At 38.0% G+C, this 72,089-nt stretch overlaps 3 protein-coding genes and 2 non-coding genes across 7 annotated transcripts; all 5 read left to right on the top strand.

Moving 5' to 3' along the window:
- The first annotated feature begins 22,372 nt into the window (after positions 1–22,372).
- Positions 22,373–22,456, top strand: LOC117279522 (small nucleolar RNA snoR69Y). Its single transcript, XR_004509944.1, has one exon. It is a non-coding gene; the product is annotated as a small nucleolar RNA snoR69Y (small nucleolar RNA).
- A 2,103-nt stretch (positions 22,457–24,559) lies between these two features.
- On the top strand, positions 24,560–33,964 carry LOC104086090 (probable serine protease EDA2). Of its 3 annotated transcripts, XM_070185745.1 has the most exons (13): positions 24,562–24,821; positions 25,674–25,799; positions 26,692–26,847; positions 27,361–27,543; positions 28,202–28,318; positions 28,973–29,026; positions 29,106–29,177; positions 30,298–30,503; positions 30,632–30,726; positions 31,523–31,597; positions 32,165–32,248; positions 33,671–33,769; positions 33,871–33,964. In XM_070185745.1, exons 1-13 carry the CDS (start codon positions 24,645–24,647, stop codon positions 33,876–33,878), a joined length of 1,452 nt encoding a protein of 483 aa, XP_070041846.1. In that variant the 5' UTR covers positions 24,562–24,644; the 3' UTR covers positions 33,879–33,964. The 3 variants fall into 3 exon arrangements, with proteins under 3 accessions (XP_070041847.1, XP_070041846.1, XP_070041845.1); XM_070185744.1 differs by having other exon boundaries at positions 24,563–24,821; positions 33,671–33,964; XM_070185746.1 differs by lacking the exon at positions 28,973–29,026 and having other exon boundaries at positions 24,560–24,821; positions 33,671–33,964.
- Positions 33,965–36,831: 2,867 nt separating this feature from the next.
- Positions 36,832–36,904, top strand: TRNAE-CUC (transfer RNA glutamic acid (anticodon CUC)). The gene has a single exon. It is a non-coding gene; the product is annotated as a tRNA-Glu (tRNA).
- Positions 36,905–43,003: 6,099 nt separating this feature from the next.
- Positions 43,004–43,750, top strand: LOC138899195 (secreted RxLR effector protein 161-like). The gene has a single exon (XM_070185333.1). The coding sequence runs from the start codon at positions 43,004–43,006 to the stop codon at positions 43,748–43,750; it is 747 nt and encodes a 248-aa protein (XP_070041434.1).
- Positions 43,751–46,605: 2,855 nt separating this feature from the next.
- Positions 46,606–51,988, top strand: LOC104086089 (zinc finger CCCH domain-containing protein 44-like). The gene is made up of 5 exons (XM_009590257.4): positions 46,606–47,026; positions 47,645–47,724; positions 48,699–48,886; positions 49,251–49,425; positions 49,506–51,988. The coding sequence occupies exons 1-5, from the start codon at positions 46,761–46,763 to the stop codon at positions 51,356–51,358; spliced, it is 2,562 nt and encodes an 853-aa protein (XP_009588552.1). The 5' UTR covers positions 46,606–46,760; the 3' UTR covers positions 51,359–51,988.
- Positions 51,989–72,089: the final 20,101 nt, after the last annotated feature.

The raw sequence follows: 72,089 nt of genomic DNA, 5'->3' as shown, positions 1-72,089 counted from the left end.
CCTCTAATATTTGAATAGTGCGCTTGGATTGTCCGTCCGACTGAGGGTGAAATATTGTGCTCAACTCCACTCGAGTACCCAACTCATGCTACGGCCTTCCATAACCGTGATGTAAACTACGTACCTCGGTCAGAAATGATAGATACTGGTACGCCTTGAAGCCTAACTATCTCGCGGATCTACACTCGAGCTAGCTGCTCGGAAGAATAGATGGTCATCACATGAATGAAATGAGCTGACTTAGTCAGCCGGTCCACAATCACCCAGACTGCATCAAACTTTCGCTGAGTCCGTGGAAGCCCAAAAACAAAATCCATAGTAATCCGGTCCCATTTTCACTCCGAGATATCAAACTTCTGAAGCAACCCACCTGGTCGTTGATGCTCATACTTCACCTGCTTATAATTTATGCACCGAGCTACATACTCTACTATGTCCTTCTTTATCCTCATCTACCAGTAATACTGGCTCAAGTCCTGATACATCTTCGTGGCACCCGGATGAATAGAATATCGTAAACTGTGAGCCTCCTAGAGAATCAGCTCACGCAACCCATCTACATTGGGCACACATAGCCTGCCTTGCATCCTCAATGCACCATTATCCCCAATAGTGACATTCTTAGCATCACCGTGCTGGACCGTGTCCTTAAGGACAAGCAGATGGGGGTCATCATACTAACGCTCCCTGATACGATCATAAAGAGAAGACCGAGAGACCACACAAGCCAATACTCGACTCGACTCAGAAATATCCAATCTTACAAACTGGCTGGCTAAGGCCTGAACATCCAATGCCAATGGCCTCTATGCTGCTGGAAGATATGCTAAGCTCCCCAAACTCTTCGCTCGGCAACTCAAGGCATCGGCCACTACATTGGCCTTCCAAGGATGGTACAAAATGGTGATATCGTAGTCCTTAAGAAGCTCCAACCACCTCCGCTGACGCAAGTTAAGATCTTTCTATTTGAACAGATGCTGCAAACTCTGATGATTAGTGTAAATCTCATAATGGACCCCGTACAAATAGTAGCACCAAATCATCAAGGAGTGAACAATAGCTGCTAACTCAAGGTCGTAGACAGGGTAGTTCTTCTCATGAGGCTTCAACTGGTGCGAAGCATAAGCAATCACTATACCCTCCTGCATCAAAACACACCCAATGTTGATCCGCGAGGCATCACAATACACTATGTAAGAACCAGAAGCTGATGGTAGAACTAGAACAGAAGTTGTGGTCAAAGCAGTCTTGAGCTTCTGAAATCTCTCCTCGCACTCCTCTGACCACTTGAAAAGAGCACCCTTTTGGGACAATTTAGTCAAGGGCTATGCAATGGATGAGAAGCCCTCCACAAAACGACGGTAATAACCAACCAACCCGAGAAAACTCTAAATCTCTGTGGCTGAGGACGGTCTGAGCCAACTCTGAACCGCCTCTATCTTCTTCGGATCTACCTGAATACCCTCACTGGACACCACGTGCCCCAAGAATGCCACTGAACTGAGCCAAAACTCACACTTGGAGAACTTTTCATAAAGTTTCTCCTCCCTCAACCACTGTAACACAATCCTCAGATGTTGGGTATGCTCCTCCTGGCTATAAGAGTACACCGGGATGTCATCAATGAATACAATAACGAAAGATTCAACATAAGGCTAAAACACATTGTTTATCAGATGCATGAACGTTGCTGGGGCATTGGTCAGCCCAAAAGGCATCATAAGGAACTCATAATGTCCATATCGGATCCTGAAAGTTGTCTTAAGAATATCTGAGCCCCAAATCTTCAGCCGGTGATACTCTGATCTCAAATCAATCTTGGAGAACACCATCGCTTCCTGAATCTGGTCAAACAAATCATCAATACGCGGCAAAGGATACTTGTTATTGATTGTGACCTTGTTAAACTGTTTGTAATCAATGCACATTCTCATAGTACCATCCTTCTTCTTCACAAATAGAACCGGTGCACCCCCAAGGTGACACATTAGGCTGAATAAACCCCTTATCAAGAAGTTCCTGAAGCTGCTCCTTCAACTCCTTCAACTCAGCTGGTGCCATACGGTACGGTGGAATAGAAATGGGCTGAGTGCCCGGCATCAAATCAATACCGAAATCAATATCTCTGTCGGGCGGCATGCCCGACAGGTCTGCAGGAAACACGTCCGGGAAAACTTGCACCACCGGAACATAATTAATAGCAGGGGTCTCTGCACTAACATCCCTCACAAAGGCAAGATAAGATAGACAACCCTTCTCAACCATCCGCTGAGCTTTCAAGTATGAAATCACTTTACTGGGAACATAGTCTATGGAGCCGCTCCACTCAACCCTTGGCAACCCCGACATCGCTAACGTCACGGTCTTAGCGTGACAATCTATAACAGCATGACATGGAGACAACCAATCAATACCTAAAATCACATCAAAATCGACCATACTAAGTAACAAGAGATCCACTCTAGTCTTCAGACTCCCAATAGTCACCACATATGACCGATATACATGGTCCACAATGATAGTATCGCCCACTGGAGTGGATACATGAACAGATGAACCTAGAGACTCACGGGGCGTAACCAGATAATGAGCTAAATATGAGGACACATATGAATAAGTGAAACCAGAGTCAAATAATACAGAGGCAGCTCTATGGCAAACTGAGACAATACCTGTAATAACAGAATCCGAAGCAATGGAATCTGGTCTGGCAGGAAGAGCATAGAAATGGGCCTGGCCACCCCCTGATCAGCCTCCCCCTCTCGGGCGACCCCTAGCTGACCGGGCTCTACCCCGAGCTGGCTGAGCGGGTGGTGAGGAAACTGGTGTTGATGTCATAGACTGGCTCCTCTGCTGAGTCGGACCTCCCGTAAGGCGAGGACAATGTCTCCTAATGTGGCCAAACTTTCCACACTCATAGCAACTCCCTGGTGCTAGGGACTGAAGGGAGCCCCGAGCACCGGGATAACTGGTAGAAGGACCTGGCATAGACGAGCCCTAACCCGATGGAGCACGGGACGAACTCTGAGCTAGGAGGGCACTAAGATATGAATGGCCCTGCTGATAACTATGTGAACCATGGCCAAATGATGCACCACGGTGAACTGGGCAAGCCATCTGAGCATGTCTGAAAGGACGACCCCTACCGTGGTGGAACTGCCCCTAGAAGGAACACCACTAAATCCACCCTGTCCAAGAGGCCTCTTGGCCTATATCTCAACCCACTCCTGGCTGCGAACCATCTCAATATGACGAGCAATATCGATAACCTCATCAAAAGTAGCACCATACACTCTCTCTCTCTCTCTAGTCATAAGCAATCGTAGCTGAAAAGTGAGGCCATCTATGAACCTCTTGATCCTCTCTCTGTCTGTGGGAACCAACCAGATAGCATGACGGGCCAACTCAGAAAACCTCATCTCATACTGCGTCACGGACATATCACCCTGACGAAGCTGCTCGAACTGCCTGCGCAACTTCCCTCTGCAGGACTGAGGCACGAACTTCTCCAGGAAAAGAACGGAGTTCTACCTCCATGTAAGGGGTGTTGCGTCGACCGGCCTATGCTTCTCGTAAGACTCCAACTAACTGAAGGCAACCCCAAAGAACTAAAAACTAGTGAAAGAGTCCCCACTGGTCTCCAGAATACCTGTCGTACGGAGTATCCTCTGACACCTGTCCAAGAAACCATGTGCATCCTCTCCCTCTGCACTACTGAAAGATGGAGGCTGGAGCCTCCCAAACCTCTCCAATCTACGCTGCTCATCCTCGGGCATAGCAGGAACCACATAATCCTGAGCAACGATAACTGGTTGGGCTGGTGGTGCCCCCGGTGTCTAGAATCCCTGTACCACCTGCTCTGATATGCGGGCAGCGAGAGTCTGAGCGCCTCGCCCGGCCTGAGAAGTGGTTGTTGCGGCCGGAACAGATACCTCTTGAGCAAGACTGGTACATGCGGTCAGAATCTGAGCTAAGGCCTCCTAAAGGTTTGGAATCACAATAGGCACAGGTGGTGCCTGAGCTGGTCCCACGGGCTCATCCACAACTGATACATGCTCTTGAACTGGGGCAACTGGTGGGTCTGCAGGTACTTCCCCATCTGCTGTGCGGATTGCACCTCTGCCCCTACCGCAACCTCGGCCTCTCACGGCCTAAGGGTTGGACAGCCTCTCGAAGATAAGTATAGACGTCTCCGTACCAATCCGCAAGGCTTTACTAATCCTGCTCATGACTCGTGAGACCTATGTAACCTAGGCTCTGATACCAACTTGTCACGACCTAAAACCTAACCCGTCATGATGGCGCCTATCGTGATACTAGGCAAGCCGACATCTCCAAAACACTTTCAACATTTATCAAAAATGAATATATTTAAAATAACCGGAGTCTTTCATAAAAACGGGGTAAAACCCAAAGCATAAGTGCAGAAAAATAGCCCGACATCGGGGTGTCACTGAGTCATGAGCATCTAGATATCCAGTCTAATACAAACAGTGTCTAAGTATCAATACAGAAAAGAAAGAAAGCATAGAAGGAGATACAAGGTCTGCGGACGTCGGCATCTACCTCGTAGTCTCCGGTACTTGATCGCGCATGAACTCAATGACCTCCGTGATCAAACACACCTAGATTTGTACATGAAGTGCAAAGTGTAGCATGAGTACAACAAACTCAGCAAGTAACAGAAATAAATAAGGAACTGAGAAGGTAGTGACGAGCTATACAAATACATTTCATTTTCAATAATTCCATTAAAGAATAGACATGCTTTCAAATCTGGCAGTTCAAGTCAAATCAGTTTACACAGTTACAGTACAGGTAATTCGGGTATAGAATCTTTCAGAAATTTCACAACAATAACAGATAGCAACTAAGTGCATCAACAAATGAAAAATAAGTACAGGCTCTCAGGGCAACATACACTCAACTCGTCACAACAGCTCAATCACTCGGCTCTCAGCCTCCAATACTCACACTCAATAGGTACCTGCGCTCACTAGGGGTGTGCAGTCTCCGGAGGGGCTCCTTCAGCCCAAGCGCTATATCGTTTGCGGCGTGCAGCCCAATCCCATATAAATAGCCATAAGGCTCGTTGCGGCGTGCAACCCGATCCATATATATATATATATATATATATATATATATATATATATATATATATATACACAGCCTTGAGGCTCGTTGCGGCGTGTAACCCGATCCATATATACAGCCCTAAGGCTCGTTACGGTATGCAACCCAATCCATATACATAGATATAGCTCACAGCTCGGCAAACATAAAGATCAGCCCAAACAAAAATGACATAGTGTAGCAAGAAGAATCAAGAAGAGACTGAGATATGATGCGCAAGTAAAACCATGACTGAGTACAAGACAGCAATTAGCAAATACTTCAACAAGTACGCGACCTCTGAGGGTCCCAACAGTACCTATCACATAGCCTAAGCATGATTTCTAACATGATTTACACTCAAATTTCTATAACACAGAGAGAACAGGTAATTAACAATAGGCTATTTGACTTTACAGTCTCACGGGACAGACCAAGTCACAATCCCTCACGGTGCACGCCCACGCGCTCGTCACCTAGCATGTGCATCACCTCCAAAATAGTCACATCATACCAATAATTCGGGGTTTCACACCCTCAGGACCAGATTTAAACTGTTACTTACCTCAAACCGCGCAAAATCCTACTCTGTAATGCCTTTGCCCCTCGAATCAATCTCCAAACACCCTGAATCTAGCCACAAGCAGTACGATATAATTAATATAGGCTAAAAGAATCAATTCCACAAGAAAAATACGAAATTATAAGCCAAAATCCGAAATAGGCTCAAACCGACCCCGGACCCATGTCTCAAAATCCGACAAAAGTCACAAAATATGAACACCTATCCACTCACGAGTCTATCCATACAAGAATTACTCGAATCCAACCTCAAATCACCTTCTAACACTCGAAATTTTAGCCTATGAAGTTTCTACCATTTTTCCCCATATTTTCGACTTAAATCCCTAGTTAGATGATGAAAATAGCAATAGATTCATGAAATATAGTCCACTCCGAATAAGAATCACTTACCTTAACAATCTTCTTGAAGAAACCTCAAAATATCGCCTCACACCGAGCTCTCAAAGTTCCAAAATCGAAATGGAAATCAAACCCTCAAAATCCCATTTTCTGCCTAGTTCTACCGCATCTGCGGACACAGTGTTGCACCTGCGGTATTTACCTCGCAGGTGCGGAAATGACTTAAAGGGCTGGGTCCACATCTGCGATAAAGAGGACGCACCTGTATGTGCTCGCCTGCGGACAATGGTCCGCTTCTGCGTTCACCCCTCCAGCTCACACTCCGCATCTGCAGAGCTTCAAGCGCATCTACGGGTTCGCAGATGCGGAAATCCCCTTGCACCTACGACTCCTGACCATCTCCTCAACCCCCGCTTTTGCGCTTGGCTTAACGCACGTGCGTGTCCACACTTGCGGTTCCCCACTCGCAGGTGCAAAACACCAAAACAGCAGAAACTCAGCAATTGTACAAGTCCAAATTTCGATACGTTAAGCATCTGAAACACATCTGAGGCCCCCGGGACCTCAACCAAATATACAAACAAGTCCTAAAATACAACACGAACTTAGGCGAGCCCTCAAAACACGTCGAACAACAACAAAAACACAAATTACACTCGGATTTAAGCCTAATGAACTTCTAAACTTTCAAATTCCACAAACGGCGCCAAAATCTACCAAACCACGTCCAATTGACCTCAAATTTTTCACATAAGTCATATTCAACATTAGGGCCTACTCCAACTTCCGGAAGCGGAATCCGACCCCGATATCAAAAAGTCAACCCTCCGGTCAAACTTTCCAAAAATTTAATTTTCGTCATTTCAAGCCTAAATTAGCTGCAGACCTCAAATTTACAGTGTGCACACGCTCCTAAGTTCAAAATCACCCAACGGAGCTAACGGAACCGACGGAACTCCATTCCGGAGTCGTCTTCATACAATTCTGACTAAAGTCAAAATCCTAAGACTTAAGTTTCTGTTTTAGGGACTAAGTGTCCCAAATCACTCCGAAACCAAAAACAAGACCTCCCGGCAAGTCACATAAGCAGAAACAGATACGGAAAAAATAATAAATAGGGGATCGGGGCTAATACACTCAAAATGATCGGTCGGGTCGTTATAGATGACCGCCTTGGCGCGTAGGCGCACCTGTTGAGGAAACTTTATGTGAGCTGCATTCCAGGCTACGCATCGCAATCCACCGAATCTCCATTGTACTATTTATTTTATTCTGTCTTATTATATTCGGGACAGACGTTGTGTTAATATTGTACTCCTTAGAAATTACTCATGCACTTGTGACACCGGATTTTGGGGGTTTCTGCTGGTTGATCGTTATTGTATATCACGTAGTTATTATCATTTTTCCCTTGTAAATTTTATTTTATACTATTTAAGTAATAGAGATTTTGATCTCGAGAGTAATAAATAAGTAAATAAATTGATGAATTAAGGTTGGTTTGCCTGACGGCAGTGTTAGGCGCTATCACGACCTATAGTGAATTTTGGGTCGTGACAAAGAAACTTAGCAAGCACAAGTACAATGTAGCAAACAAACTCTAAATATTACTAGTTTAGAAGATCAAATTTTTAGGGGTGGGAGGTGAAAGATATCATCATTTTTGTTATTATACCAATGGCGACTTCAATCTTTGGCCTTACCTCTTAATTAAATTAGATATAAGTGCCACTTTTAAACTCTGATGGAATAACATATACACTAATAATGATTAATGAGTGATGGATCTTAAGTTGGTGTCCAATTAAACGACATGAAACTAGTGAGTTAAGATTTTGCTATTTAAGACCTTTATTAACTGTAGCACACACGAAATGATTAGAAATTAAATATTTGTATCGTGAAATGAACATCCATGATTCGTTATCAAGCTCAATTGACGTATTGTAAATTGCAAAGACTGATTATGAATCGTCAAACCATGTAATTATCCAGTTATCCTAACTTGGTATATATTTTTCTTGACATTTTTGGAGGATAATATAGTAAAAGTACACATGAATTTACTAAGATTAAATGTAGTTAGACAAACATTAGGAGGAGGATAGGACATAGATTCGAGCTCTAGCTGGTTTGGCTCGCTTTGTCTGTATTTTTTGTCTGCTCCAGCTTAATTTTGACCACAGTTTGACTCGCTCGATTAAAATACAGTTAAAGCTTGCCTAGTTCAAGTTTGGACTCATCTTGAGGCCAAATAGCCTAACTCGTTGGTTCACTTGAGTTATATAATGATTACCTCAAAACCAATATTCATCTATTAAGTTCATTTATTAAGTAAATTACCTATTAATTTTATAAATAATAAATTTATAATTTACTTTTTTTGTCAAATCCATCATAGTGAGGTGGGGTTAGGCAGCTACCCCAACCTGTGCATTACTCCAAAAGTTCCAAAACTACAAGGAAAGGAGTGGAGTAAACCATTAGTGTACCCTTACACCACTTATGTTACATGTGAGATTTGAATTTCATCCTTACACCATAAATGTCCCCTAGAGCGTGGAGTAAACCATTAGTGTACCCTTTGTCCATATACCATTTGTCACGACCCAAAATCCACTAAAAGTCGTGATGGTGCCTAACGTCGCCGCCAGACAAGCCAACAGTGATTGATCAACTTAATTACTCATTTTATTAATTTCAAAATCATAATCTCCATTAAATAAAAGTGTAAAATAGAATTTACAGGGTAAAATGATAATAATTACGTGACCTACAATAACGAACAACCAGTACGAACCCCCAAAACCCAGTGTCACAAGTGCATGAGCATTAACTAGGAAATATAATAAAATACAACATCTGTCTCGAATACAAGTTAGACAGGAGAATATAAATAACTCTAATGGAGACTCTGTATGCTGCGGATCGTAACATGGAATGCAGCTTACCTTAAAGTCCCTGCAAATGTCGCGCCTCTGCGCCTAGAGGACCTCCAGAAACATATATATACCTGCACAATAAGTGCAGCAAGTGTAGCATGAGTACGTAAATCAACGCATACCCAGTAAGAATCTAGCCTAACCCCAGAGAAGTAGTGACGAGGGGTCGACATCGACACTTACTAGTAATCCAATAAGACAGGTACAGTAAGAAGTAAATAAATATGGGGCAGAGCAGATAAACGGTATGAACAAATATAAATAGGAGGTACAATTCTCCTCTGAACGGTAAAACTCAAGCTCTCACTAAGGAGTTACCTCCTCAATTGGAGTGTGTATATATATAATGGACCTCACCAGATAGGTCGTCACAGTTCAAATCAAGAAAACTCACAAATACACTGGCTTATTGTCAAATATTACGCATGATTTCATAAGAGTATTTTATATAAATACCGAGGCGTACGGCCCGATCCCATCATAATATGTGTACTGTCGAGGGTCGAACGGCACGAACCATAGATACATCTATTATATTACCGAGGCGAACGGCCCGCTCCCATGAGAATGTGATACAAAATCCTGCCCAGGCGAACGGCTCGATCCCATCATAATGTGCGCACTGCCGAGGGTCGAACGGCACGAACAATAGATGTATCTATTATACTGTCGAGACGAACGGCCCGATCCCATTAGAATAAGAATCCTTAACGGGTCCTTGACCCCATTCACGAATAAACGTGCAAGTTATGAACCTTAAGGGAGAAATTCGTAAGAGGAGTACAATTATTCTGCGGCTAATCATAAAGCCCGTTAAATCTCTACAATAGCAAGTCTATCTCTCTACAAAAGTCTAGTCTCAAGTCATAATATAAAATAAAGAAATTGAATAGGCAAGGGACAACTCAAATAGTACAGTTATAGCATGGTGTGAACCTAAGTCTACCCGGACAATAATATGAATTTAGCTACGTACGGACTTTCGTCACCTCGTGCGTACGTAGCCCCTCAACAAGTAGCACATATCAAATACATCACCTGGGGTAGTTTCCTCCTCACAGAGTTAGACAAGAGACTTACCTCGCTCCGAAATTTCATAAGCGACCAAACACCTCAAATTAATGCATGTATCTCCAAAACTAGTCAAATAAATGTGCAAATCCATAAATATATATTGTATTACCCATAATAAATCAATTTATAATAATTTTCAACTCCGTTTGAAAAGTAAATAAAGTCAACCCTCAGGCCCACGTGCCCGAATTTCAAAAAATTTCGAAGATAATCATTACCTATAACATTACGAACTCAAATATAAAATTTATTTCCAATTTCATGTCCAATTTCGTGGTCAAAAATTGAAAATACCAAATTCTAGGTTTCTTTCAAAATCTCCCAATTTTTACTAATTTTCATGTTAAAATTCCATATGTGTTCATAAAATATAATCAAAAGTGATTTAGAAACACTTACCCCCAAGAGATGGATGGAATAGCTCTCAAAAATCGCCCCAAAGTCGGCTCCAAGAGAGAAAAATGAGATGAAATAAGCAAATCCTGCATTGGGTAGCATATATATTCTGTCTAGTCGATTTTTCGCATCTGCGGAACTCCTTACGCTTATGCGGCTCCACTTCTGCAGAAGCTACCTCACAGATGCGGCTTTCCCCCAAGATGCCCTCAATGGTGGGTGACGACGGTTGATGATGGTAGTGCTGGTTGGTAGTGGTAGTTGAGGTAGGTGGGGGGGTTGGTTGAGGATGGTGGTGGTGGGGTTGTTGGGTGGTGGTAGTTAATAATGAAGGGGGTGGTAGCCGAATAATGGTGGGGTGGTGGTAATCGATAATGGTGGGCAATGACAGCAATGGTTGAGGATGCTGGTAGTGGGTAGTGGTGGTTATGGTTGAGCATGGTGGAGGTGGGTGGTGCATGGTGGTAGTTGATAATTGTGGGCGGTAGCAGCGATTAGTAGTGAATGTGGATGATAGCATCTTAATTAAATCAGTCATTGCTATAGATCTTAATCATTAGATATATTCAGATCCATTAAGTGGTTGTGAAATAAAAAATAATAATACACTTTATGATTAAGATCTGAATGATTAAAATTTAAAATTAAGATCTAAAAAACAAACACACTTAATGTTTGAGATTTGAATGATTAAGATTCAGACCCCCATTAAGTACAAATAAATGAGGCATTAAACTATTAATGCCCTTTGTCCGTTAATTCCTTCCATCATTGTCATGACCTAAAATCCAACTAGCCGTGATGGCACCTAACCTCACCCTCTAGGTAAGCCAAATAACAACAATCCGATTCAATTAATATTTAACTGACTCTAATATACTCTCTAAGGACTGATAGTAAAAATCATGAGTTTCTAAGATTACAATTTACAAAACTGGTGTGAAATAAAATATGTCATCTGTTTGAAATATACATGAATAGATTTTAAAAAAATCTAAAGCTACCTAGAACAAGAGGCAGTTGTAACCGTATCGCAGGTACATCTTCAATGTTAGCTCCTACCATGTACAGCAACATCAACATCCAAAATCTGCACGCAAGGTGTAGAAGTGTAGTATGAGTACAAACGACCCCATGTACTCAATAAGTAACAAACTTAACCTTAGGTTGAAAGTAGTGACGAGTTGGGACAAAGGTCAGAGTCCAACTCCATTAACCAGCAACAGTTCACAACAATATAATAAAGTTAGTACAAGAAATAACTCAATAATAAAATGCTCAGCTCGTATACAATTCCGAAAAATAAATATTTTCTTTTCAAGTATAATAGTAAAACTCAAATCTTTTGTCGAGAATCACCAAAAATATGAGTAAGTCCGAAATCTGGGATTTTTCTCAAAAACGTTAACGACAGATACGAAATCTCATTATCATATGGCATGAGGAAAAGTACTTCTCTATGCCTAGATATCAAATATGCATGTCTAATGCAATTCAGCACATTGATGAACTCATATACTCACACTCTCAGAGTACTCAATCACTCAGTACTGTATATGGTCAATCCAACCCATGGAAGATCCATCCCAAATATATACATAATAACTAACATTCAGTCACTCAGTATTATACAGGCCAATCCAGCCCAGGGAACTCCATCCCAAATATAAATATATAGGGCAACTCCATGCCCAAGGAACTCCATCCCAAATATAATGTATAGGACAACTACATGCCAGGGAACTCCATCCCAAAAGTGAATATATATGGCAACTCCATGCCCAGGGAACTCCATCCCAAATATAATATCCACTGCGTTCACTGTGGGGAGTGCAGACTCCGGAGGGGCTCCTTCAGCCCAAGCGCTATAATAATTCAATCTGGCCAGCTGCGGGGTGCAACCCGATCCCATAAATATCCTCACAATCATGCCCTCGGCCTCACTCAGTCACCAATCTCTCTCCAGTCTCTCGGGCTCACAATGTCATGAAAATCAGCCCAATAATGATGATATGGTGTATTAATAAATAGCAACAAAGACTGAGATATGATATGAAATGAATGAATATGATTAGGTATGTAATTTCAATTTAAGCAACTTACTCAACAACAAAAATGACCTCAGTGGGTCTCAATAATACCAGCATAAGCCTAAGCATGATTTCTAACATGAGTCACAACTCCGTTTCTCTAAGACATGGAAAAATACATGGAAAATAACAATTTACTTAACAACACAACTCGACATAACAGACTGAGTCACAATTTCTACGGTGCACGCCTACACGCCCATCACCCAGCATGTGCGTCATCTCCAAACAAATCACACAACACGTATAATTAGGGTTCACACCCCTAGCTCCAAGTTTAGAAGTGTTACTTACCTCGAACAAACTTAATCAAATCCGAGCAAGCTAAACAATTCTTCGGAAAAATCCATTATGCGCGTATCAATCTCTGAACGCCTTCCTATCTCCTCAATTCCAAGCCAAATGATCCGAAACGAGTCAAACAACATACAAATTAATCAAAATACACTCCAATGCTTACAATTTAATAATTTATAAAAAAATTCAACTCCACTCGAAAAGTATATAGTGGGATCCACGTCTCGGAACCCGACATAACTTACAAAATGCGATAACACATTCCATTACGAGTCCAACCATACCAAATTTACCAAATTACGACATCAACTCGACCCTCAAATCCTCAATTAAACCTTAAGGGTTGTCACAATTTTTCCAACTTAAAACAACAATTAAATGCTACAAACAACAATATATTCGGGTAATTTGACCAAAATTAAGTTAGGAACTTTTACCCCGATATTTTCCTTGAAAATCTCCCGAAAATTGCCTCTCCCCGAGCTCCAAATCGTCAAAAATGAAAAATGTCTCATTTTAAGAACTTAAATTCTGCTACCTAGTCATTTACCCTATGCGATCGCGGAAAATGCTTCGCGATCGAGAAGCACAAAATTTTTCCAGCACACTTTTACTCTATGCGATCGCGGCCATTCCCCCGCGATCGTGATTAACAATTTCCAACACCCTTGTCCAACCCTTCCGGAAAGTCTCTAGTATAATGGTCATACCATTTTGTACAAAATCCAAATGACAAATGGTTTAATATTCTGAAAACTAGACACCAAGGGCTACAACTTTCAGTTTTGGATCATCTCTAAATTCCTTATAGATTGCGAGATATAAGCTTTCAAAATCAGCCTTGTGCAGTAGAATTTTCCTTCTACGTGATCGCGAAAAGCCTTCCGCGATCGCGATTCATAGACCAATTTTTCCCATTTTTCTCTTCGCGATCACGGCCAATTCTATGCGATCGCATTCACACTACTGTAGCCAGAAACCAGCAACTAAAAATGGCCTAGAAATAGTCTGAAACCACCCTGAAACTCACTCGAGCCATTCAAGACCTCATCCGAATATACCAATAAGTCCTGTAACATAACACGGACTTACTCGAGGTCTCAAATTACATCAAACAACGTTGAAATTATAAATTGCACCTCGAATCGAACTAATAAATTTTCCAAATTTTCAACTTCTATATCTTGTGTCGAAATGTGCCAGATCAATCCTGAATGACTTCAAATTTTGCGTATAAGTCATAAATAACGAAGATGTTCCAATTTCCGGAATCGGATTCCGACCCCGATATCAGTAAAGTCAATTCCCGATCAAACTTCCAAACCTTCAATTTCTTACTTTCGCCATTTCAAGCCAAATTCAACTACATACTTCAAAATAAGTATCCACACACACTCCTTAGTCCGAAATCACCATACGGAGTAACTGGAACCATCAAAACTCCATTCCGGAGTCGTTTGCACAAAAGTCAAACTCAGGTCAACCCTTTTCATTTAAGCTTCCAACATAAAAGTCATTCTTCCGAACTAATCCCGAAATACATGAAAATCAGAACCGACGATTCACACGCGTCATAATACATCATATGAAGCTATTCAAGACTTCAAATAGTTGGAAGGAGTGTAAATGTTCAAACCGACAAGTCAGGTCGTTACATTCTCCCCCACTTAAACATACGTTCGTCCTCGAACGTGTTAAGAGTTGTTCCTAAACCTTCAAATCATTGTGCAACCTTACTATGCACATACCCGGGGGTGATCCCACACCACCTATTCCATATAGGCCTTACAACACAACATAATTGAAGGTCATTACCTTAACCTTAGTCCGTAAAACTTAGAACCTAATTTCCAACATCTAGAATTGCTTACAAGACCCGAGTCTCCCATCTACACATTGTATAAGTCTGAACAAGATGTATCAAGCCATAACAATAACCCCAGTTATAATCACATAACATACTACACAACTCGCATACTCGCAGCACCATTCCCGATCACAGTAACTACTCAAACTAACCCGGTACCAGTATTGAACTCCATATCAAATAAAACTTCGTTCCAAAACCTTCGTACACTGCTGATAATGAAAGAAACACGCGGAATCTCATAACCACTTATCAAATCAACAAGTCATGGAGCTTTCTCTCATTCAACAAGTACCATAGCTAATTGTCTAAGTCGGTTTCTATAATTATTCTTCCAAACACGTCGTAATCAAACCTGATAGTACCCATTCTAGGACCAATGACCTTATCTCTTCAAACACAACCACTTTATTGACATGAAACCCCAACACAATCCAATATTTACAACCAAACCTCAAATTTTCTGAAAAGAATAACCGTAGGTGCATGTGCTCAATTCCTCAAATACCCCGCTCAAATAATATCATAGCATGTGGAGGAAAGGATAGACAATTAAATCAGATAAATGATCAAGGAAATATAGTTTCCACACACTGCACGGACAACTCACGTGCGACACGGACAACTCACGTATCAATGATATCAATATATGGATCCGCACGGATAACTCGTGTGCTGCACGGATAACTCACGTGCTAATAATATAAATCGGCTTGCATGGTCACAGGCCTCCAGTCCAAGCATATCATATAGGAGCAATTAAACAAGTACACATGTATATGGTAATGAAGTAAGATTCTCACACTCCTAGACTGGTATAAATAACACACCATAGTGTAGGCATATGCAAAGTGTGCTATCACAACTCAAATCAGCAAGTTATCGCAGAATTAGTAACTACCAAGTTTATTCAGGGAATTAGCCTTTTTGTTGTAACCTCAAGTACGGCTCAGATAGTTCTCAATAAAGGTACAAATATGAGAACGTTATAACTCTAAGCTTAACCGTCAACTCTAGGCATATAGCCTAAGCATTTTTCCAAGTATGAATACTTGCCCCGACGCCCGCACATGGGCTCAAACCTTACATATCTACGCACTCGTAGCGCGTAGCTATCACAATTAATTAATGCAACTAGTGCCTCCACAGAGTTTAAATAAAATACTCACCTCAAACAGGCTGCAACCCTGAAACAATATGCTTCTAAGAACTCCCAGTCTCCAAATTCATAGAACACATGAATTACCGTAACTGGTCCCAACTCCAGCACTCGAATGACTAATACATCTTTCATGCATGATCATCCCACGGGAATACTTCTATAATTCTTCTATGCCACATAGAAAAAATTTGAATATCAGCAGTCTACCAACCATGTGAGTATTGCAATACTGATGAACATCCGTAAGTTAAAACACAATGCGTCTTCTGAAATGTGCACCCTTCTTAGGGGTTACTGAGCAGTTATAGCATTCATCTAAATATCTTAAACTAATCATTCTGTCCAAAATTCGTGACCTTCCCTTCAAGACTGAACTGCCATCTTATACATGTAAATCTTAACCCCGCACAACACAACACATCTATCATGCCATCATATGAAAAGCACGAGAATCTCAGTATCAACTCTGAGTCACCATCAAATTACATACCCGGTTAGTTAGAAACCTTCATCTTGCTTCCTTCTAGGAGGAAATCACAATACACAACACGTTCCCCATACCTGTAGACAATATCCAGCTCAAACCATGGTAGAAACCATCAAGAACACTTTGAAATCCATTTGCACATAACCAAGCTATCAGAACTAAATTCCTCTAACTCGACCAAGCCGCGCAGGTCACCAAACGCAATAATAAAACGCAAGAATATTGCCACCAAAATATTTGTAAAGCCTCACCACATCATAATTACCCCTCATAAATACCACAACCGAGGCACCCACTCTGAAAAGACCTTATGTGAATTTAAAATTGTTCTTTTACCTTTCTTATACTGGAATGTATAATCCATAGTCATACAGAATTACCGCAAGTTCCGGCACTATCAAATGTAAATCTCAGATTCTATCCATACACAAATCCGGGAAAAAAATTCTCGATTGCTATATATAAATCTCGAACCCATTAGAACCTTCTCGAGAGTCATCCACTCTACTCAAATCTAAATTTCTCCGTCCAAACGAGCTGAAAGACACGTGCCTCATTAGTGCAACAACACTCAAAGAAGTAACCCTGCTTTAACACCACTGATCAAGTTCATACTTCGTGCGCACTACATACTTCGCAAATAAAAACTCACTCATCCCATGATTTCATATACTCATAGAGTGCAATATAACCCGTATCCAGGAATTTCCTTACTCGAGTCATCCTCGATTTCAACCTCTGCAAGTCATAACAGATCCGCAATTATGCCTCGGACCAAAACCAATACAACACATAACAGCGCAATCAAATCGTAGATAGCAGACTCCCCCACTTGGCTCAAAGCCATAGATCAAAACACTCGGTAACTCACAATACCCTAACTCTATTACTGCCATAATATTGCAGTCAGTTCAACAAACATTCTTCTCAAACTCATGCAACACCAACCATAAAATACCTCAATCATCCACTAAGCTCGTATTTATTCTCTTGACAGTCAAGTCAACATTCTCAACCAGATTCAAATTTAAATCTCAACACATATACCCCGCTGGTAGAAACAAAACTCTCCACTCAATATTATAAGGAGCACACCTCCGTAGATTACTCCACATGAGATAACCCACCTGCTTAGCCTAAAACTGGCATCTTGATATACCCTTCCGCGGCCATAATTACTATGCAATTACTGAATCTCCCTAAGTTTGAACTCATCAACAAGACATGAAAATCTACTTCGCTCCATAATTAAACAACATGAAAGATCCTTCAACATATTTATACTTGAGACTATATGTCAAATCAAGACAGACACCAATCACCCAATAGCCCATTTTCATCGCATTCAAGCCATCTGATCACATCCCGTAGTCATATCAAAATCATCACATAGTCATTCAATCGCTCATCGAGCCACAAATTCCACTTATAGGGACACTACCGGACGCATAAGTCCAAACGCACAAGTTCTCACAACCGAAACTACCGATATTAAGTTGCGGTCTAACCCTGATCTCAAGTCCTCCAGATTGGCCCATTACCAAAACACAGAAAACACATCTTGCACCTCATTCATGGAATCACAAGTTGTTGATGTACAACTGATACCGAACATTCACGTACGCATACAAATGAGTGGAAGAAATCCAAAGAGGTACGCTTCAAGCTGAATCAATGTTGCATGATAAGGAAAGAAAGATGGGAGATTTATCCTAAATGCCTTGTAGCCTCTCGAAGATAATTATGGACGTCATCATACCGATCCGCAAGACTCTACTAGACATTTGCTCATGACTTATAGAACCTATGAACCTATAGATCTGATACCAACTTGTCACGACCCAAAATCCAACTAGTCGTGATGGCACCTAACCTCATCCGCTAGGTAAGACAAATAATAACAATCCGATTCAATTAATATTTAACTGACTCTAATACACTCTCTAAAGACTAGCAGTACAAATCATGAGCTTCTAAGATTAGAATTTATAAAACTGGTGTGAAATAAAATACGTCATTTGTTTGAAATATACATGAACAGATTTTTAAAAAAATCTAAAGCTACCTAGAAAAAGAGGCAGTTGTGACTGGATCGCAGGTACATCTTCAATGCTAGTTCCCACCATGTACAGCAACATCAACATCCAAAATCTGCATGCAAGGTGCAAAAGTGTAGTATGAGTACAACCGACCTCATGTACTCAATAAGTAATAAACTTAACCTTAGGTTGAAAGTAGTGACGAGTTGGGACAAGGGTCAAAGTCCAACTCCAATAAACAGCAATAGTTCATAACAATATAATAATGCTGGTACAAGAAATAACTCAATAATAAAATGCTCAGCTCGTATACAATTTCAGAAATAAATATTTTCTTTTCAAGTATAGTAGTAAAACTCAAATATTTTGCCGAGAAACACCAAAAATATGAGTAAGTCTGAAATCTGAGATTTTTCTCAAATATTTTAACGACAAATACGAAATCTCATTATCATATGGCATGAGGAAAAGTACTTCTATATGCCTACATATCAAGTATGCATGTCTAATGCAATGCAGCACATTAATGAACTCATGTATTCACACTCTCAGAGTACTCAATCACTCAGTATTGTATATGGCCAATCCAGCCCAGGAAAGATCCATTCCAAATATATAAATAATAACTAACATTCAGTCACTCAGTATTGTGCAGGCCAATCCAGCCCAGGGAACTCCATCCCAAATATAAATGTATAGGGCAACTCCATGCCTAAAGAACTCCATCCCAAATATAATTTATAGGACAACTCCATGCCTAGGGAACTCCATCCCAAAAGTGAATATATATGGCAACTCCATGCCCAGGGAACTCCATCCCAAATATAATATCCACTGCGCACACTGTGGGGGGTGCAGACTCCGGAGGGGCACCTTCAGCCCAAGCGCTATAATAAGTCAATCTGGCTCGATGCGGCGTGCATCCCGGTCCCATAAATATCCTCACAATTATGTCCTCGGCCTTACTCAGTCACCAATCTCTCGGGCTCACAATGTCATGAAAATCAACCCAATAATAATGATATGGTGTATCAATAAATAGCAACAGAGACTGAGATATGATATGAAATGAATGAATATGACTGGGTATGTAATTTTAATTTAAGCAAATAATTCAATAGCAAAAACGACCTCAGTGGGTCGCAATAATACCACCATAAGCCTAAGTATGATTTCTAACATGAGTCACAGCTCAGTTTCTCTAAGACATGGAAAAATACATGGAAAATAACAAGTTACTTGACTACACAGCTCTATAGAATAGACTGAGTCACAATTTCTACGGTGCACGCCTACACGCATGTCACCTAGCATGTGTGTCACCTCCAAACAAACTACACAACACGTATAATTAGGGTTCATACCCTCAGCTCCAAGTTTAGAAGTGTTACTTACATCGAACAAGCTAAATCAAATCCGAGCAAGCTAAACAATTCTCCGAAAAAATCCATTATGCGCGTATCAACCTTTGAACGTCTTCCTATCTCCTCAATTTCAAGCCAAATGATTTGAAACTAGACAAATAACGTGCAAATTAATCAAAATACGCTCTAATGCTTACAATTTAACAATTTATAAAAATTACCAACTCCGCTCGAAAAGTTGATAGTGGGGTCCACGTCTCGGAACCCGACGGAACTCACAAAATCCAATAACCCATTCAATTACGAGTCCAATCATATCAAATTTACCAAATTCCGACAGCAACTCGACCCTCAAATCCTCAATTAAACCTTTAAGGGTTTTCACAATTTTTCCAACTTAAAACAACCATTAAATGCTAAAAACAATAATAGATTCGGGCAATTTGACCAAAATTAAGTTAGGAACTCTTACCCCGATGTTTTTCTTAAAAATCTCCCAAAAATCGCCTCTCCCCGAGCTCCAAATCGTAAAAAACGGAAAATGTCTCATTTTAAGAACTTAAATTCTGCTACCCAGTCATTTACCCTATGCGATCGCGAAGCACAAAATTTTTCCAACACACTTTTACTCTATGCGATTGCGGCCATTCCCCCGTGATCGCGATTAACAATTTCCAACAACCTTGTCCAACCCTTCTGAACAGCCTCTAGTATAATGGTCATACCGTTTTGTACAAAACTCCAAATGACAAATGGTTTAATATTCTGAAAACTAGACACAAAGGGCTATAACTTTCAATTTTGGATCATCTCTAAATTCCTTATAGATTGCGAGATATAATCTTCCAAAGTCAACCCTGTGCAGCAGAATTTTCCTTCTACACGATCGCGATTTACAGACCAATTTTTCCCATTTTTCTCTTCGCAATCGCGGCCAATTCTATGCGATCGCATTGTACACTGCTGTAGCCAGAAACTAACAACTAAAATGGCCTAGAAATGGTCCGAAACTACCCCAAAACTCACCCGAGCCACTCGAGATCTCGTACGAATATACCAATAAGTCCCGTAATATAACACGGACTTACTTGAGGTCTCAAATTACATCAAACAACGTCGAAATTATAAATTGCACCTCGAATCAAACTTATAAATTTTTCAAAATTTCAAATTCTATATCTTGTGCCGAAACGTACCAAATCAATCCTGAATAACTTCAAATTTTGCGTACAAGTCATAAATAACATAACGAAGCTGTTTCAATTTTCGGAATCGGATTACGGCCCCGATATCAATAAAGTCAATTCCCGATCAAACTTCCAAACCCTCAATTTCTTACTTTCGTCATTTCAAGCCAAATTCAACTACGGATTTCAAAATAAGTATCTAGACACACTTCTAAGTCCGAAATTACCATACTGAGCTATTGGAACTATTAAAACTCCATTCCGGAGTCGTTTACACAAAAATCAAACTCCGCTCAACCCTTTTCATTTAAGCTTCCAACATGAAATTCATTCTTCCGAACTAATCTCGAAACACCTGAAAATCAAAACTGACGATTTACACACGTCATAATACATCATATGAAATTATTCAAGATTTCAAATAGTTGGAAGGAGCGTAAATGTTCAAAACGACAAGTAGGCCATTACAATCATAGCCAAAAATATCCAGGGGCGGCCCAACCCTAAAGCAAGTGAAACACTTGCTTTAGGCCCCAAAAATTTAAAGGCCCCAAAATTATTAGTATTCTTTATATATAGTAGTATATTATTTATATAATTATCTTTTATTATTGATAAATTTATTTCTTTATTGTCATATTAATTTTTAATAATTCGATTTCTTCCTCTAATTAATATAACTAAAATAATTTTCTGTCAATCTTATTTTACTTTTTTACTTAATTATATTTCTCTATTCATTAGTTGGTCACGTAACTATATCTAATAATCTAACTTATTATTTATTTTTCTTACATAAATTATACTCTCTCCGTTCCAATTTATATGAAAATGTTTGACTGGACATGGATTTTATGAAATAAAGAAAAACTTTTGAAACTTGTAATCTTAAATAAATCATAGAAGTTTTTGGGCTAGAAATCAGCTCAATAATGGTAAAAAGAAAAATCTAAAGTTGAATTGTTACCAAATATAGAAAGGGACTTACTAAAAAAAAGGAGTCACTTATATTTTCTGGATTCTCCCATTTCAGTTGTGATGCAATCAACGTTAAATTCATTTAATTTTCTGTATTTTATAAAACTAAGTTCTCATTTTTTTAATTTTACATCCTCACTTGTCTAATTTTTTTAAAAACGATGTTCATTATATATATATATATATATATATATATATATATATATATATATATATATATATAAGGCCTCTTATTAAGATTTTGCTTTAGGCCTCCGATGAGTTTGGGCCGTCCCTGAAAATATCCCATGTGGCATGACAATTTAGTGAGATAAACACTTACATGGCATACCACGTGTTTAATGTGAATTTTGAACATTTAAAAAGCTATAATGAAAAGTTTTTATTTACCCCCAACTGTTAAAAAAACCAAGGGCGAAAGAGCGTCATTAATGTTTTAAAATTGGTAAAGGATGCGAATGCAGTGATAACCAGCTCTAGGAGACCTTTAATGAGGTCCGGGAATATATTCTTTTTCCAGCATGTCTGAGTTTCGCATCTTAGAAAAAGGTAAACAATTGTCACCCTATGCCATCGCATCTTACAAAATATAACACACAAAATAATTTGCTTGTAGTCTGGGCACGGAGATTTGAAAAGCAATAAAAAAAATTTGGTTGTATTTTGTTTTTTTTTAGATCTGGGTTTATCTAATTTGGGTACGATTTTGAGCTAACACTTTATAAAACTAGATTTTTGAGTATTGGTGGAAGATAAAATGGAAAGAAAAGAAAAGGTCTTGGGAGGGTGGCGAGGTGGCATGCCACGTGGATATTCATCTCACCCAAATATGTTTTTGGCCATGGTGGGAGGGGTTAACAGATAAGGGGTATTTTTAGTACCGAAAAAGACCAAATATACTCATGTACTATGATAGAAGATTTAAATATATTTCTCATTTCTCGTTATACTTTGGGTTCAAATATAGCTATACTGTAATACTGTTGGTTTAAATATATATCTCTTCCGTTAAGTTTGTCCTATGTGGACATCCGATCATGCGCGACACTGACATTTGATGAGGTGGATGCCACGTGACATACCACCTCAGCGCCCCAAACCCAATTTACCCCTCCCATCTATTTGTTTTTTCACCACTAAAATTTTCTTCCCCTCCACCATCATTGCCACCATAACCACCACCATGAACAATATTGAATTTCTAGCAAGTCAACTCAGACCAAATGGAAGTATCTGAACAATATGAGACTGAATGTTGCCCATCTGCAAATGCTTTGAGTACCTGGGTCTGCAAAAGAATACTTCAATTAGTTAGCCCCAATATCACGCACACTATCTAGTTTCTCGAGGAAGAGAACTTCACCTGAAATTCGAGAAGCTTCGGATTGTAATGAATTCAATGCGAGCGATGAGTGGAGAAACAAACATATATAAAAGACTAAACCTTGAAATACAATATTGTTCATGGTGACGGTAATGGCGAAAATGGTGGAAGAGAGGAAAGAAATTATAATGGTGGAAAAAAATAGAACATAGAGGCAAAATAGGTTAGGGGCGCTGAGGTGGAATTCCACGTTGCATCTACCTCATCAAATATTAGTGTCATGTAGGATTGTATGTTCACATTGGACAAACGTAACAGATCTGAACAAATAGTATAACAACATGGATATATTTGGACCCAACGTATAACGATGGGTATATTTAAACTTTTTCTCATAGTAGATAGGTATATTTGGCCCTTTTTCGTTTTTAATAACTTTAATGACGATAAGGATGTTTTTATAATAGTTTGGACAAACCCGAAATCCAAACTGAAATCCGATTTTTTTGGATTTTTGGTTTGGATTTTTGGTTTGGATTTTCGGATTACGGATTGGATTTCGAATTTAATTTTTAATACTTTTGGATTTTAGAATGGATATTGGATTTGGTACTTCAGATTTTTGGATATCCGAAAATCTAAAAATTTTATACTATATATTTAGTCCATTATTCATATACCAATAACAATACGCTCAATACTCTATCCATTAGATATTATCTCATATATTTAGTACTAATCACTAAGTTACTGTCAGAATACTTTCTATTTAGACATAGTTTTACTATTGTTACTTTTTATCGGCCTTATTAATGCCTTTGTTATATTTTCTTGATAATGATTTCATTACTTGAATACTTTATTTGGATGAAGCAGTGAGAATGAAGAACTTTTTAGGTAAGTAACATGAATACTTTATTTAGATGTTTATTTTTTAAGAAGAAGAAACATCTAAATTTATAAGCTCAAAATCGAAAATTCAAAATATCAATCCGATTAATCCAAAATCGAGCTTAAAAATCCGATCCAATCTGAGTTTTTTTGGATTGGATTTAGATTGTCATTTATTTAATTCGAAAATCGAATATTCAAATCTAAATTTTCATATTGAATTTGAATCCACCCCTATATTTTTAGCCACATAGTATAATGGGGAGGTAAATCTAACATTTTCCCCTTAAATTTTACTACTCTAATAACTAGAGACGAAAGTGAAATAATTCTTTTTCTTTTTCCGCAATATCGTAGAAGCTGCGGCGTTAGGTAGGACAATTGTACAAAGGTTGTTGATGTTTTAGCAAGCGACAAAAGCAAAAAAATCCGAGGATAATATAACAATCTAAATTTATTACCAATCTCAACTCAATTTGCTTGCCCCAAAACAACAGAGTAAAACAAAAGATGAAGCTAAAAAATAGCAGAACTCTACTTGTTGCTTTGTTCTTCTTACAGTTGCTTAGAATCTCAAACGGAATCTCAACTTCTCAGCTTCTTCAGCAAATCAGCTCACAGAACAACAAGTACTTGACCAAAGAAGAACACTGGTTCAATCAGTCTCTTGATCATTTTTCTCCTTACGTAATATCTCTTTTTTATATATAGCTTTTGCACAGATAACCTTTTTTTGAATTCTATTTGTGTTATATGATTAGCTTATATTATTTATATACTAAGTTGATTTTGTTTTATGGAAATTTTACTGGGTTAGATTGAATTTTGTTTCATAATTGTGCGCACCCTTAAAAGAAATTGGGTTCACCTTTTTTCTTGTACTTTAAAAGTAATAAAATTGCTTGCTTTGGATGAATTGTTGTTTTTTGCTGTAACAACAAGTTATGCTTTCCTACTGAAAAGGGACAAACAAATAGGGAAATAAGGGAGAGACGCTGCCTTTGGGGGGGGGGGCACCAAGGTCAAAAATATGTTTCTTGTATTATCTTGGAAAAATCTCTTGTTATGACTTTTACTGAAAATTTGGAGAATATAGACGGGAAAATTGTGTTTTTACATTGTAGTATGTAGAAAAATGGTTTTATAGGATACCGTTCAAATATTTCTGGATGATTGAACCTGAAAAAAACATTAATATTGCCCCTGTATGTTTCTACTATCATGAAGATATTCGATGCATTGCGACAACTATATCGACGTGAGAATGAAAGGAATCCACCCAATGCAGTTGAATGTTAAGAGAAATATGTGCTACTAGGACATGTATAGGACTATGAAAGTAAAATCTTGTAGGATTTAGAAGTCCAATAAATGGATCAACGGGTAGTTCTGTATAAGATCATGTGTCTAAATTGGGGTAATGAATGCTATAGAAAGAGAAGTTGGGTCGTTTCTTTTCTGTATTTATTAACATTGAGTTGTATTTGCTTGAGTGCATTGGCCATTGTATGCCTTTAACTTGATGCTGCTATTTTATAGGATCATCGGACATTCGGACAGAGGTACTATGAGTTTCTTGACTATTTCCGAATTCCTGATGGACCCATATTTTTGAAAATTTGTGGAGAATCTGCTTGCAACGGAATACCGAATGATTACCTCAGTGTAAGTTGTAATCCTTACTGCTGATACTCTATTCTATTCGTGAATGCGTTCTTATAATTCTTGTTTCATCTTTTTACTTTATTTATCAGGACAGTCTGTCTTTGTCATGCCCCTTCCCCTCTTTTTCTCCACTCCCCAACTTCCATGGGTGGGTAACATGGCGGCAGGGGTTGGAAAAGGAAATGGAAAAGAAATCGATCTTTCGTTCCTGTGACCTAGGTTCAGTCACTTCAGGCAGCATTTGAAGGAGTGGTTGAGCTATATAAATATTATATCTGGTTCCACATGCATTGCAATCGTGGTTTATATGCTTTAGGATCGTTTTAACACTACTTAAGTTGGTCAAATGTTTTTGTGGGGTTTTTAATTCAAGTATCTCAGTTGATATCTATTTGAATCTGCTGTCATACTTTATTTAGTTAAAGAAATCAATAAGTGGCACTGTACAAGTTTTATCTTACTGTTAAGTTCAAAAATTATCTAATACTATCATGTTCATAGTTTTTATAATTAAAGTAAGGTCTTAAGGTATATTTGTCATTTCAGAAGCTCTTATCGTATTGCTAGTACAAGTACTCTTATTCCACGTCGTTCTGGTGTAAAATAATACATGATTTTTCCCACATAAGTTATGTGGAATGTGATTTTATTTATATGAGAAATAAAACTGGTAACAAACACCCAGGTAAAAATGCAGATTATTCTGAGATAATTTTGAAACCAAACAACCTCGGTGTTGAGTTCCAGCTTTTAGTATTCTGGTTAGCTGACACAAAACAAGCACATAAACAAATTCTCTGTGACAATGACTTGTCGTGCCGTGTCGGGTCGTGGAATGCTAAAACCATAATCTGAGACTCACTTCTACTTCTGAACCTTGCATGTCTAACAGGTTTTGGCGAAGAAGTTTGGAGCTGCTGTCGTTACTCTTGAGCATCGGTATTATGGGAAGAGTTCACCCTTCAAATCCTTAACAACTGGGAATCTGAAATATCTGTCATCAAAACAGGCACTTTTTGATTTGGCAGCTTTCAGGAATTTCTATCAGGTTCGTTGCATCTTATTTCTGTGCCCTCTATCTATTGTAATTCTGTGTCAATCCAAAGCATGTCACTTCTTACAATCTAGCTCTATATCTCGTGATATTACCTAACTGCTATCTTTAATCTGACAGCATAATATTAGTGGGATAAGCCAACCACTATAGGTATCATATCTTTGGATTATAGCACTTGGCCCGGGACTAACTTAAATTCTGAAGACCCATATATATATATATATATATATATATATATATATATATCCTATGTTACATCCTGATTTTGTTTTCCACTCCCCAACTCCCTTTCCTCCCCTTTGCATGATGAGCACTCAGTGGATAATATTTCAAGAAATGCATATTGTTAGCCACTTCCAAAAATAATTGCCGGCAAAATATATATTTTTTGTATATCTGTGTTTTAATATACATATTATATACACTTTTTGGCTAGCGAATGCAATTAATTTTAGCCAACCGGCCAATTTTATATTTTGCTCTAATATTTCTAATATGTTGCAGGAATCCTTGAGCGTGAAGCTCAACAGATCCAATATTGAAAACCCATGGTTTTTCTTTGGTATTTCATACCCAGGAGCCCTTAGTGCATGGTTCCGGCTGAAGTTTCCTCACCTGACTTGTGGAAGTCTTGCAAGCTCTGCAGTAGTTGAAGCAGTTTACAGCTTCTCAGATTTTGACAAGCAAGTAAAAATTGTGCTACTTTGGTTGTTAACATTTATGGTAGTTTTCTTCTTATTTGGAAAAAAATGGTAATGCAAAGGAAAGCTCTTTGGATGTTCTTCCTCTTGTAATTCTGTCTTTCTTTAGGTGATGGATTGTAAAACATTTTGGTTTCTAGTTTATTTTTTGTTTTATTTTGCTTTTAGAAACATTATCTCAGCTTAGATATGGTTTTGGAAGAAGTAACTGTGTGTCTAAGATTAATAGAAAATTAGCCTTTTGGTTCATGTTTTGTTCTCCTGAAGACAATACTTTAGTTTTTAATAGTTGTTTTGTTTTCTTGAACAGACAGGCTTAGTCCTTCTATTGTCTTAGAATATTCTTTAAATAATTACTAATAATTGTAATAAAAGGGAGAGAAAAAAATTCGGAAAAATAAATACCATAAGCTGTACTCAATCCCTAAAGAAAGAAGATGATCATTTGAGAATGCCTCAAACTCCTATAGTATTACAACAGAATAAATCCCAAAAGAAAAAAGCTTACAAGAAAAGAGGCCTGAACACTCTGAAATTGAGACAATGTGACTTAAGTATGTTGTCTGTTTGTGGCTCTCTTTTGGATTTGTTGGACACAGTTTCTAGAGGATCTGTGAATTTGACTCCTGGTCTTCCTACTGTAGGTTGGCGAATCTGCTGGTCCAGAATGTAAAGCAGCATTGCAAGAAATTACTCAACTAGTAGAAACAAGGCTTGCGTCAAATCGCAAGGACCTTAAAGCGTTGTTTGGTGCTGATGAGGTATGAAACTTTAGCTTTTTTGTTTCTTTGTCATAACTGCTGTTATTATGCTTTCATTGAGCGAGAGTCTATCGGAAACAACCTCTCTACCTTCACAAGGTAGGGGTAAGGTCTGTGTACACACTACTCTCCCCAAACCCCACTTCTGGGATTACACTAGGTATGTTGTTGTTGAGTTGGTTGTTCATTGTTTGTATGATTTCTTTACCTTCCTCTCGAGTCTCGAAGAGTTCTCTGACATTGTGACCTCAATCACCTAAAGCAGCATATTGCTGATGATATCTGTGGTAACTTTGGATACTAATTAAGTATCATATCACATTGTTCTTTCCATTTTTTTAATAGTATACCCTTTAATGCCTACGGAAACATATCAATGATGATATATGCAGTAATGCGGACTGCTGAAGACCGTCAGAGTAATGCTTTATTGGTAGTCTTACTGTTCAAACCAATTAATCCTTGACATAGGTTATACGCAAAATCGCAAATACTGCCGACCCCATAGCTTTATGCTCTCAAGGGACTTTGGATTGATATTATCGGTGACCAAATAATAAACATGTTACTTCATGTTCTCAATCATGGAGAGGATGCATCGTTATTGTTGCTCTCTTTTACAAGTCTGATACACAAACTTTTTTTTCCTTGCAGCTGAGGATTGATGGTGACTTCCTGTACTTTCTGGCAGATGCTGCAGTTACAGCGGTATGTATGACACATTCATAAGATATCTTCTATTGAACGAGTTTGTTATTTTCCTAATTGAAGGTTTTTGATGTTTTAGTTTCAATATGGAAGTCCAGACAAACTATGCATCCCACTACTTGAAGCAAAGAAATCTGGGGAAGATTTAGTGGTATGGTTTCATTTGTTGCCTTCCATTGTTTTTGGAGTGTAACCCCCCCCCCCCCCCCCCCGCGCCACCGCGTCACCGAGGTTGAGTTTTAAGTCCAAACTGAGATCATGCTTTCTGTTACTAGTGACTCTATTGCTAGTTTTTTATACTATAACTCTGGCGGCAATGGATGATGATGCTACACCGAAGTTTCTGGAAAATATCAGAATTTATCGGCACTAGCAGTCATGGATAATACTTAATCTATCTTACTGTTTATTTACTGAAAGTCGACTTGATCAATATTTAAAGTGAAATCAGGAGTTGTTAACCTATTTCCGAAAATGCAATGTAGCTGTTTGCAAACTGATAAAGGTACAGTTAGAGTCAAACTTCTTTCTGCATTCTGAAGGTATTTTTAAAATTGTCTGGAAAGTTGTGCCAGGAATTGTTAAATTTGGTAGAAAAGCGAGACAGGACATTAATTTTGGTAAAAAGGAAGAAACTTTGTTCATAATTTAACAAAAAAATTATTATGTATACAATGCAACAACAACAATAGAATTTACACTTGCATTGTGTCTCAGCTTTTGGAGATACCGGCTTGAACAAAAGAACAAAGATCATAGACATTTCCTTTGGGAGCTTGTCAGAAATATTGATGAAGAGAATTTCTTCGGTATCACGTACAGAAGTTTTCTTAGGGAAGACACCCATATCTATATAAATATGCTTTTTTATTTTCTTAGAACCAGTAAGTAGTTAAACAAAAAAACTTAGTAAGTTACTAAAGAACAATTTTCCAGCTGCACCTGGATTAGAGTGTATATATTCTATATTCGAAAGCAACATAAAGTTGATATTCCCATGGATGTTTATGTTCAATAGGTAGTTCTGAAAAATCTCAAGTTCTCTATGTCAAATTTTCCTTATCGATTTCCTTTTATGCTAGCTTTCCAGGAAGTTCTCTACACTTAAATGAGGAATTCAGCTTAATTCCAACTACATAATCCGTGACCACTGACCACAATATCATGTTAAAAGATCTAATCACCCAAAAAGAAAAGAAAAATTCATGTTGTGGAAGACTTCGCTAATCCTCTTTGCTTCCTTAATTGTTTATTTTATTTCTTATTTGCAGAATGCATATGCCACTTATGTAAAGGAGTATTACATTAAGACTTTGGGGGTCAGCGTCAAAACATACGATCAGGAAAATCTGAAGAACACTGCTGTAAATGGTGATACTTCTGATCGCTTGTGGTGGTTCCAGGTCTGCACAGAAGTTGCATATTTTCAGGTTGCACCCTCGAATGATAGTATTCGCTCTTCTAAAGTTGATACCAGGCATGTGTCTTACTCATGGAAGTATTTAAGCCCTATTTCTTTGATTTGTTCAACTGAGGTATTTCCACTTGTTTAGTCACAAACCTTCTGGTGAACTGACTTCGTAATTCAATAATTCATTCGTGCAGATACCATTTGGACCTCTGCAGGAATGTCTTCGGAGCCGGTATCTATCCTGAAGTTGATGCAACAAACTTGTACTATGGAGGAACCAAAATTGCGGGTAACCATTCGACAGTTATTTCCAGCAGTCTCATTTCTCCTTTATGTTTCCTTATCTGATATATATGTTAATAGGATACCCTTGAGTTTATTTGAAAGGAAACAAAAAAGGGAAAATCTGTTGTTGGCTCGGGTGCACTTAATAAGAGAATATTCATTACCTATGTTATTTTATTTGGTTCAGTCGGTTGACCTTTTTATTTTGCTTTGCTATAAACTTTAGGCAGCTAATCAATTTGTCCGGGATTACTTTATATGATCCCAACATTCACAGCACACCCTGATAATTTTACTAAGTAATGACATGACATCACTGTTGGCTTAAGTTTATCACTTATGTTAATGGTTAAAGAAAAGAAAATAATCACTTCAAGCCAACTGACGAGGGTGTGTGTTGGGGGTGGGGGGATAAATACTTGATATAAATGGCTGTTGTTTAGAGCATGGTCGGTTTAATGGAAGGTGTATGTTTTATCTCTGAAATTTTTAAAACCTTGTCTTTTGGGGTTGATGACTTTCAGAGTGGACTCAATATCTAACTGAATGCAATCTCTGGCATTTGGAATTTGTCCCTATACGAGTATCTGTCAATGGAATAGAATGTTTCTTTGACTTGTCTTTGTTTCCGTAGATATTCTGTCACGCTATTTACCCATTTGTCATGCCTAAAAAATGTTGGAGAGGGTGTAAGCTCTAGTTGGATGAATAGCCAATTTGTTTTTTCACTTTATCCTGCTTCAAATATGGAACAATTATGGAATTACAAATTTCATTATGTTAAAACTTTGATTTGGCAGGGTCAAAGATTATCTTCACCAATGGATCACAGGATCCCTGGCGACATGCGTCAAAACAGACTTCTTCCCCAGAGAGTAAGTTTTAGGCTGCTCCGATAATGAAATTTCATCCCTGTCTATTGTGAAACTAGATTGGTAGAGTGTTGTATTCCAGGACAGATGCATGACCTTTATTAATACTTTTTTTTAAAACTCTTTTATAGTAGAATTAACCATGCTACCATTCAAAATTAAACAAATGTGAAGAGTAAAATGGACCGTTCTTCATCCACAAGAAACATTTTTTTATCATAAAGTTAATCTTATAAATTCAGGTTTGGAATCTATTGTCCGTATTGAAGATTCATCTGCTAATGTGGTTCATAACTTCATACATTTTCCTTTAAACACATCTGCAACAATTGATAATTGATTTATCTGCTTGATCTTAGTATCAACATGGCTAGCTTATGTATAATGACTTTCTGTCATATGATTTTCTCAAAGACGTGTTTGCTTGAATTCACAGTGACGGACCCGAAACAGAATTACTTTTTGCTAAAAGTAATTCTGAAAGTGACAATTTTATCGAGCGAGTACCGACTTTAAATTGTTGTACTGCAAGTATTTGTTTTGGTTCTGAGACCTCGTTTCAACTTTCAGTGCCTTCTTACATAGTCTCTTGCCATAACTGTGGCCATGGAACTGACCTGCGCGGCTGCCCCCAGTCTCCTTTAGTCCCTGAAGGTATACATATTTCAGATCTCAATGTTAACTGTTTAGACTTCACTGGTTTCGCATATCCAGTAGTACGCTGGACATAAGTATTGTTACGTCAAACCCCATATTTCCCTTTTCTTTGCTTGCAGTTTTTCTATCTAATCTTACTTAATTTGGTCTCTTTGGTCACTGCTGCAATTATTATTCTTATTTTGTTTTACCTCTATAATCGAAATGAATTTCTAGATTCACAGATCGACATCAAGTTTGTAAAAAATTAACCAAATTCTTGTTGGCGATTATTTATGATTAAAATTTTAAATTTATGTTGTTCTCAACTGTGACCCTGAACTGCTGCATACAGTTGGTAGCACTTGCATTACTATGAGAAATTAATGGTGAATGTCAGTGGAAAAGACGATAAGATCCTATCACGTAGGATTATCCCAAGGGGGTGACAAGAGGGCTTGTGGAAGTCAATATGGATAACTAAGCTGTTAAAGAAGATTGCCTTTTTTCACCTGGTGTGCTACGTAAAATGCAATTTTTTAGGGCGGATAATCTTAGAAGGAGCAAGCTAATTGCTGTGTAAAGGTGTGGCGAAGATGCATACCATATTTAAGTGCAATTTCGAATTGTTTCACAGCTATGTGGCCATGTCGTTTTGTTATTTGACATCAATTTTGGTGTTATTAACGATGGTGGCAGAGTAGTTGCGACCTAGAGGCTAATGAGAATTGGAAAGGAGAAGAAAAGCAGTGTCGAAAGTAACTCCGTTGTGTCAAAGGCTAGCTCTTCTTTCATTATACCATCCTAAAAATATATCTTTTGGTATAAATAATCGACGGAGGTTTGCTAGAAGAATGTGATTAAAGAATGTGATTAATCCAGATAACCGTATTATATATTTTGATGCGTACTGTTCACTAATAAAGCATTTTGACTTTTAAAAGAAAAAGCTCAATAAGCAAAATTCCAATTTGTGACTTGTTCTTTCTTTAGTTCGTAATTTGTTTATTCCTATCAGTATGTTATGAGTGGAGGTTTTTACTGATTCAAAGGGTCCAATGTCTCCAACATTTTCATACTTTTAGTTGGATACTTTTAGTTTGCTCACCAAACAAAGTTAGTAGAAGTTAGCAAAAAATTGGACAATTATCTGAATATAGCTTTCAGTCCCCATATATGATAAGGACATCAACCGAGGGTCTATTGGAAACAACCTCTCTACCTTCACTAGGTAGGGGTAAGGTTTGCGTATCCACAGACCCCACATGCGGGGATATACTGGGTATGTTGTTGTTTTTGTTGTACTTTGATCACACAAAGTTTGCCAGCACGGCTGTCTGTATTGATCTTCGACTTGTCTTAGGCATGTTACTTTGTGAAGTTCCTTCTTTTGAAGCAATGAACCGTGATGCATTTCATGACAATTATCTCATATCACAGGTGACGCCAAAAACTGCAGTTCCCCTGATGCAGTTCGGAAAGTTAGGGAAAAGATTGTTGAACATATAGATTTGTGGCTGTCCCAGTGCCAGGTTTCAGGTAGGAGCTGGATGTGAAAATATAATCTTAGCGCTATACACATAGAAGTATACTTTATGTCCTTTAACTAACCACTAAATTATGTATCTCATCGTGGACAGATGTATAGTTGCCCATCCATGAACGATATCATCTGTATGAATTGATCTCGGGTACTATGGCTTGCTAATAAACATGTGCAATTCTTCTTCTTAAGTTTCATTCTTTAGAGCTCTTACATTTTGAAATGTTGCGTTAGCACAACTATGGCTCACAGTTTGACCATGATTGGAAAGAGTATTGGTCAGCCATCAGTTTTACAAGGATGGTAAAAGAAGAATCGGGTGTAGTGACATGGCATCATAGCAGTTCTTCTTGTAGGAAAACTTTGATTTTTGACGTATACAGACAAACCTCTCTGTAACAATCTTGTTCCCGATTATAGTGAAGTGTTATTATAAAGAATGACTATTATAGAGAGGTCCGACCGTATAAGCAGGATCTATGTCAGATGACATGTATACTGGGAAGTTTCTTTAAAATGGCCAGTATTTGAAATGGTAAATGTAGCCCTAGGCGATTGGGGCCATTTCACAATTCTGTAACTACAAAAACATGTAATCTATATGATCCATGCTACTTTCAATAGGCAAACCAGGTTTATCATCCGGGTGCTATACTGAAAATGAAGTTTTCCTAAGGAAAATGAAAGGTATAACAATTAGATAGCTGGCTTGTTTTAAAACTTGTGATTCTTAAGTGGTGATAAATCTGAGTTAGCTTCCTTGAATTTGCTGTGAAACTTAAGAGCGCTAGTCTACTATAGCACTGAGATTACTATTTCTCTTGAATTGAGTATTATTAACTTTTTTGTACCTTTGCAATAGCAAGTTGAGACGTAGCCTCGACTTCAGATTGTCCACCAGACAAAAGAAAGTGTTGAAGATGGTAAAGTGTAGCAGGATTTCAAGAATCGCCGAGGAGTGTGGTGGGATTGTTGGGATCACTTCACTCTTAATTAGAGGTCTCTAGTTCGAGTCTTGAGACGAGGAGTTTACAAGAAAACTCCTGGTAGGAAGCATTGCCCCCCCTCCCCCCCCCCCAGCAAACTCCTGGTAGGAAGCATTGACCCCCCCCCAGCAGCCCCCTCAAGTGGGCTTACCAGGTGTATATATGGATTAGTTGGACAAGTGACTTTCAAATTTGTGATGCCAAAAGCAAAAAAAAAAAAAACGCTAGCTAGACTTTAAGAACCACCAAGGGTGTTGATGGGATGGTTCAGATCATTTTTCTTGACTAGCGGTTTCTGGTTTGAGCCCTGGAAATGAAGAATCTCTTTATGGCAAGCGCCTTACTCACCTTAGTGACCCGACCATCAAGACCTTGGCACCAAGATTCATTGTTTGAACCAGCCAAGGAAATAAGACCCTATAGTTTTTAATCAAAATTAGACCAATTCTTAGTAATTGGTAAACACAACCAAAACTCTAAGAACTTTTTCACTACCTACGAAAAAAGAAAATTAAATCGACATGTAAACCATAGAACTAGTGTAAGATAGCATTAGAGAATGTTACACACACTTGTCCGTCATCAGTTATGTAATATAGTGATTCACAAAGGGGTTTAAATGGTCATGTGTTATTCAAGAAGAGGGGTGACTGCAAATCAAATCTTGTACAGCTAGAAAATATTGAATGTAAGTGTCGTAAATCATGCATGTCAAAAGAGTAGCTATAGATAAATACAGGTGGGGATGTTTATGGGGTAAAATGTATTTGCCTTCATATATGAACTTGCAATTAGGAGGTGTAAAAACCGAGAAACCGCACCAACCCGATAATTCGAGTCAAACCAAGAAAAAAACCCGATTGGTTTGATTTGGTTTGGTGTTGGAAAAAAAAACCCGATCATATTTGGTTTGGTTTTAACTAAAAAAAGTCAAACCGAAACCAAACCAAACCGACATTATATGTATAGAAGTTTTAAATATATTTAATACATAAAAATATTTATGGTAGTGTAGTTTATAAATATTTCTTAAGCGTTTTCATAGTTTTATCTTTTAACGTATTATTTCAAGCTTGGCTTATAATTTTGGATGCTCCAATAAGTTTTATAGTCCATAAATGTTAGTAACTCAAATAAATTCTAAACCAAAATCAAATCAATACTAATGCTAATAAAAAGCATTCAATTCAATTGTACTATGAATGAAAATAGTGTTGGATATTTATTTTTGAGTTTTTCCATGGTTTAGATAAAATGTATAACTTATTTTTTTTTAGTGGTTAGTCATGTAAATAATAGTACTTATTAGTCATAATTTTAAATTATGTTTGTTTTTATTATGGCTTATTAATTATATTTATTTTAGGCGATTTTATTATCTTTATTGTTGAATATTTTAGTACAATTTCATGACTCATCTCATATTTATGTTATTTTATTGAAAAACACCTTATATAGTTCTGTCTTACTAGGATTAAAGAAATATTTAGTGCACAAATTTTACGTTTTGTGCTATGAAGACTTTATGGGGAAAAAAAAAAAAAAAAAAAACCCCGAAAAAATCGAGATTAAAAAACCCGACTTTTATTGGTTTGGTTTGGTTTGGTATTTAGATTTAATAACCCGGTATAATTGGTTTGGTTTGGTAATTAAAAAATCCGAACCAACCTCACTCGTGTACACCCCTACTTGCAATAGTGGAAAAATACTTTTCTTCAACTCTTTTAGTAACAATTTATGCTTCTTGTATTTTTTTTTTCCCCCTCGATCTTAGTTAGTAGAGATCTATGTGGTAATTAGATTTTAGTTGCGTGAAATTTCGATTACGCTCAATTGCTCATTGCATACTAAAGGTTCCCAAACACGTTTCGAGCAATTCAAATTACTGTATATAAATATTATTGAAGTATTAAAAATTCTATACAGCAAATATATGAGAAAATTTAGCTTCATTCACCTCCTATCTCCTCCCCTTTCAGCACTAATAGATCCTATGGTCCCTGTCAAAAAATAATAAATGTGCCTTGTTTTCAAAAACTATAATTAATAATCTGCAATCTCTTAACAACTGATCCGTTGTAGTCTAGTCGGTTAGGATACTCGGCTCTCACCCGAGAGACCCGGGTTCGATTCCCGGCAACGGAACATTTTTGCTTTTTTCCCCCCTTTCAATTTCTTTCTATTTCTTGTCAGAGCAAAAAGAATATTACCCCCTTCTGATTACATGAATATTCAAAAATAAGAAGAATGATTTTTCTCATTCAATTTTAATGATATATATTCCTTTTTAGTTTATCCCAAAAAGAATTCTGTATTTATATTTTTTTTTAAAACTTTTTCTTTTACTCAAATCAAATAATTTATAACCACACAAATATAGACGAATTGTTTTAGACCAAAATTTTTTTTTTAAAAAAATCTTTCTTAAATTTTATGCTCAAAGTATACATCATGTAAAATGAGACGTGTAACTACCTAAACTATACTGAGATATATACATCATGGTATTTATTTGACTGATTTGCATGTTTATGCGTGTGTATAATAGCTCTTAGATGATTTTTCTAACAAAAAAAAGCTAACGTTCTTCCTTTTTTGTGGAGTAAACAACCACACAAAAGCTAAGTACTTTTTTCCTTTTTTAATCGTGATAGCATAAAGTTATAAAAAGAAGAAGCAAATCTCCCTAAACATTAAATTGGAAAAGACTATCGAAAAGATAATTAATCAAGTGGACATGTTCAGTGTCGAGAAGAATGGGCAGTCAAGAGATAAATATTAACCCATACACTACCTTTGGAGTTTATAAAAGGTGATGAAAAGTGCTTGGTTGACATGTCTGTTTTATTATGTTAATAAAAATTTTAGAAAATAACCTAAATAGTCATCCACCTTATCGCTTACACTAAAAATAGTCAAAATATATATAATATATATTTAATCTATGTATAATATGTGTATAACCATGTATAATAAGTGCATATCTTGATTCATTAGAAGTTGGACAAATAAATCTATGTATATTGGATAGGAAAAGTAAACAGTAAACCAAACCGACTATTTGGGTAAAGATCCCTAAAATTAAAATTGATGGTATTTTAGATATTTTACTTCTTAAACCATCTTTTAAGCACTTATGTCCTTAATATTGAAAGTGCTTAATTAAAGTCTTCCATAATATGTATTTCAAGTTTAAAAAATAACGTCTAACCAATTATTTCTAATAAATTGAAAAAAAGAGACAAAAATAGCTACATTCTACACAAAGTGCAAATGTATAAATCTAATGACACGTTTTAGAGAAAACAAATCCTTGTTAGGCTGACATTTAGTCGTCTATGGTTCAGCAATCAGCATACAGCCATTTAATTTGCAAACCAAAAATTAATTGTGGTCCAACAATGCAACTGTCTTTAGACCTTAAATTGCACTCGTCAAAGATATATATTTTCTCTAATCCTTTTTAAATATCATTTAATATTTTGGTACACTTATAAAGAAAATTATTTATTAGTATTAACCAAATAGATTGTTTAATTGAATTACCCGTTATTTCTCCTCAAAATAAATAATAACTATTGATAGACTAAATATATACTCATGTATTGGAGTTAGGACAACAGTAACAATATACACAACGGATTTCATAAGTGGAGTATACGGAAGGTGAGGTGCATGCAGACCTTACCCCTACCTTATGTGAGGTAGAAAGACTGTTTTTGATAGACCCTCTACTCAAGAAAAGCCAAAATAAGTTTGAAAAATACGAGAGTAAAAAAACTAAGATGAACATACTTAAGAAAATAAAAGTATTGACAGCAAAAATAGTAAAGATAACCAGAGTAAATAAAACAACAGTAGTAGTAATAATAATAATAATAATAATAATAATAATAATAATAATAATAATAATAATAATAATAATAATAATAATAATAATAATAATAATAATAATAGTAATAAAATAATAGTAATAAAATAATAATAATAATAATAATAATAATAATAATAATAATAATAATAATAATAATAATAATAATAATAATAATAGAAGAAGAAGAAGAAGGAGGAGGAGAAGAAGAAGGAGACGGAGGAGGAGAAGATGGAGCATATAAGGTGCTCTAAACTGGAACTATGTTTTTCACATAAAGTATAGAAAATGCTCGACTACCTACTAACCATTTATCCTAATCCTCAACTTTATGCTCTGCTATTTATTGGGTTTTGTTAATAAAAAATAAAAGAGGTATGAATGAAAAATGGTGGGAAAAGAAATGGAGGGAAATGAAATTTTGAATTAGTTCATTTTACAAAGGAACTTTGTCCCTCATTGGATAGGAAGAGGAAAATTCTTGTGCTTATATATGACAGCAATTCTTCTAGCTCTTAAAGAGTTGAGAAAAGAGCAAGTCTTGCGTCGTCGTTGTCGCTCGCTTCGGCTTCGGCTTGGGACTCGGACTCTTGATATAATTGATTGATAATATTTTGGACCAAATTTATTTTCCTTTTCCATCATTTAATATATATTTTTCTAATATCTTTTCGCGAAAAAATATGAATTTGAAAATTCACGGAATTATTTTCCAACAATCGAGTTGTCGACCAATCATTCCATTCAACAGAAATTTAAATAATTTTTGCGGAATAGACACCTTATCAACAAATAGTCACTTTTGCACCTGTTGGGACTCAACTTCGTTGTCTATATATATATAGAGGCTTAGCCTCATTTTCCACTACCGAAATTTGAACATCTCTCCCCGCTATCTTCTGCATTCTGTGTTATTTTTCAAAAGCAAAAACGTAAGCATTTTATGTGATTTGCTCCGCCATTTGAGTTCGCCGAAATTCTGTGATTTGAAGTGTCGCTATCACAGAATAGTTATTCCGTTCTATCCTGGGAAGAATTAATCTAAAACCTTGGGCAACTGTGAGGGGATTAAATTCCTTAAGGATATACAAAAAACTTGTGGGCTCAGAATTTTTCTGTTTTATTTTCTTAAAGTAACATTTTTTGATTTTCTGATTTTGAATACATTGAGATAACAAGCTTAAGGAATTTAATAATTTATTTCTGTATTCATCTTACTTTCTGGTTTGGGAGACTAAAATCGTAGTGATTTTCTATACCCGTTTTGGAGATTAAAATCTTCGGATTTTCTACTCCAATTTGAGATTAAAGTCTTTATAATTTTCTACTCAATCCGAGATTAAAATCCTTGTGATTTTCTACTCTGTTATTTGTATTCAGTTTGAAGATATAAAAACTTCACCGAGATACTAATTCAGTTTGTGTCAATTTCTTTTACAGAAAAATAACAACAAGTACGGAACAACAAAATTGTTCTATTGGAACAACAATTACTGCAATGGCTACGACGTCTTCAAGACGCACACGCCTGCACCGACGATGGCACCGGCAGAAAAGCCCAAAAAATTTTCAAGCGTGGACTTCAAACGCTGGCAACAGAAAATATTCTTCTACCTGACCACACTCAGTCTGCAGCGCTTTATCAGCGAGGACATTCCAGTCTTGGGAGAAGAGACTCCGGCTAATGAACGATTTATGGTCACGGAGGCATGGAAGCATTCTAACTTCTTGTGCAAAAATTATATATTGAGTTATTTGGAAGATGGCTTGTACAACGTTTACAGTGTCATGAAAACTTCGAAAAAGTTATGGAACGCTCTTGAAAAGAAGTACAAGACGAAAGATGTTGGACTTAAGAAGTTTGTTGCCGCAAAGTTCTTGGACTTTAAAATGGTTGACACTAAGTCTTTCATAGCTCAAGTTCAAGAACTGCAAGTCATCGTTCATGACCTCCTTACTGAAGGTATAAATTGAATCAATATTTTTATTAAATATATTGATTATATTATTAACTCTAAATTTATGATTGTAGGTATGGTCATAAATGAAGCGTTTTAAGTTGCGGTATTTATTGAAAAGTTACCTCAAATGTGGAAGAACTTTTAAAAACTACTTGAAACATAAGCGCAAGGAGATGATGTTGGAAGACCTTATTGTTCGCCTAAGGATTGAACACAACAAGGCTGCAGAAAAGAAGTCTCGTGAAAATTCAATAATAATGGATGCAAATATTGTTGAGGAAGCTTCAACGAGCAAAAAGAGAAAAAAGTCGCCTGGACCAACGAATTACCCAAGCAAAAAGAAGTTCAAAGGTAATTGCCACAACTGTGGAAAGGTTGGACACAAGGTTGCTGAATGTCGTGCACCAAAGAAGGATAAGAAGAAAAGCAAGCAAACATGATTGAGAAGAATGATGAATAAACGATTTATGTGCCATGCTTTCAGAATGCAACCTAGTCGGAAATCCTAGAGAATGGTAGATTGATTCGGGGGCAACTCGTCATGTTTGTGCTAACAAGGAATTACTTACTTCTTATGCTGGACCCGACGTTTATGACAAATTCCGCTACTATAAAAATTGAAGGAATGGGCAAGATAGCTTTGAAGATGACTTCTCGTAAGATTGTGACTCTAAATGATGTCCTTCGTGTTCCTGAAATGCAGAAGAATTTAGTCTCGACATCACTTCTAGTCAAGAATGGCTTTAAGTGTGTTTTTGCTTCCGACAAAGTTATAGTTAGTAAGAATGAAATGTATATAGGAAAAGGTTACCTTACTGAGGGCCTTTTCAAACTCAATGTAATTGCCATTGATATTAATAAAATTTCAGCTTCTTCTTATTTGCTTGAGTCAGCATGAACGTTTAGGCCACGTCAACTTCAAAACTTTGCGAAAAATGATTAATTTGGAAGTATTGACTAAGTTTGAATGCAATAACTCGAAATATCAAATATGTGTGAAATCAAAGTATGTTAAGCATCCTTATAAGTCAGTTGAAAGGAATTCAAATCCTTTAGACTTAATTCACACAGATATCTGTGACATAAAGTCAATACCATCTCGCAGTAGGAAAAAGTATTTCATAACTTTTGTTGACGACAATACTAGATATTGCTATATTTACTTACTTAATAGTAAAGATGAAGCAATTGATGCATTCAAGCAATACAAAAATAAAGTTGAAACACAACTAAACAAAAAGATCAAAATGATAAGAAGTAATAGGGGCGGCGAATATGAATCTCCTTTTGAAGAAATATGTTTGGAATATAGTTTTATTCACCAAACAACTGCCCTTTACTCACCGTAATCTAATGGAATTGCGGAAAGAAAGAATAAAATGTTAAAGGAGATGATGAATGCCTTGTTAATAAGTTTTGGTTTACCTCAAAACTCATGGGGGGAAGCTATTCTTACGGCTAACCGAATACTCAATCGAGTTCCCCATAGCAAAACGCAATCCATTCCATATAAAAAATAAAAAGGAAGGAAACCCAACTTAAAATATTTTAAAGTGTGGGGGTATTTGGCTAAAGTGCAAGTTCCTAAACCCAAAAGGGTACAGATTGGACCAAAAATCATTGATTGCGTTTTCATAGGATATGCAACAAATAGTAAGGCATATCGTTTTTTGGTTCATAAATCAGAAAATTCCGACATTCATATTAATATGGTAATTGAATCAGATAATGTTAAACTCTTTGAGAATATTTATCCGTATAAAATGGAATGTGAATCGTCTAGTGAAAAATCTAAGCGACCTCGGGTAGAAGCAACGAAAAGTACTTTTGATGAGGAAAATCCAAGATATAGTAAATGTCAAAGGACAACTACTTCTTTTGGACCAGATTTTCTGGCATTCTTATTGGAAAATGAGCCTCAAACGTTCAAAGAAGCATTGTCTTCCTCGGAAGCACAATATTGAAAAGAGGCAGTCAATTGTGAGATAGAATCTATATTAAGTAATCATACTTGGGAATTGGTTTATCTTCCTCCGAAAAATAAACCTTTGGGTTCTAAGTGGATTTTCAAAAAGAAAATGAAAGCTTACTATTGACAAATATAAGACAAGATTAGTTGTTAAAGGGTTTAGACAACGAGAATGTCTTGATTACTTTGACACATACTCGCCGATAACAAATATTACATCTATTCGGGTATTAATAGCGTTAGCCGCCGCGTATGGACTTCAAATTCATCAGATGGATGTAAAGATAACCTTCTTAAATGGAGATTTAGAGGAAGAAATTTATATGTAACAACCTGAAGGGTTTGTAGTTCCCGGAAAAGAAAATAAGATGTGCCGACTTGTTAAGTCACTTTACGTACTAAAACAAGCACCAAAACAATGGCATGCGAAATTTGACCAAACAATGTTGTCAAATGGTTTCAAGATCAATGAGTGTGATAAATGTGTTTACATTAAGAATACTCCAAATCAAATAGTCATTGTTTCTCTATATGTGGATGATATGTTGATAATGAGTAACGCCATTGCTAACATAAATGCTACTAAGCACATGCTTACTAGTAAGTTTAATATGAAAGACTTAGGAGTTGCCGATTTAATTTTGGGAATTAAGATCCTTCAGACTCCTCAAGGTCTAGCTTTGTCTCAATCTTATTATATTAAAATGGTACTTGAAAAGTTCCAATATTTGTACTTTAAAGTTGCAAAAACGCCAATTGATTTAAACCATACTCTTGTAAAGAATAAAGGTCAAAGCAAGTCTCAATTGGAATATGCTCAAGTGTTGAAAAGTTTGATGTATATTATGAATTGTATACGACCTGATATAGCTTGTGCGATATGTAAGCTTAGTCGATACACAAGTAATCTCGACCAAGCTCATTGGATACCGATAAAACGATTTTTGGGATATTTGAAATATACCCAAGACTATGCATTGTACTACAATAATTATCTCGCAGTTATTGAGGGATATAATGATACAAATTGGATCACCGGATCAACGGAATCAAAATCCACAAGTGGATACGTTTTTACCATTGGTGGAGGAGCAGTGTCTTGCAAGTCATCCAAACACACATGTATCGCCCGCTCTACAATGGAGTCTGAGTTTATAACTTTAGACAAGGCCGGTGAAGATGCGGAATGACTCCGAAATTTCTTAGAAGATATTCCATTTTGGCCCAAACCTTTGGCACCTATATACATACATTGCGACAGTCAAGTTACAATAGGAAGGGCTGGGAGCGTTATGTATAACTGAAAATATCGTCACATATGACGAAGGCATAATACCGTTAGACAACTACTCTCTAGTGGAATTATCACAATTGACTATGTAAAGTCAAAAGATAATGTATCATATCCGCTTACAAAAGGCATACCTATAGAGGCAGTTGAGAAGTCATCAAAGAGAATGAGACTATGGCCGAGGACAAGTCACTGTGGCGGTAACTCTACCTAGAAGACTGGAGATCCCAAGATCTAGGTTCAAGGAGATCAAACAAAGTCATTAATGACGGTTCAACAATGTCAAATAAAATTTTGGTTCATTCTCATGATGAAGACAATATTCAGTATCAAGGATAAAGCGTTAAGGCTTTTTAATAGTATTAAAGTTTGATACAGGGTATATTAAATAGTGTATCTATGGGATAACACGTTTATGAATCACCTATGTAAGTGTGAAGTATAAGCCGTTTCAAGGAGAATATTGTAAGGCTAGTTCTCTACGCACTTATGAAACCAGGCGGTGTTCATGGCTCAAACGAACACAACAATGAGAACCAAAGATGGTTAAGGGTTGATTGGGTGATGTATGGCTGTCTAGGTATACACCAAAGTTCGACGGTTCAAAGATATCAAATCTACCGATTGATCGAGTATATCCAACATATGTTCACTACGGAAAGTTCAAAGGGAAGCCTACTTATCCAGATGCGATTAATCCTTACTTGCGAATCACACATTTTTTTCATGCATATTTGTTTCGGATAGCCATTCCCCATTCATGTGGGGGATTGTTGGGTTTTGTTAATAAAAAACAAAAGAGGTATGAATGAAAAATGGTGGGAAAAGAAATGGAGGGAATTTAAATAATTTTTGCGGAATAGACACCTTATCAACAAACATGCACCTTTGCACCTGTTGGGACTCAACTTCGTTGTCTATATATAGAGAGGTTTAGCCTCATTTTCCACTACCGAAATCTGAACATCTCTCCCCTCTATCTTCTGTATTTTGCATTGTTTTTCAAAACCAAAAACGTAATCATTTTGTGTGATTTGCTCTGCCATTTGAGTTCGCCGAAGTTTTGAGATTTGAAGTGCCGATATCACAAAATAGTTATTCCGTTCTATCCTGGGAGGAATTAATCCGAAATCTTGGGTAACTGTGAGAGAATTAAATTCCTTAAGGACATACAAGAAACTTGTGGGCTTGGAATTTTTTTGTTTTATTTTCTTAAACTAACATTTTTTTATTTTCCGGTTTTGAATACAGTGAGATAACACTATCTTGGGTCATGTCCGAAGAAATGTTTGTAATGACGCTTAGTTTAAACCAAGTTCGTTGGGACTTTGGCATTTAAACAAGATCGGAGAGAGCATTTTAGATCAATTAATTCATTTTCTATTTTGTTTACAATGGTTTGTGCAATCTCTCTTTTGAACCAAATGTCCATTCTTTTATTAATCTTTTTCTTAATGACAAAAGGAGAATTGCTGTACCGCACCTACCAAGGACACTTGTTATTTGTGAATCAATATTCAATAATATGTTTTCTTTTTTTGGCTCATTGCATTTGGATCAAAAGCTTTTTAAAAGAATTGACTTTAGTGCTTCAGGACTTCAGGTAAAACCCACAAGGAAAAATGTTTGTTAAATAATATCAATATGTTACGTAGCCAAATGAATTAATATATGTGAGTGAAATTTTAGCAGGAATAAAGAGGCATAATAAATGCAATTCGGTAATTGTCAACGATCTTACAGAAATTAGAACTTAATATTAGGCTTAGCTTCTCGCAATACGCGTGGCAATGTACTCACCTTTTACTTTTTTATATACACGTCACTACAAATAATTTATCATGTGCTCATTACCATTTTAAATTATTTATTGGTAGGTACATGTTACTATACCAAGATAGATATTAAATCACTTCATGATTTGATTCGAAAAAAAAATGCACATTTATTATTGTTGTTATACGATAAACAAAGGAGTAATATTAATTATTAGGTGTGTTATTTTAAAAAAAAAGCTTATTTTACCACATTGTTTAGGATTGTAACATATATAATAAATATATTACTCTTTCCATTTTATTTTAAGTCTTAATTTGATTGAGTATGAAGTTAAGAATGTATTTTTTAATCCATGGTACTAAACTGAACGGATGTACAACATATCAAAAATATTCTTGAATTTTATGGTCTTATATGTATTATACTAAAGAATATCATTAAGGATAAAATAGAAATATTAAATTTAAATTTACTAAATATATAAATATAGTATTTTTAAAAAGAAAAACAATATATATATATATATATATATATATAATAAAAGAAGTGATTATCTATCTTTACATAATATTATGTTTTACATAAAGTAATCTATAAATTCTAGTATAATTATATTTGTGATAACACAAAATAGTATGGTCAATCAAACAATATTCTCCTAACGTCACAGTTTATATGACACACTTTTACTTTTTAGTTTGTCCTAAAAAAATTATATATTTTTAAATTTAAAAATAATTGATTTTAATTTATTCGTAATGAGATGACTTATACATGTACAAATGTTTATCGCTTGTTTTTCCCACATAATTGGGAAGGAAGGATTAAATTTTTTGTTAAACAGATGTTTGTTATACTCAAATACTCTAATTTAATTCTTTTTGTTGAGATTATATTAATTAATTAATACAACCAATCAATTGAACATTAGTGTTGCCTTTGTCGGCCTTAGTTCACAAAATTTACCCAACTGTTCAACACTAAAATCACCTCGTGGCAAGGTGGGTGCAGTCGTACAAATTTGAACACATTTAAACAGTCAAATAATTGACGAAAGATGCAATAAGTCTGACACTTCACGTTCTGTAGGGTTTACTGAGCTCGAAAAAAGTACAATTTAATTTCAGGATATGGCCGAATCTCAGCCGATCGGAGCTCCGGTAGCCCTCCCCGGAGATACGGTGCTCGTTACTGTTAACGATACTCCGATTCCGGTGACTATGGAGGTTAGCACTTCAGCGACGATCGGCTCGGAGAAGCGGAAGCGAGGGCGGCCGCCACGTGGACAAGCAAGGAAGCCACCGCCGCTGAAGATTCAGCGAGTGGAGGAGGAAGAAGAAGAAGATGTTTGCTTTATATGTTTCGATGGTGGTTCACTCGTGTTATGCGATCGCAAGTGAGTTAATCGTGTTGTTTGTTCCTTTTTTTTTTTTGCACAAATTAGGTTTTCATTTTTCCCAATTGATATAGAGGATTTGTATAGCCGATCTTAATTAGTTTCTTATTGAGGAGCAGTTGATTGATTTTCCAATGAATTTAATTTAATTTCTTTGTACTATCTGTGAATTTTAAGGTTACTTCTCAGGTTACCTACCATTTTTATCAGATTATCAATTAATGCTGATTGACAGATTTACTTGTAATTATCTATTAAGTGATGACCTAATTGTGTAAATATTTTTCTGCACTGTCAGTATATAGAACTTAAGCTCTTTCCCAAATGAATTTAAGTTACGATAGCAGGTTACTTTGCTGATTATTTACCGTTTTATCAGATTATCAATTAATGTTGATAAAGAGATTTACATGTAATTACCTAATAAGTAACGTGATTGTGCAATTATACCGTTAGTGTATAGAACTTAAACTCGTTTCCAACTTCCAGCTTTTCGTACATACTGGATGCTAGTGTACTATAATTTCTGATAAAATTGATACTCCGCCCGTTATTAGTACTTCATAAATGGTAATTTATATATCCTAATCTTTTCCAAATTGTTTTCTTAATGGTTAGGGGTTGTCCGAAGGCATACCATCCAGCTTGTATTAAGCGGGACGAGGCATTTTTCAGCTCCAATGCTAAATGGTTCTGTGGTACGTTTCCCCTTCATGAACTCAAAATAACCTACTATTTACTTTATGCAGCTGGTTATTAGCTTTTTTCCTATTTTGGCTTTTAGTTTATTCCCGGGAGTTTTCGTCAATAAAGTGGAATGAATACAGAGAATTCATATAGCTGCCCCTACTAGTTTGGGATTGAATTCTAGTTTTTTTTGTTGCGGGATTTTCTCTTCAATAGAGCAGAACAGATTTGAAGACTTCATACAATCAACTCCATCTAGTTAAGGATTGAGATGCAGTTGTTGTTGTTTATAGGATTTTCTCCCAACTTTATCTTACACCGCATTTCTGAATTGTGTCTTAGATCGGCATTTATTAGGTTAGTCCATGCTAATCTGCCTTCTCATTCAAGGTTAGGAATTTGCAGACCCAAGATATTACATGAAAAGAAAAATTAGAAAGTGGACACCAATTTGGAGTGGCATATGATTGGTAGATATTGAACTAGTAATAAACAGAGGGAATAGTAAATATTTGACTGCATTGCATTAAGACTTATGATCTTGCATGACAATAATTCATGTTGTTATGTTTATACCCATTAAAAAAATCTGGAATTGGCCTTGTATAGATGTTGCAGCCAGTCTTAACTATTAGGTAACCCACTTCATCACCTGGTGCTTCACTTTGATTCTTGTGCACAATAATTTGTTACTCCAACTTTTCTTAATAGGAAAATGTATGTTAATTTAAACTTCAAAAGATTAGTTCATTTTTCTATATGATGCATGGGATCAACTCTTTGTTCCATTTCAACATTGTCCTACCAAAATCATGGACTGTAAGCTTTTTAATTAAAAAAAGAGAGGATTATGAGCTGTAAGTCTTCAAGATTTTGTAGTTGCTGGCTGCAACTTACCTATGTCATTTCTTCTATTCTTTTACTGATCACATTACCAGTTCTAGAAGGTTTGCATGTTATAACATGCGAAAATTTCTGTTTTCAGGTTGGCATATTTGTAGTGTGTGTCAAAAGGCTTCACACTATTTGTGCTATACTTGTACATATTCATTGTGCAAGGGATGTATAAAAAATGCTGATTACTTCTGTGTTCGACGAAACAAAGGATTTTGCTCAATGTGCATGCGAACTATCATGCTGATTGAGAATAAAGACCAAGGAAACAACGGAACGGTAAATCATATGCCCCATGATATTGACAGATTTTTAATTTTCAATGTAATAATTTCTTTGAGATTCCGCATATTTTGAGTAAGTTACTTCCAAGCATGTTTAGTCCGTCGGTTTATGAAAAGGAAAGAACAGTTGTAGTCTTTAGGAACTGGACCTGGTTATCAGTTTAAATTACTAATTTTGCTCTCTTTTATTTTTCTTGTCATGTCTTGCATAAAGAAAGAAATCATTTAATTTGATTCTTTATGTAATGTTTTGTTACTATCTAGTTTCATTTTCTTTATTTCAGCAAATAAAAAAAATGTTGGCTTGGTTTTGACATTTGATGTGATTTAAATTTCTATAATACCAAAAACCTGTCCAGGTTCAAGTAGATTTTGATGACAAAGGAAGCTGGGAGTATCTATTCAAGTTGTATTGGGTATACTTGAAAGAAAAGCTATCACTAACACTAAGTGAACTTACTCAAGCTAAAAATCCCTGGAAGGAATCAGATAGGATACATGGGGAGCTGAAATATAGTCATCATGTTACAAATGGTAAGATATTAATGTACTAATAACTTTATTAAATGTTTACTCACCATGACCTAATTAGAAATTCTTTTGTGCTTATCCAGTTAAAGAACAGGGATCTACCATTGCTCAGGGCCAAATTAGGGAGAAACAAGAGGCTCATGGAACTAATATATTTGAGAAGCTAGGAAATCGAGCTGCGGTTGATCAGGCAGTTAAAGAACAGGGATCTATAATGGCTCAGTGCGAAATGAGTGAGAAAACAGACGCTCGTGAGACTAATATATTGGAGAAACTAGGAGATCGAGCTACTGTTGATCAGGCTGTGGATGGGTCTGGATCTGAAACTTCAATTGCAAGTCTCTCAACAGCAAACTCGGCATCCACTAACATCAGTGAAACGGATGAAGTGTGGCATTACCGTGACCCTACTGGTAAAATGCAAGGATCATTTTCAATGATACAGTTGAGGAAATGGAGTAAATTGGGGCTTTTCCCACTTGATATGAGGATATGGACAAATGATGAGTATGATGACTCGGTACTTTTGACTGATGCACTAAATGGGCTGCTTCACAAAGCCCCTCTGGTTCATGGAAAGACATCAAGCCGGTCTCAGGAGCTTGGAGCTGCCTCTGCTGACGGAAATGTTGCTGAACGGTGTGGACGTTCTACTGGAACAGGGAGAGAATGCAGAGAAATGGAGGTACCTTGCCACCGTGCAAGTAAAGACTCAAATGGCAATGCTGAGAATGCGAGGATAGATGGGTTGTCTGTTCCATTTCCAAAATTTTTGGACTTGATGAATGGAAGTAATGTTTATTCAGACAAACTCCAACTGTGTAGCCCAGTTCCTTCGTCCCGTCACGGGGAGGTACATGTAGCTCTTCCAAGTAAGGAAAGAGGTCTTGAAAATGTGGAGCTTCACTCTGCCAAAGGTCAAGTAATTCAGGATTCCTGTGGAAGCAAAATGTGCCAGATTACTGATAGTTACAACCGTAAAACCCAATCTAACAACCAGAGTTATGTAGGACAGTCTTCTGGACAGAATTGGGGGTCATCAACCAGTTGTAGAAGTTCAAATAACTTGGACACTGGTTTTGTTTCAGGTACCAATTCAAAAAATTTATTTGAGCAGAAAGGTAATGTGAATCTTCCAGATCGACCAAGTCCTACTTCAAATACAAGCTATGACGATATTGAAGCTCAGGCTGCTGAAAAGCTGCTTTCTTTGAGTTCAGGTGTTCCTCTTCGTGCTTCAGATATACATGATTGGTCCACCTCTACTCTGAAGTCCTATGGTGAAGCTAAAGCTGGACGGGTAGCTGAAAACAAAGCATCTGCTCCTTCTAAGCTCTCTGTGCAGGATTCAGGCCCTAGCTGGAGCAGTGGTTCTAGTCTAGCTGATGAACGCGATGGAAATACTCCAACTGCAGAACCATCTGCTGAAGAATGGGATTCCGGTCTTGTTTCCGTTTCTTCGCTGAAGCCAGCTGAAGCAGTGAGTGATCATGTTGCCACGCCCACTCCTGTCGCAGATCAACTTAATTATACCTCCCCATCTCTCCAGGTGTCAAACTTATCCAATTGGCAGGCAGCTGTTAATGAGCCTATTGAGTTCAGCACTTTGGCTGAAGAGTCGGTGTCAGATCTATTGGCTGAAGTTGATGCAATGGAATCTCAAACTCAAAGTGGTATGGGTTCGCCTACGTCAGCAATGAGGTTTAGTGAGCAGATGATACCAGGTTACAAAAACTTTATTCTAGCTCTCTTTGAGGACCTGAGTCCTACGCCTGATCCTGCAAAAAGTGATGGCTTGAGCTCAAATGGAGATATAAAGTTGCCTTGTCAATCACCTGTGACAGATGAGCTAGTTGGGGCATCTCAAGGTGATGCCTTTGAACCTTTAAAGAGGTCTGATGGGAATTCATCTAATGAGCAGCGAAACAGAAACTAAGTAGGCTAACATGTCAATCACCTGTGACAGCCGAGCTAGTTGGGGCCTCTTAAGCTGATGCTTTTGACCCTTTAAAAGAGGTCGGTCAACAAGCTGTGAGGGAGAAACTAAGTCAGCTGATGTTTACTTTACCCAAGAGGAAGCTGGGTCCAATAGGCTGCACCTTGTAGGAGTCAAAAACACTAAATTTCTCAGCATTAGTAGGAGTATAGAATTGCAAGCTATGAGCACGGACCGTGGGACAGTTCAGGGATACATGATTTGGGGCTGATCAGTTCGGGTTGGTTGGGGTACCAGCATGGAGGCTGCACAAAAAGTTCATAATGAATCGTTGTACTTTGCCGGGAATCAAGTGTGGGATAGCCCAGAGGAGGTATATGGGGGAGAGTTCCGGTGCCCCAAGAAATCGGGCTGTTCAAGGAGGGGACTCGGGATTTTGTAGGATTGGTTATTGTGGAGCAGGCAGCCGCTGACTGGTAGTGGAGATACTCTTAGCCTACTCTGCGAAGAACAGTGAGTTTGTAAATTGTATGAGTTGCAAGGAGGATGCTTCATTGTAACAGGTTAAATTGTATTTAACTGAAAAATTATCAGATTTAAAAATGGCAAAATGCGATTTTCCCCTTAGAATCGTTATGTTAACTTCGGAGAAATGAGGTGCAGAAAAATCTGTGTACATTGTAATAGGTTAATTCTGACCCAGAAGAGGTATGTCTATATGCGCAAACTGCAGTACTGAATTTGTACCCATGCATTTATATGTACTTATTACTTGTATGAGTTTGCGGGTACCAAGAGTGAATAAAGGAGGGTGGAGGTTGTAGTAGGTTTGACAACCCGCGTAAAACTAATCAAATTATGATGAATTTTCACTATATGGAACTAGAATTCGAATGTGTTCACCTAGGCACTTGATACATTGGACCTTAGGGCTGTGCATAATTTGGTAAATACCGAATTACCGTACCGAAATCGAAAATTTTGGTATTTGGTGTTCGATATTTTAGTATTCGGTATGGTTGGTTTAAGTTTTAAAAAATATTGGTATTAGGTATGGTATTTGATATTTTATAATGAAATATCGAAATACCGATATCGTACCGAAATATATATTATATTACATAATATACATATTATTATTTATAACATAAATATAAAAATCTAAAATTTTATTTTCCGTTATTCTCTAAGTTCATCAATTAACTCTAAGCAAGTAACAAGACATTTCTAATGATAAAATTTATTCTTTTATGAACAATTTTCTCTCTCTGGGTTGATATTTGCTAGTTTTGGACAAAACTTTTGTCAACAAATGTTTTTAGTTTTGTACTTTTGAGTACTTTAATTTAGAATATTACAGTCTATGACTCTATGCACAAGTTAGTATTCAAACCGAATAAACCGAAGTTACCAAACCGAATAAACCGAAACCAAAAGGAGAAAAACCGAACCATACCGAATTTAATTAGGTACGGTGTTGGTGTTGCATTTTAAGAAACTGAATACCGAAAATACCGAATCGAAATATCTAAATATCGTACCGTACCGTACCGACGAACACCCCTATTGGACCTAGTGTGATGAAAAATGGCCAAGGGGTTCCATTGGGAATAAGGGTGGCAAACGGTCGGGTCGAAGCCGATATGGCCGGGTCAAAAACGGGTAATGCAAAAATGAATAAATTATTCGACTCAATTCATATTTAATACAGATAAAAAACGGGTTAACTCGCAGATAATATGGGCATCTATATTATCCATGACTTCTTGAATATGATCACTAAATTCCTAGTCTCCCAAACTTGAGGAACCCTAATTTGAGGCTTTACAAATATAAAGTTAAATTCATTGGTTATCCATTTTTTAAATGGATAATATGGTTGTTATTCATATTTGACCCGTTTTTAAAAAGTTAATTATCCAATCCATTTTTAATGGATAATACAGGTGAATAACTATTTTTTTAACCATTTTGCCACCACTAATTAGGAATATGAGCAAGAAAGGTTACTGAATTGAGAAGTACTAATATATTATGAGATAATTATCAATCAAATTAAAATTTTAAGCACGCTTTCAATATTTTTTCTTTGTCATTAATTTAAAAATATTATATAAGTCAAATTAACATCAACTTTCATATTCAATCACACTAATTACTATTACTATAATAATAATAATAATTACTATATATATATATATATATATATATATATATATATATATATATATTGTTTTTAATATATAGAAGTGGCAGTTTGAGTGTACCAACACTACATCACAAAATGGTAACAAAAGCAATATGAAGTGTACACTAAATTTGAATCCTCTTTAGACCTATTTCTCTGGCTATTCAACACGTGTATGTGTTGCTTCTTTCATCAAACCTCATGCAAGCCACTTAATATCCACGTAAAGCACATCATTTGGCTTTTAGGAGTCTTCAAAAGTGGAATAAAAACAATTTCTCTATCAATTTCTTTTGCTTTCAGCCTCATCTCTGTAAGTTTCTCAATTCTCACTTCTATTTCTTCTTCGTTCTTTTAGTGTCTAATCTACATCTATGAGTTTTGCTTTTCTTTTTTATGTTCAGATATCTTTTATGAATTTTGTCTTCTGATTTTACATTTTTGTATGTTTCTGGATTTCCTTAAAGGTTTGGCTATATTTTGTTCAATATTAGTTTTTCTGTTCTTTTTAATAATTTCTTGCTATATTTTTACATGCATGTCCGGGATTATATTTGATTTTTATATGCATGTTTGGAAATAAATATCTAGGTACAGAGACAGATTCATGATTTGATGGTTGGGTGTCACTGTATTTAATGTAAACTTATCATTAGTGGAGGAGGAGGTTAAATAGGGTTGTACATTTGGTCGGATCGCTCTGTTTAATCCGGTTCGGTTCAACCCATTTTAAATTAGTTCGGTTCGCTTTATAAGATTCTTGGTGCATAAATAAATACGTGATAACCAAATAAAGAATATTGAGTCATATATTTGAAATCAAGGAAAAAATAACAGTAGATGGATAAAAATAATAATTAAAATTATATTCAAATAAAAATTTTGAGATGTAAAAAAACAAACATAAGCAAAATCAAATTTTATAATTTAAATAAATAATAAAAAATGGGGTTGTATAAAGAGAGAAAATACAAAGATGAAGAAAATACAAAAAAGAGAATGGAAAAGGGAACAAGTAGAGGAAAAGTAATATTGAATTGCATCGAGAAAAAATATTCGGTCATTTATTTGAAATCAAGGAAAAGATAACATTAAATGGATTACAATAATAATTAAGTCATATTAAAATAAAATTTAGAGATGTAGAAAATGAAAACAAAAGCAAATTTAATTTTATAAGTTAAACAAAATAAGAAAATGAGGTTGTATAAAGAGAGAAAATACAAAGATGAAGAAATTAAGAAAAAGAGAATAAAATAAAATGGAGAAAAGGAACAAGTGGAGGAAAAGTTAAATACAATTGCATTGAGAAAAGCTAGTTTCAAACTTGGGCCTTGCATCTGGTAAGTAAGTACTTCGATCATGGCACCTACAGTTTAATTACAATTTGGGGTGCTAAATTCTTTTTATGTACGTTTCCAGCGTGAAATACTAGTGCATACATGTAATTCTATCCGAGCGACCGGGTGGCATACCACCCCCTTTCCCCTACATAGATCCGCCCCTGGGTGGACCGTATAAAGTTGTTGAAACTTTAACTTTTGCAGTAGAAATTAGATATGTGTGGAAGAGTTTAAGCTTGTCGGCAAAATATGAAATGGCATCGCCATACACGACTCCCCGAATTTGTTGCTCCTGTAAAGTGTCAATTTTTGTTATAGATACAGTTAATTTATAATCATAGAAAGTTAAATATATGCTACTACTATAGATGTAATTACCTCTTCATCCTCTAAAATCAGATTTTAAAATCTAACTTTTTTCTCGGGACTCTGTTGTTCTCGACTTATGTTCACAATTTGGATCTTACATGTCCAATCTGGTGTGTCAGTTGTTATTTGATTGATGTTGTCTCTTAGTGCCATGAAATTATGTTAACAAAAATAAAATACTTTAGAAAAACAGGTTGATTGCAAAATCAGGAGCAATGACTAACATGCATGCAAAAAAATTAATCAACAACTCACCAAAAAAGACTAATAATGAATTGCAGATAGAGCAAGCACAATGACAAACAAAAGATCGCACATATAATCTGCTTGGGGTCGATGTAATCTTTTATTGTAATTTTTTTAAAGATTACTTATTTAGAATCTTCAGTCTGCCCCTGAAATCGTATTTGCATTGTTGCATTATTCTTCAGTTTAGTTCAGTATTTTTGGGTAAATATTTTCTAGAAGAGTGTTTTTATATAATCTGATTTATGCATATTTGGTTTTTCCTCTTTCTTCATATTTTAATCGTGGGAACCACCCCAAAACCAGGAAAAACTCACCAAAATAAATAGAAAAAGTTGTTGATGTCTTGTAAGGAAGTCACCATGGATTCCAGGTTTCTTTCAATGATTCAAAGATTACTTTATGATATCGAAGCAACAAAATGCGTAAATAATGTATGCTTAGAGAGGTACTTATTTCTAGTAGGTAATTAAGTTTAACTTATTACATAGTCCTTTTGTAGTTAAGATACTTTGAAAATGTAGCCCAAAAAGGGAGATCCATAAATTAAATGCAAAATTTGTCTCTACCCACTCATAATAATTCACCATGTGGAGCAATACTTTCCTTCAAAGTTCAAACACTAACTCCGAAGCATACTCTAAGCATTTCAAAATACCATCTATCCCCATTTTCTTATCTCTAATAGAAAATTTTATCGTTGTTCCAATCAATTAATCTTTTCAACTTCAATCAAAATCTGTAGAGAACCAATTTTCAGAGTAAAAATATCATTTGCGCAACCAAAATCAGAAACAAAGAACATGTACCTAGCCGTCCATCAATACACAAATTTTATTGGGTGCTTGATCGCGAGACTATAGTGGAACGTATTGAGTCAAATAATGAGAGTGTGAAACCACACCACCCCGAAGTTGAATATATGTCACGACCCAAAATCCATTCAAGGTCGTAATGGCGTCGGACACCGCTGTCAGGCAAGCCCAAAAATAAATACTTAATTTGGTTCTTATTTTAATGTTTTTGAAATCATATTTCCTTCAATTAAATGGTAAAAGATGGAATTTACAGAATAAATAATAATATTATTTTTTACAATTTTAATATAGGACAACTCATAATCACCCCAAAACCCGGTGTCACAAGTGCATGAGCCTCAACTAGGAATATAAAATAAAATACAACATCTGTCCGGAATACAAATTCGGACAGGAGAAATATAAATACTCTGAAGGAGACTCTGATGGCTGCGGACTCGTAACGTGGAATGCAACTCACCTAAGTCCTCGCAATAACCGTGCCTCTGCGCCCACAAGGCCACTAGACATATATACACTTGCACAAAAATGTGCAGCAAGTGTAGTATGAGTACGTAAATCAATGCGTACCTAGTAAGTATCCCGCCTAATCTCGAAGAAGTAGTGACTAGGGGTCGACTTCGACACTTATTATGGGCTATAAATAAAATATCAATGATATAATTAGGCATGGATTACGTAGAACGGTTGTAAGCTCAATATCATGAAATAAGTAAATAATTCTTTTGTTCATAAGAAATTTCCAAATTTATTTTCGTCATTTAACATTTTTGGACCTCGGGCCAACGAAAGCAATATCAATTATTATCAATTCCAAAGATATATCATGCGTAAATCATACCGAGGTCGTACGGCTCGCTCCAACATAAATATTTAAACTGTGCACTACCGAGGGTTGAACGACGCGAACCATAGATGCATCTATTTAACCTGCCGAGGCGTTCGGCCCGCTCCACAAAAGAGAAAATACAATTTAAAACAACAAAATTCAAGATTTATTAAGGCAACTATTCAAGAAATACACATTCTCATTTACGGTCAAGAAGAAGGGAGTTTAACCTTTTAAAGTTCCTTTACCAAATTTCGATATGATTTAAGCATTAAATTAACAAGTAGGATGCAAGCATCGCAATTATAACATGATTTAGGTCCTAGACTACCTGGATATAAGTATATTAGTAGCTACGCACGGACTCTCGTCACCTCGTGCGTACGTAGCCCCCACAAATAGAAGCACATATTGAATTATTTTACTTATGAGGTTAATTCCCTCTTACAAGGTTAGAAATGAGACTTACCTCCCTATGAAGTCCCATAACCGGCGCCAAAGCCTTTCCAACAACTCAAACCGATGTCCATCGCTCCAAAACTAGTCAATAAATGTGCAAATACATAAATGTATACTCTAATACTCATTATAATTCAATTCACAACAATTTCCAACTCCGCTCGAAAAGTCGATAAAAATCACCCTCGGGCCCACGTGCCCGGATTTCAAAAATTTTCGAAGACAAACTTTACCCATAATCCCACGAACTCAAATATATAATTTATTTCCAACTTCATGCCCACATTCGTGATCAAAATCCAAGAATACCAATTTCTAGGTTTTTCTTCAAAATCCCAAATTTCTACTAATTTTTCATGCTTGAATCCATATAAAAACTATGTATTTATCTTGCAATGGATGAGAATAACTTACCTTGACATAGATGTTTAAAAAACCCCCACTTGAAGCTCTCCAAAAATCGCCCAATCAAGAGAGAATAGAAGAAAATGGGCCAAATCCCCGTTCTTAAAGAAACACACTACCCAGCGATCTCTCGCACCTGCGGTCACTTGACCGCTTCTACGGTCCCGCAGGTGCGGCCAAAATACCGCTTCTGCGGTCCTCCTTCAGGCCCCTCAACTCCGCTTCTGCGGCTCCACGTGCGCAGGTGCGGTCCCGATTCTGCGGCACTTGACCGCATCTGCGGTCCCAGCCTTCCCCATCAAGAACCGCTCCTGCGACCCTCAGGGTCGCTTCTGCGGCTTCGCACCTGCGGCCATAACCTCGCAGGTGCGGTTACACCAGAAGACAACAACCTCAGCACATCTTCCAAGTCCAAATTCAATCCGTTAACCATCCGGAATCCACCCGAGCCCCTCGGGACCTCAACCAAATATATCAACACGTCCCAAAACACATTATGATCTTAGTTGAGCCTTTAAATCACATCAACCAATGCGAAAAACACGAATCACCCTCCAATTCAAACTTAATGAACTTTAAAACTTCAAACTTCTACAATCGATGCCGAAACCTATCAAATCACGTCCGACTGACCTCAAATTTTGCATACAAGTCATGATCGACATTATAGACCTACTCCAACTTCCGGAATCGGAGTCCGACCCCGATATCCAAAAAGTCCACTCCCGGTCAAACTTCTCAAAATCTTCGACTTTCTAACTTTTGCCAAATGACCCCAAAATGACCTACGGACCTCCAAATTCACTTTCGGACGCGCTCCTAAGACCGGAATCATCATACGGAGCTATTCCCAGACTCGGAATCCCAATCGGATATCGATAACATTAAAATGCACTTCAACTCAAATTTATGAAATCCTTCTAAAATGCCAACTTTCAACAATAGGCGCCGAAACGCTCCCGGGTCATCCAAAACCCGATCCGGACATACGCCCAAGTCCAAAATCATCATACGAACCTGTTGGAACCTTCAAATCCCGATTCTGATGTCGTTTACTTAAAAAGCACACTTTAGTCAATTCCTCCAACTTGAAGCTTCCGAAATTAAAATTTTCTTTCCAAATCAACTCTGAACTTCCCGAAATTCAATTCCGACCACGCGCACAAGTCATAATACCTGAAGTGAAGCTACTCAAAGCCTCAAACCGCCAAACAATGCGCTGGAGATCAAAACGACCGGTCGGATTGTTACATTCTCTCCCACTTAAACATACGTTCGTCCTCGAACGTGCTAAGAACTGCTCTGGAGTTGTCCGAAATCATTGGTCAATATCTCATGCACCTACACGTGATACCACAACCCAGTTGAGCACATTAGCTCGAGCAAACCCAAAAATCCTCCCTTTTATCTAGTCAAATAAGCCTTAAAGCCAAATTCTAACATCTGAAATCCTCTACCATGTTTGTTTCCAACATACGAACACCATATTCATCACTACACGATGCACTAATACATGATTGCATACCTTTACTGAATTCATACCATGCACCGTATAACTCACATGACCATAATAACATCCTCCGATAACAATAGTCGAAATTCCAAGAATCTGATGCCCACAATATACTTCATGATATGTATAAGTCCTGTTTCAACTCTTGAAATGCTGCCACGACAGAAGAGATGTGCAGAAATTCATAACCAACTGCCGAGTCAACAAATCATTTGGTTTCTTCTCTTGACAAGGACCATTACCCCATTATGAACTAAAGAACGATATTTGCTTTTTAATATGCCTCATATAATCTGATCGCACTGATCCCAGGGCCAATAATCTTGTCTCACCCAGTATAAGTTGTTCCGGCAATAAGCTACCACAAACACTACCAAAGGTCTCATATGATGCCACCATGTGCCAACAATCCACAAACTCGCATGTGATACATAAGAAAAAATGAACTCCGGAAAGAACTTCTCAACCCACGTGACTAATTAAACAACCGAAAAGATGTTATGAACCTTCTTTAGAAAATGAGAAGTAAAACACACAAGAATAGGCATAGGGAACTGTACTCAACATCACACTATTGCGGCGTGCAACCCAATCCACATATGATATCGTTGCGGCGTGCAACCCGATCCAACCATGATACCTGTTGTGGCGTGCAACCCGATCCAACCATGATACCCGTTGCGGCGTGTAACCCGATCCAAACAACATCTCTGTGGAGGCGTGCCACCCGATCCGCACATAGTAATAAAAGAGGAAATGCCCATCAAGCCAGAAATGTTTATACCTTACGAAATACCCCAATATCAACCATAAGCATGCCAAGTGCATAACACAAATCCTGAGGAGACGGGTAGCATCATATGCTATAAAACTCAGGCACAACTAAGGTGCGATATATGATATGCATCTCGAGAGCCATCCCGCTCACATAACACCACCGCTACGCGGGACCTCAACACATTGTACAAATAATCAAGCCGTCTCACAACCCATACGGCACAATAGAGTATTACATGAAGTAGATAACGACGAAATTAACATCCAACACCAGAATACTCCTCCATAAGGAATGTTATGCTGAATGAACACACCCAGGCTGGTGTAGAGTACACATCCACATTTGGACCCATCAACGGACCCCAAACCGATTCTGATCATACCATGCTTAGAATCCACAATGACCTTTTTCCCATGACACACAAGAACAACCGTCGAATCCGGAACAAACTACCACAATTCACAATCAACCGAATAGAGCGCCTTTCAGGCCTAAACTCTCACATCAACGATAGTACCAAAATCTCCATACTTGGTTTCAATCTTTGATCAATCAAGTGACTACAGGTCACCCTTAGACCATCTTCCCGTGGGATACACTCCCACGACCTTCCGCACCAGGTAACAAGTCTGCACATCCATACCACCGGCCACACTAATGCTGTAAAGCAAATCAAGAAGTCGCAAATTAGTATGTAACGCCTCTTACACAGGACACCAATCTCAGATGATGCTAAAGACAATACCAGCTTATTCTAAACATCTAAATTCTTCCCTGATCATCCGAGCTCGTGACATTCTTATCAACATCGAACCGCAACCTTGATCCTCAGCTTCCAATTCCACATGCCGCTCACTGCACCTAACATGCCAATATGTGAGAGTACCAGAATTTCATAATAACCCCTGATCCACTAATAGGATAAACACTTCATCATATAGAAACCTTTTACTTAGCTCATTTCAGAATAACCAATGCAACACACAACTAAATTCCCAAACCGCAGAAAATACACCCTCATGTTGTAATCTAAACTGCCATAACTCTTCCGAAAATCCCTTTACACAACAAAGTCATACGAATCGAATACCTCCTAAATCAACCAAGTTGTGGTGGCGCTAAAGCCCAAGTGTACAACCACAAACCACATGTATAATTTCACGCTGGAGAAACTGGTCACTGCCATAACCGTGTTGATTCAACCATTACCAACCGAGCCACTTCTTCTACTTTACTCGGGACTTGCCCTAGAAATAATAATAGCTCCATTCAAAACATCATGAACCCAAATCCGCACTCATCCTGAGTGACCTTATTTCATGAGACCACGTTGTCTCCAAAACCCACGAACTATCTCATACCCTCCTTATGTGCATATTCACATCTTTAACTGGTACACCCATTCTGAAAATCCCTCTATGAATCCGAAGTTATTTTCTCCCATTCCTCCAATGCTACACTGTAGACCGATGATAACATAGAACACTCCAAGCCCCTTTCATAATCCACTGCAAAAGCTCGATACTTAACCATACTACTGGCTCGAAATCCTTAGTCACCACATTGTTAAGAGTCACCCACTCTAACTTGTTCCCGAATATAATCAAACTCCAACTCCAAGGCCCTGCTGGCACATGAACACCCTCTCAAAGAAGTAACCGACTAAATTCCTTTCCTTGTACATCACATCTACACGAAGCATAAACTCTAAGTCTTCCCAAAACCTGAACATGTACCGATAAAATATAACACACATTCCTCAAATCCTTGGCTCAAATCACCATTGATATTCTCTTTCCTTAGTCATAGCAACTCACCAATATGCTGATAACGAGAAACCTCACAAGTAGACAACCATGCAATCCAATCGTAGGTGGTGGGGCTCTCCCACTTAAGCTTGAAGCTACCATTACATGACCCTGGAACCAACCAAGATTCCTTCTTCCTTACTGACATGACCTTGCGCAATCGACCCATCAAATTCCTTGAAATCTTCCAGTTAACCATTTCATGAACGCTTTTAATCACTAGCCACATTTACATATTGGGCCTCTTACCGGATAACCAGTAAAATTCTTCGTAGAAGCTTCATCAACACCACGCAACAGTTAACCTGCTCTCCAGAAATAACCCACTTGTGGAAATTCTATGCCGACATCTTCCAACAACGCTGCACCGAGTACAATTACCACGAAACCAATAAACCATCCTGAGCTCGTGCTAATTCACCAGCTGTACAAGCCCGTTCACTCCTCATGGACATCAACTAAAGGTGCGACAATACATTCCAATCCAAAGTCATGTTGTATCCTTCTTCTTACCATGCAACTCCTTTCCGTCGTATCCAACCCTTCTCCGTATGGCAGCCAATATTCCAAATTAAGTTCGTAGACTTAGTCACTGTCCACCATGAAAGGTCCTGATCGCGCCGGACATCGCTGTCAGGCAAGCCCAAAAATAAATACTTAATTTGGATCTCATTTTAATATTTTTGAAATCATATTTTCTTCAATTAAATGGTAAAAGATGAAATTTACAGAGTAAATAATATTATTTTTTTAACAATTCAATACAAGACAATCCATAATCACCCCAAAACCTCGTGTCACAAGTGCATGAGCCTCAACTAATAATATAAAATAAAATACAACATCTGTCCGGAATACAAATTCGGACAATAGAAATATAAATACTCTGAAGGAGACTCTGCTGCCTGCGGACTCGTAACGTGGAATGCATCTCACCTAAGTCCCCGCAATAACCGCGCATCTGCGCCCACAAGGCCACTAGACATATATGCACCTGCATAAAAATGTACAGTAAGTGTAGTATGAGTACATAAATCAACGTGTGCCCAGTAAGTATCCCGCCTAATCTCGAAGAAGTAGTGACTAGGGGTCGACTTCGACACTTACTGTGGGCTATAAATAAAATATCAATGATATAATTAGGCATGGATTACGTAGAACGGTTGTAAGCTCAATATCATGAAATAAGTAAATAATTCTTTTGTTCATAAGAAATTTCCAAATTTATTTTCGTCATTTAATATTTTTGGACCTCGGGCCAACGAAAGCAATATCAATTATTATCAATTCCAAAGATATATCATGCGTAAATCATACCGAGGTCGTACGGCTCGCTCCAACATAAATATTTAAACTGTGCACTACCGAGGGTTGAACGACGCGAACCATAGATGCATCTATTTAACCTGCCGAGGCGTTCGGCCCGCTCCACAAAAGAGAAAATACAATTTAAAACAACCAAATTCAAGATATATTAAGACAACTATTCAAGAAATACAAATTCTCATTTACGGTCAAGAAGAATGGAGTTTAACCTTTTATAGTTCCTTTGCCAAGTTTCGATATGATTTAAGCAATTTAAATTAACAAGTAGGATGCAAGCATCGCAATTATAATATGATCTGGGTCCTAGACTACCCGGACATAAGCATATTAGTAGCTACGCACGGACTCTCGTCACCTCGTGCGTACGTAGCCCCCACAAATAGAAGCACATATTGAATTATTTCACCTATGGGGTTAATTTTCTCTTACAAGATTAGAAAAGAGACTTACCTCGCTCCAAAGTCCCATAACTGGCTCCAAAGACTTTTCAACAACTCAAACTTATGCACATCGCTCCAAAACTAGTCAATAAATGTGCAAATCAATAAATGTATACTCTAATACTCATTATAATTCAATTCACAACAATTTTCAACTCCACTCGAAAAGTCGATAAAAATCACCCTCGGGCCCACGTGCCCGGATTCCGAAAATTTTTGAAGATAAACTTTACCCATAACCCCACGAACTCAAATATATAATTTATTTCCAATTCCATGCCCAAATTCATGATCAAAATCCAAGAATACCAATTTCTAAGTTTTTCTTCAAAATCTTAAATTTCTACTAACTTTTCATGCTTGAATCTATATAAAAACCATGTATTTATCTTACAATGGATGGGAATAACTTACCTTGGCATAAATGATGAAAAAATCCCATTTGAAACTCTCCAAAAATCGCCCAATCAAGAGAGAATAGAAGAAAATGGGCCAAATCCCCGTTCTTAAAGAAACACACTGCCCAGCAATCTCTCGCACCTGCGGTCACTTGATTGTTTCTGCGGTCCTTCTTCAGGCCCCTCAACTCCGCTTCTGCGTCTCCACATGCGCAGGTGCGGTCCCACTTCTGCGACACTCGACCGCATCTGCAATCCTAGCCTTCCCCAGCCAGAACCGCTCCTACGACCCCCAGGGTCGCTTCTGCAGCTCCGCACCTGCAGCCATAACCTCGTAGGTGCGGTTACACCAGAAGACAACAACCTCAACACATCTTCTAAGTCTAAATTCGATACGTTAACCATCCGGAATTCACCCGAGGCCCTCGGGACCTCAACCAAATATACCAACACGTCCCAAAACACATTACGAACTTAGTCGAGCCTTTAAATCACATCAACCAATGCTAAAAATACGAATCACCCTCCAATTCAAACTTAATAAACTTTAAAACTTCAAACTTCTACAATCGATGCCGAAACCTATCAAATCACGTCCGATTGACCTCAAATTTTGCACACAAGTCATAAATCGACATTACGGACCTACTTCAACTTTCGGAATCGGAGTCCGACCCCGATATCCAAAAAGTTCACTCCCGGTCAAACATATCAAAACTTTCGAATTTCTAACTTTCGCCAAATGACCCCTAAATGACCTACGGACCTCCAAATCCACTTTCAGACGTGCTCCTAAGATCGGAATTATCATACGGAGCTATTCCCAGACTCGAAATCCCAATCGGATATCGATAACATTGAAATTCACTTCAACCCAAATTTATGAAATCCTTCCAAAATGCCAACTTTCCACAATAGGCGCTGAAACGCTCCCGGTTCATCCAAAACAAGATCAGGACATACGTCCAAGTCCAAAATCATTATACGAACCTGTTGGAACCTTCAAATCCCGATTCTGAGGTTGTTTACTTAAAAATCACACTTTAGTCAATTCCTCCAACTTAAAGCTTCCGAAGTTAGAATTTTCTTTCCAAATCAACTCCGAACTTCCCGAAATTCAATTCCGACCACGCGCACAAGTCATAATACATGAAGTGAAGCTAATTAAAGCCTCAAACTGCCGAACGACGCGCTGGATCTCAAAACGACCGGTTGGATCATTACAATATCACTTCTTTTCAACACTTGCTCATATGACTCCACATACTGCTACAAAAGTTTGTTATTCTCTCTTACCAACTATTATCTTTGATGAAACAGTTAGGCGTCTAAAAATAAATATATACCCCTTATTATATTTTTTTGCTTTGAAAAAAATATTTTGATTTTTTCTCCAAACAGATATACTAGGAGATGTCGTTCGTTGTGGCTGTCCAAAATATATAAGGTCGAGTGTCAAATAGGTGTCGGGAGATTGTTGTTATAGACAATCAACCAATACAATATTTTTACATTATATATACACTAATTTTTCTTTTTAACACGTACATATATCCTTATAATAGACATTCAATAATTTAGTAATACATTCTCTACACTGTCAGGAAAAAGCAGTTTCTGCTCACTTTATGCAAGGATTTTGCAGACGTTGAAGGAACTGAGCTTTCAGCAAAAATCGAAAACAATGAAGGATCTCCAGTAATTCTTGAAAGAAGTATCATAATATCTCCTTATTAGGGTATCAATGTGTGTACGGTCAAAACCGATTCTCAGTCATAAAGACCGGTCGAGACAATAACGTTTCAATCGAAGGGTATTCGCATGGCGAGCTCGGATGAATTCCGAAGTAGAGACGTCGAGCTTCGAGCTATAAGATCAATCAACGGCAAAACTCGATATCATTATCGAGCCCGTGTCCGAATCGGACTACGGGGTAACGCCGATCGACACAGGCCCCGAATATCGATGCTCCAAGGCAGAACCGAGCTCGAACTAAGACTGGGGATTCGATCTAGCACCGAGCTCGAGTCAGTGCCAAGCTCGCAAACAAGAGCCGTTACAACCGCACCAAGGGAGAGAATCTTGGCGAGAATCAAGGGAGAGACAAACCATCATGGGTTCTCCACTATATGTATTATTTTATTATGTTGTTATAGATAAAGTAGTGACCATCTACTATAAAAAGGGAGATAGACTGCAATAGACGAGGGCCCTCCAAGATACATTAAGATTTCATTGTGCTTGTTCTTCTAATATTTTTTCAGTCTTCCCGTCTATCATTTCCCATTTCATAGCAAAAAATACCTGTATTGTCATTTTGTATCAAAGAAATTTGTATACCCTTAGAACCATATCTAAATTTAACGTTATCCGATTTTTCGGGTAAACATTTCGGCGCCCACCGTGAGGCTAAGGGTAACAGTGATTGTTTGATATAAATCTACAGTACACTCCAGCTTACAACTTCGAATCAGCCATGGCTCTACCTATCGACCTCGAAGCCGGCCTTCAAGATGAAACCAACAACTTGGTGCCCGGGGCCGGAAGGCTACCTGACAACGGCAACGAGGCTCGAATCGAAGAACCCGAAATTCGAGCCGAAGTATCACTGGATATCAATTCGCAAATAGCTCTAGAAGCGAATCAACGTTCTGAACCGGAGAGCCCGAGACACCTACAGCACGGGGAAATAGGGGTCAGCTTGCGTATGATTTTCGAAATGTTGCAAGCCCAACAAGCAGCGATAGCTCAGTTGCAGAGCCGAACTCATACGCAAAGCGGGCCGAACTCCAATCCGCTTCTTCGAGAAGTCACCCCCAGAACGGAACCCCCGTAGTGAAATCAAACGAGCAGGAATCGGGGACCACTCCTGAAATTGCTAAATTGCTCGAGGAACTCACAAAGCGAGTCGAAGCTAATGACAAAAAAGTGAAAACGTATAACGCTAGGGTCGATCAAATTCCGGGGGCTCCGCCAATGATAAAAGGGCTCGATTCGAAAACATCTATACAAAAGCCTTTTCCCTCGAGCGCGACCCCAAAACCAATCCCCAAAATATTCCGTATGGCCGAAATTCATAAATATAATGGTACGACCGATCCTAACGAACACGTCACCTCCTACACATGCGCCATCAAAGGCAACGATTTGGAGGATGATGAGATCGAATCCGTGTTGTTGAAAAAGTTCGGAGAGACCCTCACAAAGGGAGCAATGATCTGGTATCACAACTTACCACCAAATTCCATTGATTCTTTCGCCATGTTAGCAGGCTCGTTCGTAAAATCACATGCTGGTGCCATAGAGGCTACAACAAGGAAATCGAACCTCTTCAAAGTAAAGCATAGGGGTAACGAAATGCTGAGGGAATTCGTATACCGATTTCAAATAGAGCGTATGGACTTGCCACCGGTCACAGACGATTGGGCCGTACAAGCTTTCACCCAAGGACTGAACGGGCTGTGTTCGACAGCATCACGTCGGCTGAAATAAAATTTGATCGAGTACCGAGCAATAACTTGGGCAGATGTACACAACCGGTACCAATCAAAAATCAGGGTCGAAGATGATCAATTGGGAGCTCCGTATGGGCCCGTACGTCAGAACCACACAACCACTAAAAATCAAAGGGAAACCAACAGAGAACAAAGGTCGAACTGAGATCGATACCAACCGTACGACACAGATCGAATGAACAACGGTTCAGCACGTGATACGGTTCGGAACAACCGAAGGATTGATCGGGGGAAAAATTCTCGGGGACTTATGAGCTAGCGCGGCTTTGATAAATATACAGATCCTATAGAAATCCCTCGACTATCGAAGTATAACTTCAACATTGGTACATCCGCTATCGTATCGGCCATCGGACGCATCAAAGACACCAGATGGCCTCGACCCATGCAAACCGATCCTGCCCAAAGGAATCCCAATCAAATGTGCGAATATCATGGCACCCATGGTCACAAAACGGAAGATTGCAGGAAACTAAGAGAGGAAGTGGCCCGCTTATTTAACAAAGGGCACCTTCGGGAATTTCTGAGCGATAGGGCGAAGAACCATTTTAGAGACAAGGAATTCGGCAAGCAAAACGAGCCAGAAGAACCGCAACACGTCATTCACATGATCGTCGGCGGCGTCGATGCCCCCAGGGACCGATGCTTAAACACACTAAAACGTCGATTGTGAAGCGATCTCGAACTCAAGATTATACACCCACAGGGACTTTATCCTTCAGTGATGAAGATACAGAGGGAATCGTCCAACCCCATAACGATGCACTGGTAATATCCGTACTCATGAATAAAACTAAGATTAAGCGTGTGTTAATTGATCCAGGTAGCTCGGCCAATATCATCAGATCGAGGGTCGTAGAACAGCTCGGCCTGCAAGATCAGGTCGTACCCGCAACTCTGGTGCTAAACGGATTCAATATGGCATGTGAAACCACTAAAGGCGAGATTACCCTACCGATAAACGTGGCCGGAACCATCCAGCAAACAAAGTTTCACGTGATCGAAGGTGATATGAGATATAACGCCCTCTTCGGAAGGCCGTGAATCCACAGCATGAGAGCCGTACCCTCGACCCTACACTAGGTCCTCAAATTCCCAACATCAGGAGGTGTCAAAATAGTGTACGGGGAACAACCGGCCGCAAAGGAAATGTTCTCCGTCGAAGAAGCAAAATCATTATCCTCACCTTCACCAATAAAAGGATCAGGTTCAAAGCGGAGCGCCAAATAGCAATCACAGACATCGGCTTCGACCCGGCCAGGTAAGAAGAATGTTGAAGAAGACGATGATGATCGAGACAATTGAGGAACTGGAGCAAATCGTACTGATCGAACACTGGCCCGAACAAAAGGTATACCTGGGAACGGGTTTGAGCCCCTCACTCAGGAAGAAACTCATTCAATTTCTTATCAATAACATCGACTGTTTTGCCTGGTCCCAAATAGGTAAAACGATGGAAGTCTATATTGATGACATGCTAGTTAAGTCCCTGCGCGCAGAGGACCATTTGGCCCATTTGCAGGAAACGTTCAAGATTCTGAGGAAATTCAACATGAAGCTCAACCCCAAAAAATGTGCTTTCGGGGTCGGTTAGGGCAAGTTCCTCGGCTTCATGGTCTCAAATCGGGGAATTGAGATCAACCCCGACAAAATCAAGGCCATCGAAGACATCACCATCGTGGACAGCGTGAAAGCTGTACAAAGGTTAACGGGAAGAATTGCAGCCTTAGGCCGGTTCATTTCAAGATCATCGGATCGAAGTCACAAATTTTTCTCCCTACTCAAAAAGAAGAACGACTTCGCCTGGACACCGGAATGCCAACAAGCGTTATAGGAATTGAAACGATACATCTCGAGCCCGCCACTGCTTCATACTCCGAAAGCGGACGAGCAGCTCTACCTGTACTTGGCGGTATCAGAAGTCGCCGTAAGCAGCGTCCTAGTTCGAGAAGAGCAAGGTACGCAATTTCCCATTTATTACGTAAGTCGGACCTTAGGAGAAGCGGAAACTAGGTATCCGCACTTAGAAAAATTGGCACTTGCCCTGGTAAGAGCATCTAGAAAGTTAAGGCCGTACTTTCAATGTTACCCCATAAGCGTATTAACCACCTGCCCACTCCGAAATATTTTACATAGGCCCGAACTATCAGGCCGATTGGCCAAATGAGCCATCGAATGCAGTGGGTACGATATCGAATATCAACCCCGCACGGCCATCAAGTCTCAAATTTTGGCAGACTTCGTGGCCGACTTCACGCCAACCCTCATACCTGAAGTCGAAAAGGAACTCCTTTTGAAATCAAGTATATCATCCGGGGTATGGATCCTTTTTACGGACGGTGCTTCGAATATAAAGGGGTCCGGGTTAGGCATAGTTTTGAAACCCCCCACGGTTAACATTATTAGGCAAGCTATTAAAACTATCAGGTTAACTAACAATGAGGCCGAGTATGAAGCCATGATTGCAGGTCTCGAACTAGCTAGAAACTTGGGAGCAGAAGTCATTGAGGCGCACTGTGACTCTTTGCTGGTGGTGAGTCAAGTAAACAAAACCTTCGAAGTCAGAGAAGGTAGGATGCAAAGGTATCTGGACAAACTGCTTATCACCTTACACCATTTCAAACAATGGACCCTACGGCATGTTCCACGAGAACGGAATAATGAGGCCGATGCTCTCGCAAATTTGGGATCGTCGGTCGAGGTAGGTGATTTGAGCTCGGGGACTGTCGTCCAACTTTCAAGATCGGTAATCGAAGATGGGCACGCCGAAATAAATTCTACTAGCTTAACCTGGGATTGGAGAAACAAGTATATTGAATACTTAAAAAACGGAAAGCTCCCTTCAGACCCTAAAGATTCTAGGGCCCTACGGACTAAAGCTGCTTGATTTACGTTGGCTGCGGACGGAACACTATATCGAAGAACATTCGATGGACCGATGGCGGTATGCGTGGGTCCGGGATATACCAATTACATCCTACGGGAAGTACACGAGGGCACTTGTGGCAATCACTCCGGTGCCGACACATTAGTCCGAAAAGTGATCAGGGCGGGGTATTATTGGAACGATATGGGCAAAGATGCGAAAGAATTTGTTCGTAAATGTGATAAATGTCAGAGGTTTGCGCCAATGATCCATCAAGCCGGGGAGCAACTTCACTCGGTCCTATCCCCGTGGCCATTCATGAAATGGAGGATGGACATCGTCGGCCCTCTGCCGTCGACCCCAAGTAAAGCCAAATTTATTTTATTTATGACTGACTATTTTTCTAAGTGGATTGAAGCGCAGGCGTTCGAGAAAATAAGAGAGAAAGAAGTCATAGACTTTATTTGGGATCATATCATATGCCGATTCGGGATACCTGCAGAAATAGTATGCGACAATGGGAAGCAATTCGTTGGCAGCAAAATCACAAAATTCCTCGAAGATCACAAAATAAGAAGGATATTATCAACACCATACCACCCCAGTGGGAACGGTCAAGCCGAATCAACGAACAAGACTATTCTTCAAAACCTGAAGAAGAGATTGAACGACGCGAAGGGAAAATGGAGAGAAATCCTGCCCGAAGTCCTTTGGGCATACCGAACAACATCAAAATCCAGTACGGGGGCGACCCCATTCTCTTTAGTATATGGTTCTGAAGCATTGATACCAGTCGAAGTCGGTGAACCTAGTCCCAGATTTCGATTCATGACGGAAGAATCAAATAACGAGGCTATGAACACCAGCCTTGAATTATCGGACGAAGGACGAGAAGCTGCCCTCATCCGATTGGCCGCCAAAAAGCAATGAATCGAAAGGTACTATAATCGAAGAACTAAACTCCGCCATTTCAAGCCCGGGGACTTAGTGTTAAGAAAAGTCGCCATCAATACTCGGAATCCAAACGAAGGAAAATTAGGACCAAATTGGGAAGGACCATACCAGGTGCTCGAGAGCGTTGGAAAAGGATCATACAGGCTCGGCATCATAAACGGCAAACAGCTATCAAGCAGTTAGAATGTATCACATCTAAAACAATACTACTGCTAAGGTACGACCTTTCCATATTCATCTAACTAACCCATGCAGAAGTCCGAACAAGATCTGAAGAAGATCTTTCGATCAAGAGCACGCGTTGCACTCTTTTTTCCTTAGACCGGTTTTCTCCTAAATGGATTTTTCGACAAGGTTTTTAATGAGGCAACCATCGATCGTGCTGCACTTTCAACAATATCCGAGGCCTCTTTCCGACGGACCTCGAATACCGGGGGAGCATCAGGGTCCTCAAATACATCGAGTTTAGATGTAAG

The sequence above is a fragment of the Nicotiana tomentosiformis genome, chromosome 9 (genome assembly GCF_000390325.3).
Source record: "Nicotiana tomentosiformis chromosome 9, ASM39032v3, whole genome shotgun sequence".
Classification (NCBI taxonomy): Eukaryota; Viridiplantae; Streptophyta; class Magnoliopsida; order Solanales; family Solanaceae; genus Nicotiana; species Nicotiana tomentosiformis.
This window is presented reverse-complemented; position numbering and strand designations above follow the sequence as displayed.

Coding starts and splice junctions, on each gene's coding strand:
- LOC104086089 (XM_009590257.4), top strand. CDS start 46,761: ATGGCCGAATCTCAGCCGATCGGAGCTCCGGTAGCCCTCCCCGGAGAT. Junction 47,027..47,644: donor CTCGTGTTATGCGATCGCAA/GTGAGTTAATCG, acceptor CTTAATGGTTAG/GGGTTGTCCGAAGGCATACC. Junction 47,725..48,698: donor CAATGCTAAATGGTTCTGTG/GTACGTTTCCCC, acceptor TTCTGTTTTCAG/GTTGGCATATTTGTAGTGTG.
- LOC138899195 (XM_070185333.1), top strand. CDS start 43,004: ATGTTGTCAAATGGTTTCAAGATCAATGAGTGTGATAAATGTGTTTAC.
- LOC104086090 (XM_070185744.1), top strand. CDS start 24,645: ATGAAGCTAAAAAATAGCAGAACTCTACTTGTTGCTTTGTTCTTCTTA. Junction 25,800..26,691: donor TACCGAATGATTACCTCAGT/GTAAGTTGTAAT, acceptor CATGTCTAACAG/GTTTTGGCGAAGAAGTTTGG. Junction 29,178..30,297: donor AATCTGGGGAAGATTTAGTG/GTATGGTTTCAT, acceptor TCTTATTTGCAG/AATGCATATGCCACTTATGT.